Raw genomic sequence first — 71,414 nt, 5'->3', positions numbered from 1 at the left:
AACAACAGACTTGTTGGAAATAATACATACTGATGTATGCGGTCCGATTAGTGTTGATGCTCGCGGCGGATATCGTTATTTTCTTACCTTCACAGATGATTTGAGCAGATATGGGTATATCTACTTCATGAAACATAAGTCTGAAACATTTCAAAAGTTCAAAGAATTTTAGAGTGAAGTGGAAAATCATCGTAACAAGAAAATTAAGTTTCTACGATCTGATCGTGGAGGTGAATATTTGAGTTATGAGTTTGGTCTTCATTTGAAACAATGCAGAAAAGTTTCGCAACTCACGCCACCTGGAACACCACAACATAATAATGTGTCCGAACATCGTAACCGCACTTTATTAGATATGGTGCGATCTATGATGTCTCTCACTGATTTACCACTATCATTTTGGGGTTATGCTTTAGAGACGGCTGCATTCACGTTAAATATGGCACCATCAAAATCCGTTGAGATGACACCTTATGAACTGTGGTTTGGCAAGAAACCGAAGTTGTCGTTTCTTAAAGTTTGGGGCTGCAATGCTTATGTGAAAAAACTTCAACCTGATAAGCTCGAACCCAAATCGGAGAAATGTGTCTTCATGGGATATCCAAAGGAAACTGTTGGGTACACCTTCTATCACAGATCCGAAGGCAAGATATTCGTTGCTAAGAATGGATCCTTTCTAGAGAAGGAGTTTCTCTCGAAAGAGATGAGTGGGAAGAAAGTAGAACTTGATGAGGTAATTGTACCTACTCCCTTATTGGAAAGTAGTTCATCACAGAAATCTGTTCTAGTGATTCCTACACCAGTAAGTGAGGAAGCTAATGATGATGATCATGAAACTTCTAATCAAGTTACTTCCGAACCTAGTAGGTCAACCAGAGTAAGATCCACACCAGAGTGGTATGGTAATCCTGTTCTGGAGGTCATGTTACTTGATCATGACGAACCTACGAAATATGAGGAAGCAATGATGAGCCCAGATTCCACAAAATGGCTTGAGGCCATGAAATCTGAGATGGGATCCATGTATGAGAACAAAGTGTGGACTTTGGTTGACTTACCCGATGATCGGCAGGCCATAGAGAATAAATGGATCTTCAAGAAGAAGACTGACGCTGGCGGTAATGTTACTGTCTACAAAGCTCGACTTGTTGCAAAAGGTTTTCGACAAGTTCAAGGAGTTGACTATGATGAGACCTTCTCACCCGTAGCGATGCTTAAGTCCGTCTGAATCATGTTAGCAATTGCCGCATTTTATGATTATGAAATTTGGCAAATGGATGTCAAAACTGCATTCCTTAATGGATATCTTAAAGAAGAGTTGTATATGATGCAACCAGAAGGTTTTGTCGATCCAAAATGTGCTAACAAAGTGTGCAAGCTCCAGCGATCCATTTATGGACTGGTGCAGGCCTCTCGGAGTTGGAATATACGCTTTGATAGTGTGATCAAAGCGTATGGTTTTATACAGACTTTTGGAGAAGCCTGTATTTACAAGAAAGTGAGTAGGAGCTCTGTAGCATTTCTGATATTATATGTGGATGACATATTGCTGATTGGAAATGATACTGAATTTCTGGATAGCATAAAAGGATACTTGAATAAGAATTTTTCAATGAAAGACCTCGGTGAAGCTGCTTATATATTGGCCATCAAGATCTATTGAGATGGATCAAGATGCTTAATTGGACTTTCACAAAGCACATACCTTGATAAAGTTTTGAAGAAGTTCAGAATGGATTAGTCAAAGAAAGGGTTCTTGCCCGTGTTATAAGGTGTGAAGTTGAGTCAAACTCAATGCCCGACCACTGCAGAAGATAGAGAGAAAATGAAAGTCATTCCCTATGCTTCAGCCATAGGTTCTATCATGTATGCAATGCTGTGTACCAGACCTGATGTGTGCCTTGCTATTAGTTTGGCAGGGAGGTACCAAAGTAATCCAGGAGTGGATCACTGGACAACGGTCAAGAACATCATGAAATACCTTAAAAGGACTAAGGATGTGTTTCTCGTTTATGGAGGTGACAAAGAGCTCATCATAAACGGTTACGTCGATGCAAGCTTTGACACTGATCCGGATGACTCTAAGTCACAAACCGTGTAAGGGCATATTTATCCCTAAGTGTTTTGGTGATTGATGACAACGCATTTGCGGACTAATCGTGTGCCTTGAGTATTCCAGACACTTCATTGCTAGGCACAAGACGATTGGGTGCCCCTCAAAGACTGATGAAGACGGCGTCTTTTCTATGTTTCTTTTTGGTGGATTTGAGTCGTAGGAAAGCCGTACTATTAAGAGGGGGTCCGTGTTGGAAAGGTTTGGGTGGAATCATCACGTACACGTCTCCTTCTTGTCCCCTCCTTTTTCCTTGGAGCTTCCTCTGTTTTCTTGCCTCCCTTGTCTGGCTGCTGTGGTTGGTTGCGGTAGTACTGCTCCCAGGAAAACGGTAGTACCGTAGGCATCTGCGATAGTACCGGGCGGTGGCGCGGTAGTACCGCAGGTGCCCACGGTAGTACCACTTCCGCCGAGCGGTAGTACCACGCTATGCAGTCAAGCAGTAGTACCGCCCCTCGGCAGTACTACTGTGTCGGGTTTTTGCTACTTCCGTTTCTTTGCGGAAGTAGGCACGGAAGTTCCCTTCCCCCTGGCTGGGGTGTTTGCCTTGCAGTAGTACCGCATGGGGGGCGCGGTAGTACCGTGCGTGCGGAAGTACCGCCCCTAGCTCTTGCGCGTCTGTTTATCTTTTTTGTTGCTGGGGTTGCGGCAGTACCGTGGGTCGGTACGGTAGTACCGCACAGCCATGCAGTGGTACCGCTTGGTTGCAAGCAGTAGTACCGCGCGGCCTTGCGGTAGTATCGCTGGCCAGGCGCGATAGTACCGCTGGCCGCGGGCTGGTTGGTGGGTAACGGTTGGATCCTTTTCCCACACTACATAAGGGGTCCCCTTCTTCCCCGTTGACTTACCTCCTTCAACCCTAAGCTCCATTATTGCTCCAAGCTCCATTTTCGCCCGATCTCACTCCCTAGCCGACTAAACTTGTTGATTTGCTCGGGAGTGGTTGAGAAGGCCCCGATCTACACTTCCACCAAGAGATATTTGATTCCCCCCACTAATCCCTTGTGGATCTTGTTACTCTTGGGTGTTTGAGCATCCTAGATGGTTGAGGTCACCGCGAAGCCATAGTCCATTGTGGTGAAGCTTCATGGTGTCGTTGGGAGCCTCCAATTGAGTTGTGGAGATTGCCCCAGCCTAGTTTGTAAAGGTTCGGTCGCCGCCTCCAAGGGCACCAATAGTGGAATCACAGCATCTCGCATTGTGTGAGGGCATGAGGAGAATATGGTGGCCCTAGTGGCTTCTTGGGGAGCATTGTGCCTCCACACCGCTCCAACGGAGACGTACTTCCTCTCAAAGGGAAGGAACTTCGGCAACACTTCCTCGTCTCCACCGTCTCCACTCTTGGTTATCTCGTGCCTTTACTTGTGCAAGCTTATTTGTTTCATATATCTTGCTTGCTTGTGTTCCTATCCTTGTTGCATCATATAGGTTGCTCACCTAGTTGCATATCTAGACAACCTACTTTGATGCAAAGTTTAAATTGTTAAAGAAAAGCTAAAAATTGTTAGTTGCCTATTCACCCCCCCCCCTCTAGTCAACCATATCGATCCTTTCAATTGGCATCAGAGCCTCATCTCTTTATTAAGGACTTTACCATCCAAAGAGTATGGTTGATACCGTAGACGGTGGGGAGGAACACTCCGGTGTGAATCCGATCTCGTCTACGGGCGATGGGGGAACCTCGGTCTCTCGTGAGGAGTTCAATGTGGCCTTGGAGACATTGAAAACCTCCATGACGACCGAAGTTGAAAGCATGTTTACTAAATTTCTTGAGGGGCTTAAACTATCCATCGCACCATTGAAAGTGGGTCACCCCGCCAACAAGGTGACGGATGCTATCCCCGACAAGGGGGAAGCTAGTAGTGAAAAGGCTCCTTCTTCTAGTGGTAAGAATGGCACCGGCATCTTTGCCCATGTGGAACCACCACTTGTTTATGGTGGACCGGTTCCTTCCACTCATTTGAATCATGCCGGTCCTCCCCCTAAGATTGTGAAAAATGAGGACTTTGATTCTTGGGTTTACCGCTTTAAACGTCATTTAAATCATGTGAACACTAACCTTTGGAGAATCATTGAAGAAGGTTTCTATCCACATGATCCAATCAACTTCACTCCTCGAGAAGCCGCAGACAATCAATTCAATGAGAATGCTCTCTTCATCATTCAAGATGGAATTCCACCTGAAGACCTACCTCATCTTCGTCCCTTCGCCTTGGCCAAAGATGCATGGCATTGTGTTGTCTCTCTCTACCGGGGAAGCGCAAGCATTCAACGCTCCAACTATGAAGTGGTGCAAGATGAGGCCGATGAGTTTGCAATGAAAGAAGATGAAGAACCTCGTGAGCTTTATCGAAGAGTAACCAAACTCGCGGTCTCACTACGAGATCATGGGAGCAAGGATACGGATGACAATTGGATCAAGCGCAAATTCCTCAAGGCAATGATGCCCTATCACAAGGCCATGTCCTCCGTCATTCGTCAAAGACCGGACTTCCACAGTTTGACCTCAAGCGAAGTGTTGGATTAGTTTGTGGCTATGAACATTTTGGACAAGACTGCCGACAATGCGGTGCTTCATTCTCAAAGGGCAAAGAAGCCTAACCTTGCATTGAAGGCCAAGCTCACCGTTGAAGAAGAAGAAGAGGAAGAAGAGGAGAGCAACCCCGAAGATACGAAGTGTGCGTATCATGAACACATGGCACTTGCGTCAAGGCAATTTTGGAGCAAGAAAAACTCGAGGCCAAACTTTAGCAAAAGCAACTCAAGTGGCACGAAGAGCAAGCAACGTGTTAGGACTTGCTACAATTGTGGCAACATGAGTCATTTTGTTGCGGAATGCCCGTATGAGAAGAGGGAAGATAATGGTGGCAAGCTCATCCGAAAGGACAAGGCCAAGTCGTTCCCCAACAAGAGCAACTTCACCAAGAAGACTCCTCCCAAGGCATTGGTGGTACAAGAAGAGTACAATGAGGATGATGACGATGATGAAAGTGAAGAGTCGGTTGCCATGGCCTCCGTTGCCATTGCGACGACTCCACGGGTGTCTCTCTTCGACTCACCCAATGAGAGCATCACCGCCAAGTGCCTCATGGATAAAGCCACCAACAAGGTAACCCCCAACATCAAAACTACCATCATTAATCATCCTTCTCCGATGGATAGCATTAATGAACTTGAGGAAGATAATGTGGAGGCTAATGAGTTTGAGGCCTTTATGGGCAAACTCAAGGGAAAATCCAAGAAGCACTTTGTTGCTCTCTTGGAACAACTTGGTGAAGCCAATGACATGATCGAGGCTCACGAAAACACCATCACTAAGATGGAAGGGCATAGTCGTGACTATGCCGATGAGATTTCGGATCTTTCCAATGCTCTTGAGGAAGAGCGTGGTCTTCGTTTGGCTCTTGAGGAGTCACACAACGTTGATCATGCTAAGTTAAAGAAAGATTATGATCATGTCCTCATTGCTTCTCATGTGCTAAACTCCAAGAAGGCCGAACTCGAAGTTGATTTTGCTAGACTCAAAGAGGAGTTTGATCTACTTGACAAGGCTCACAAGGTCTTGAAGGGTGCTCATCCTAGCCTCAAAGAGTCGCATGATCAACTTCAAGTAAAGCTAACCAAGGAAAAGGCCACTTTCCCTCGTATGATGTTAATTGATAATGCAAATGCTACTAACCCGTGTTGTGAGCATGTGCATCTCGTTGAGGAGAACGCTAAGCTAAAGGGGCAACTTGAGAGAGGTCTTGCGACTTGCATACAAGGCAAGAAGAACCTCAACGATCTCTTGATCAACCAAAAGGGAGTTGTGGCCAAGGAAGGGGTTGGGTACGTGCCCGACTCCAAGAACAAGAAGAAGAATGACACGACCAAACGACCTCCTCCTCTCATGCAAACCTTTGTGAAGGAGGGAGAGAGTGCCTCCGAGGAGAAGAAGAAGAACATTGCAAAGGGCGACAATGTCAAGAAGGGCAATGCCACCCCTCCCAACAAAGCCGGCGATTTTAATCCTTCTTATGTGTTATGCCATGCTAGTGATGGGCATGTTTATGCCAAATTTGTTGGTTCTCTTCATGAATACATTGAATGGTCTATTTGGGTTCCAAAGACCCTTGTTACTAACATCAAAGGACCCATTACAAAATGGGTACCTAAAACCAAGCATTGATCTCTTGTAGGTGTTTGCTTCCGGTGGGGGATCATGGTTGCTCGATAGCGGAGCTACAAATCATATGACCGGAAGCAAGGACTTGGTGGTGGACGTGCACAAGGTCCCATCTATGCCCACCAATGTCGAGTGGGGTGACGCCTCATCTTCTAAGGTATTGGGACTTGGCAAGGTGGTCATCTCTCATGATCTCACGATCGAGAAGGTCATGCTTGTTGAGTCCCTTGCATACAATTTACTTTCCATTCGTCAACTTGCAATCATGGGCTTTGCCACTTTCTTTGATATCGATACCGTGGCCCTCGTGTGGAGCAAGACTCTTAAAGTAGCCTTTGTTGGGCATGTCGAGAATGGTCTATATGTGATTAACTTTTCGGAGCGACCCACTAAGACCGCGACGTGCCTAATGGCTAAAGTTGATGTGGGATGGCTTTGGCATCGCCGTTTAGCCCACGTCAATATGAGATCTTTGCAAAGTCTCCTCAAGGGGAACTATGTCCGTGGACTAACGAATGTTAGTTTTGCTAAAGATCGTGCTTGCAGTGCTTGTATCGAAGGAAAGCTACATGAGAAGGCTCACCCTCCCACGACTATCATTTATTCAAAGAGGCCTTTGGAGCTCCTTCACATGGATCTCTTTGGGCCTCCATCCTTCGATAGTCTTGGAGGTAGGAAGTATTGCTTGGTGATTGTGGATGACTACTCAAGGTACACGTGGGTGTATTTCTTCAAGAGGAAGAGCGAGACCCAACAAATCGGCATTGACTTTGCAAATAAGCACAACGTCAATACAATGCAAAGATCTTGACAATAAGAAGTGGCAGTGGCACCGAGTTCAAGAACTACACCTTGGATGAGTTTCTTAGTGATGAGGGTATCAAGCATCAATATTCCGCACCTTACACCCCTCAACAAAACGGTGTTGGGGAGAGGAAGAACCGGACGTTGATGGATGCGGCAAGGACCATGATGGCGGAGTTCAAGTCTCCGTACAACTTTTGGGCCGAAGCCATCAACACCGTGTGTCATGCATCCAATCGGCTCTACCTCCGCAAGGGCTTGAACAAGACTCCATATGAGATACTCACCGGTAACAAGCCCAACCTCAAGTACTTCCGGGTGTTCGGGTGTAAGTGTTTCATTCTCAAGAAAGGTGTTCGGTTGTCTAAATTTGAGCCTAGAGCTTATGAGGGCATATTTGTTGGTTATGCTACAAACTATCATGCTTACCGTGTCCTCAATAAATCAACGGGACTTATTGAGGAGACGTGTAACGTGGAGTTTGATGAGAATAACGGCTCCCAAGTGGAGCAAGTGGCACTTGTGATGTAGGTGATGAAATTCCTCCCCAAGCCATAAGAAGAATGGGTGTTGGCTTTATCCTACCCATTGAGGAACCCCTTGTGGCTGAAGGAGAAGGACAAAGCTCCACTCAAGCGGAGCCATCACCAACCCAAGGCCCACACGCTTCCGAAGAACAACATGAAGGCCCTCATCCTCAAGAACATGACCAAGGGCAAGATCACGCTCAACACGGTGTTGACACATCTAGTGATGCCCAAGGTCAAGTTCTCTCCTGCGAGCAAGTTCAAGAACAAGAACAAGCTCAAGACGACGCTCAAGATGATCAAGTAACCACTCCTCGTCTCACCCCCGAGGAGGAATTAGAGCGTCGTGCCGCCAAGGTTGCTTCCAAGCTCTCCACCAAGGATCATCTCATGACAAATGTGCTTGGAAGCTTACGAAAGGGGGTAAGCACTCGTAGACAATTAGCAAATTATTGTGAGCATCACGTGTTTGTCTCTTGTGTGGAACCCCACAAGGTCTATGTGGCGCTAGAAGATCCGGATTGGCTCAATGCCATGCATGAAGAACTCAACAACTTCGAGCGCAACAAAGTGTGGAGATTGGTGCCAAGACCGACGGGGAACCACAATGTCATCGGAACCAAGTGGATATTTAAAAACAAGCAAGATGCCCATGGGATTATCATTCGCAACAAGGCTCGTTTGGTAGCACAAGGCTACTCCCAAGTCGAGGGTATTGACTACGGTGAAACCTTTGCTCCCGTTGCTCGTCTTGAATCTATTCGCATGTTGATTGCCTATGCTTCTCATCATAACTTTAAGTTACAACAAATGGATGTGAAGAGTGCTTTTCTTAATGGTCCCATTAATGAATTGGTGTATTTCAAGCAACCCCCCGGGTTCGAGGATCCCTACTTTCCCGATCATGTGTATCAACTCGATAAGGCACTCTATGGCCTTAAACAAGCCCCACGTGTGTGGTATGACCACCTTACCGAGCTGTTACAAGACTGTGGTTTCGAAGTTGGGCTAATCAACCCCACTCTTTTTACTAAGAAGGTCAAAGGGGAGTTGTTTGTGTGCCAATTATATGTTGATGATATTATCTTTGGTTCCCCTAACAAAGCTTTCAATGAGGAATTTGCCGCTCTCATGACCTCAAAGTTCAAGATGTCTTCCATGGGAGAGTTGAAGTTCTTTCTATGGTTTGAAGTGAAGCAAAGAAGAGAAGGAACCTTCATCAATCAAGCCAAATATAATCAAGACATGCTCAAAAGATTCAAGCTAAGTGATGTCAAGCCGGCTTCCACTCCCATGCCCACCAAGTGCCAACTTGACATAGATCCCAATGGTAAAGCGGTGGATCAAAAGGTATATCGCTCCATGATAGGTTCCTTGCTTTACCTTTGTGTATCTAGACCAGATATCATGTTGAGTGTGGGAATTTGTGCACGTTTTCAAGCCGCACCTAAGGAAAGTCACTATGTGGCGGTCAAATGAATCTTTCAATATTTGGCCCATACCCCAAACTTTGGCCTATGGTACCCAAGAGGAGCAAACTTCAAGCTTGTAGGGTTTTCGGATCCCGATTGGGCGGGAGACAAAGTGGATAGGAAGTCCACCTCCGGAGGGTGCCAATTTCTTGGTTGCTCTTTGGTAAGTTGGTCTTCCAAAGAGCAAAGTTGTGTGTCTCTCTCATCCACCGAAGCGGAGTATGTGGCGGCCGGTAGTTGTTGTGCACAACTCTTATGGATGAGGCAAACTTTAAAGGATTACGGTGTCATTTGTGACAAAGTGCCTCTTTGGTGTGACAATGAAAGTGCCATCAGGATCTCTCTCAACCCAGTGCAACACTTCAGGACGAAGCATATTGAGATTCGGTATCACTTCATCCGGGATCACATTAGGCGAGGAGAGATCGAGATCAACTATGTCAACACTCATGATAACCTTGCAGATATCTTCACGAAGCCCTTGGATGAAGCAAGATTTCGCGAGTTAAGGCATGAGCTAAATATCATTGATTCGAGCAATGTTGCTTCAACCCTTGCACACCCCACCATACTCAACGTGTTGTCCTATTTAGATGTAGGCATGGACATAGGGGGGTGATGTTCTCTCAATAAACTCTCCCTCCCCCCATTATGCATAAATCGATCAAGTCTTTCACATTAGCCATGTTTGATGGTACCTGTGCTTCAAAGACGAGTTTTGGTCATGGACCCAAGGATAATTCTTTGCGGTGCCATACGAATTGACTCAAACATAGGTGGCTACGGCCACCACCCTCTCTTTGGAGAGGTGGTGTCTCGTGGTTGTTTCGTTTGTTGTGTGCCTTTCTGGCTTTATGTGTTGCGTGGTCTTGTGGTGTCATGTTGGCTCGGAGTGTTTGTGCAAAGATCCAGTTTTTCGTGTGCTCGAAACGTGCATCTTCTTGAGCTCACGGTACTACCGCGTCTGGCCACGGTACTACCGCTTTGGGAGGCACGGTACTACCGCGCCACAGCACGGTACTACCGCTCAGGTGCGGTACTTCGGAAGTACCACGCCGGGCGGTACTACCGCGTCGGGGCACGGTACTACCGCGCCGTCGAGGGAGCGTGGGGGTTATGACTCGGGCAGGGGAGTTCCAACTCCCCATACCCATTCATTTGTCTCTCTCCCCACGTCTCTCTCTCTCGCTCAAGAACGGCGACGGAGGCCCTCGCCGGATCTCCGTCTCCGACCACTCTCCTCGGATTCCGGCCGGTGGGATCGTTCCCCACCACTTCCTCTTGCCATGGACCAAGGTTTTTCCCCAAATCCCTCTTTTTCTTGGCTGTTCTCTTGCTTCTAGGTTTTGGGGAGAAACTTGTTGTTCTTGAGATTTTAGGCCAAATCTATGCAAGAGTAGGATGTAGGAGAGTCGTGATGCGTAGGAATCATACTTGATATGCTGTCTTGTGGTAGCTTTGTCCAACCGTAGTACCGTCGTGGTTTCGCGGGCTTTTCTCAGATTTGAACCTGTTCAGATCTGACGCGGTGTGGTACTACTGTGTCTGATGTGCGGTACTACCGCTCTTGCGGTACTACCGCCCGTCAGGTGCGGTACTACCGTGCTAGCTCGTGCGGTACTACCGCTCAACAGACGCGGTACTACCGCCCTAGCCGAGGCGCTAAGGTCGTACTACCGCTCCTAGACCCGGTACTACCGTGACCTTGCACGGTACTACCGCGTCTAAGAACAGTACTACTATCTTAGCTTCGCAGCACTTGGCAGTACTACCGTAGGGATCAAATCTCTCTCTCTAGGCATTTATCATGTGTGCTTTCTGCTTGTTTCACTTGCTTTGTTGTGGTCTTTGCATTAATCCCTCTTGGTTGTTGTGGGTGTTTTGCATTTTGTGTCTCAGGTGGTGGCTCTCGCCGTTCCAATCCCAGTCGTGACACTGGCTCCAAGCGTCTGCGCAACCCCCAAGATGAAGCCCCAGAGGGCTCCAATGCCCCCAAGCACAATGTCAAGACCACTGCCAGCAAGCAAAAGGAACCTGCTAAGGGCATGGATGAGATTTCTGTCTCTGAGTATGTCGAACGCCGGAGGGTCAATCCCTATGTGACTCCTCGGATTGTGCTCAGAGGCACTGAGATGTTCTAGAACAAGCAACAGGTTCTCATCTATCTGGATGTGATCAAGAGCAAGCAGAATACCTTCGTGGAGGTCAAGTGGATAGACATGCATCACATGCGGAAGGACAAGTTTCGTGACTATTTTGGAGAGGCTCTGGACTTGGTGGAGCAGTTTGCTATTGAGCCGGTGATCTCTTTTCACCATGACTATGACCCTGAGCTCATCTGTCAGTTCTTTGCCTCAGTGTACTTTCATCCCGAGGAGGAGCGGAGGATGACCTGGATGACCAATGGTCATCAGCTGTCTGCTACTTGGAAAGAGTTCATGGATCTGCTGCACATTCCTGATGACGGGCTTCACACCCCCGTTGGTGTTCGCCCCCATGCCAACTCTGAGTCTGCCAACAAGAACCTGCTTCAGCCTTTCCTTGTTGAGAAGGTGCTCCCCAATGGCAAGTCAACTTGGGTGTTAAACTCCTTTCTGGATATCATGCATCGCATCTTCCGCAACACTCTGTTCCCACGCATTGGCGACAAGGACAAGGTCCATGCATATCTAGTGGACATGTTGCTCATGTGTGCAGAGGCACGTTCTTCTCAGACTCAGCCACTTGATGTCTCACACATCATGTGGTGTGAGCTTCGGTTTGCGGTGTTCACTCGCAAGGTACCTATCTATGGATCGTACCTGTTTCTGCTGCTCTCCACCACTTGGGAGAAGATGTACCCGAGTGATGAGTTCCTTGCTCCAGACTGGATTCGCCATGAGTCCATCAGCCTCCGCGTCAAGCCCAACTAGGCCAACACCACTACCCGTGCTAAGGCCTCTTCTGCTAGGAGGGCTGCTGGTGAGGAGGCGGCTGCTGCTGGTGAGAATGTTGCTGAGGACCGTGCTGCTAGGTCCACCACTCCTTCCTCTGAGCCGTCATGGGCCAAGAAGCTAAAGGACAAGATGAAGACTCTCTTCTGCATGCAGGCGAAGGGACAATACAGGGCTCATGTGGCAGACAAGGAGAGTCGCCGCCGTGACAAGAAGGTTATGAGGCTCTTTGGAGAGGATGTGTCTGGCAGGTCTGAGGACGTCATCACACCTGAGGCTGCCTGGATGTCAAAGCAGGGATACAAGTGGACCAGTTCAGAGGATGACTTCGAGGAGACTATCCCCGCCGCTGAGTCTGACGAGGAGCATGAGGAGCAGTGGGGCGACTTCTCTGCCTGAGCCACCCTGTGTGTGTAGGTGTCCTCTCTGCCTTTTTGGCGTCTCGATGCCAAAGGGGGAGAGAGTGTAGGGATTTGCGTTGTATCATGCTTGGCGCGTTTATTTGCTTTGTCTTTTGGACCTCGTTTGTGCTTGTTTGCTTTGTTTGCTCTGGTTTGGTTTGTGCTTTTGAGACCTTTCCTCATATGGTGTAAGACATATGCACTTTATCTATCGTAGTTAACTTATGTATGTGCTATCTTGTCTAGTGATAGATATGCCTTGTTTCTATAATATAGGGGGAGCTTTGATCCTAGTATTCATGTGCCGTGCAGTCCAAAGCACTCTTCTAGGTGGCACACATCTAGGGGGAGCCCGTCTATATTCTAGAGAGGAGGGGTTTGCATTTACTTAATTTTATTTTCCTTGTGCAAATCTCGTATTGTCATCAATCCACCAAAAAGGGGGAGATTGTAAGGGCATATTTATCCCTAAGTGTTTTGGTGATTGATGACAACGCATTTGCAGACTAATCGTGTGCCTTGAGTATTCCAGACATTTCATTGCTAGGCACAAGACGATTGGGTGCCCCTCGAAGACTAATGAAGACGGTGCCTTTTCTACGTTTCTTTTTGGTGGATTTGAGTCGTAGGAAAGCCGTACTATTAAGAGGGGGTCCGCGTTGGAAAGGTTTGGGTGGAATCATCACATACACGTCTCCTTCTTGTCCCCTCCTTTTTCCTTGGAGCTTCCTCCGTTTTCTTGCCTCCCTTGTCTGGCTGTTGTGGTTGGTTGCGGTAGTACTGCTCCCAGGAAAACGGTAGTACCGTAGGCATCCGCGGTAGTACCGCGTGGTGGCGCGATAGTACCGCTTCCGCCGAGCGGTAGTACCGCGCTATGCAGTCAGGCAGTAGTACCGCCCCTCGGCAGTACTACTGTGTCGGGTTTTTGCTACTTCCGTTTCTTTGCGGAAGTAGGCACGGAAGTTCCCTTCCCCCTGGTTGGGGTGTTTGCCTTGCGGTAGTACCGCATGGGGGCGTGGTAGTACCGCGCGTGCGGAAGTACCGCCCCCAGCTCCTGCGCGTCTGTTTATATTTTCTGTTGCTGGGGTTGCGGCAGTACCGTGGGTCGGTACGGTAGTACCGCACAGCCATGCGGTAGTACCGCTTGGTTGCAAGCAGTAGTACCGCGAGGCCTTGCGGTAGTACCGCTGGCCGCGGGCTGGTTAGTGGGTAACGGTTGGATCCTTTTCCCACACTACATAAGAGGTCCCCTTCTTCCCCGTTGACTTACCTCTTTCAACCCTAAGCTCCATTATTGCTCCAAGCTCCATTTTCGCCCGATCTCTCTCCCTAGCCAACCAAACTTGTTGATTTGCTCGGGAGTGGTTGAGAAGGCCCCGATCTACACTTCCACCAAGAGATATTTGATTCCCCCCACTAATCCCTTGCGGATCTTGTTACTCTTGGGTGTTTGAGCATCCTAGACGGTTGAGGACACCGCGAAGCCATAGTCCATTGTGGTGAAGCTTCGCGGTGTCGTTGGGAGCCTCCAATTGAGTTGTGGAGATTGCCCCAACCTAGTTTGTAAAGGTTCGGTCGCCGCCTCCAAGGGCACCAATAGTGGAATCACGGCATCTCGCATTGTGTGAGGGCATGAGGAGAATACGGTGGCCCTAGTGGCTTCTTGGGGAGCATTGTGCCTCCACACCGCTCCAACGGAGACGTACTTCCTCACAAAGGGAAGGAACTTCGGCAACACATCCTCGTCTCCACCGTCTCCACTCTTGGTTATCTCGTGCCTTTACTTGTGCAAGCTTATTTGTTTCATATATCTTGCTTGCTTATGTTCCTCTCCTTGTTGCATCATATAGGTTGCTCACCTAGTTGCATATCTAGACAACCTACTTTGATGCAAAGTTTAAATTGTTAAAGAAAAGCTAAAAATTGTTAGTTGCCTATTCACCTCCCCCCCCCTCTAGTCAACCATATCGATCCTTTCAAACCGGATATGTATTTTTATGAAATGGTGGAGCTATCAGTTGGTGCAGTTCCAAGCAGAGCATCGTGGCGGGATCTACATGTGAAGTGGAGTACGTAGCTGCTTTGGAAGCAGCAAATGAAGGAGTCTGGATGAAGGAGTTCATATCCGATCTAGGTGTCATACCTAGTGCATCGGGTCCAATGAAAATCTTTTGTGACAATACTGGTGCAATTGCCTTGGCAAAGGAATCCAGATTTCACAACAGAACCAAGCACATCAAGAGACGCTTCAATTCCATCCGTGATCAAGTCAAGGAGGGAGACATAGAGATTTGCAAGATACATACAGATCTGAATGTTGCAGACCCGCTGACTAAGCCTCTCTCACGAGCAAAACATGATCAGCACCAAGACTCCATGGGTGTTAGAATCATCACAATGTAATCTAGATTATTGACTCTAGTGCAAGTGGGAGACTGAAGGAAATATGCCCTAGAGGCAATAATAAAGTTGTTATTTATATTTCCTTATATCATGATAAATGGTTATTATTCATGCTAGAGTTGTACTAACTAGAAACTTAGTACATGTGTGAATACATAGACAAACAGAGTGTCACTAGTATGCCTCTACTTGACTATCGCATTAATCAAAGATGGTTAAGTTTCCTAGCCATGGACAAAGAGTTGTCATTTGATAAATGGGATCACATCATTAGAGAATGATGTGATTGACTTGACCCATCCGTTAGCTTAGCATGATGATCGTTTAGTTTACTGCTATTGCTTTCTCCATAACTTATACATGTTCCTATGACTATGAGATTATGCAACTCCCGAATACCGGAGGAACACTTAGTGTGCTATCAAACGTCACAACGTAAATGGGTGACTATAAAGATGCTCTACAGGTGTCTCCGATGGTGTTTGTTGAGTTGGCATAGATCGAGATTAGGATTAGTCACTCCGTATATCGGAGAGGTATCTCTGGGCCCTCTCAGTAATGCACATCACTATAAGCCTTGCAAGCAATGTGGATAATGGGTTAGTTACGGGATGTTGCATTACGGAACGAGTAAAGAGACTTGTCGATAACGATATTGAACTAGGTATTGAGATACCGACAATCGAATCTCGGGCAAGTAACATACCGATGACAAAGGGAACAACGTATGTTGTTATGCAGTTCGACCGATAAAGATTTTCATAGAATATGTAGGAGCCAATATGGGCATCCAGGTTCTGCTATTGGTTATTCATGAGAGAGGTGTCTCGGTCATGTCTACATAGTTCTCGAACCCATAGGGTCCGCACATTTAACGTTCATTGACGATATAGTACTATATGAGTTATGTATGTTGGTGACTGAATGTTGTTCGGAGGCCCAGATGAGATCACAGACATGACGAGGAACTCCGGAATGGTCCGGAGATAAAGATTGATATATGGTATAATAGTGTTTGGTCTCTGGAAGGGTTCCGGAATTCATCGGAAGGGGTTCCGGATGTTTCCCGAAATGTTTGGGTACGAGAACACTTTATTTGGGCCAAAGGGGAAAGCCCACAAGTTTTTTGGAAAGAGCAAAAGGAAGTTTTGCGGAGTCCAAGGGCCAGACGCCAAGGTCCCTGGCGTCTGGGTCCAGACGTCGGGAACCCTGGCGTCTGGTCCTGGAGTCCGAGAAGGTCTCTTGCCTTTCAGGTGAAACGGACTTTGTGTAGGCTTTTACTCCAAGTTTCGACCCCAAGGCTCAACATATAAATAGAGGGGTAGGGATAGCACCCAAGACACATCAAGAAATACCAAGCCATGTGCTGGCAACCCCATCCCCTCTAGTTTATCCTCCGTCTTAGTTTTCATAGTGCTTAGGTGAAGCCCTGTGGAGATTGTTCTTCACCAACACCGTCATCACGCCATCATGCTGCCGGAACTCATCTACTACTTCGCTCCTCTTGCTGGATCAAGAAGGCGAGGACGTCATCGAGCTGAACGTGTGCTGAACGCGGAGGTGCCGTATTTCGGTACTTGATCGTGACGGATCATGAAGGTGTACGACTACATCAACCGCGTTGATAAACGCTTCCGCTTTCGATCTACGAGGGTACGTAGACACACTCTCCCCTCTCGTTGCTATGCATCACCATGATAGATCTTGCGTGTGCGTAGGATTTTTTTTTTTGAAATTACTGCGTTCCCCAACATAAACTCCTCATTGGCCTGAGCTATCTCATCTTGCAGTTTCGCGACATCCACCTTATGATGTGCTTGATTCTCCGTTGTTACCTCTGCAGTCAATAAGGTTGCCAAAGCCTCCAAGAGTTCGGATAAAACTTGAGCCGGCGGGCACGCAAAGCCGCTCGCCCCGGCCGACGCCGCCGCTGTTGAGTTGGAAGTCGTAGCTGCAGCAGTTGAGGAATTGAGCACCGGTTGTGTACCGGCCATGAAGATTGCGACCCTGTTCGGCGGCTCATAGGGGTCCGGAATACTGTTACCATCGGAGCAGCCCCCAAACCCGCCGTCTTGCAATTGATACATCGAATTGGTCTCACCAGTGGAAGACTCGTGATCAGAGTAGATGGCCGTCTCTCCACCAGATACAGATCCGTCCTCGAGATCCGCCCCATGGATAAAACCAACAAAGGCGTCCTTCACGACGGCTTGAACCTTGGCGGGTCATGCACGCTGAGCCGTCTCGATGATGTCGGTGCAGACTCCCGGCTCAGGCTCCGACTCGCCGATCTTGCCGATGAAGACGTGGATTCCGCCGAAGGGGACCCGGTACCCATACTCGATTGAGCTGGCCACGGGGCCCCAGTCAGCGTCGTCGATGTAGAGCTTGTCACGACGGCTCTTGGTCATCCGCCCTACGATGTATCCCTTGATCCCTGCGAAGCTGCCCTTCAAGAACTCGAAACCACCGTGCGCTGGCCCCATGGTGGGCGCCAATTGTCGAGGTCTTAACACGGCAGATGCCCTAGCAAAAGGACCTAGGTGTGGAGCCATCGCAACTAGGTTAACTTAAAGGGGTTAAACGGGACAAAGGACACAGAGGGTTTACCCAAGTTTGGCCCCTCTCAACGAGGTAAAAGCCTACTTCTACTTTAGGTTGTATTGCTTGGGTTTCTATTACCAGGGAGCGAATACGCTTGACCTAGTTCTCGATTGATTCTTACTTGAGTTAACCCGCCGCCAGGTCACCCCTTTATATACAGGTGGATGTCCGGCGGCTTACAGAATCCCGGCCGGCTCACACAAACGTGACCGGCTCGGTTTCTAACTAAGCTTGCTTTACAAAACAAGTTAAACATATGGCGGCTCATCCCTTTGGGCCTCAGGTCGCCTCTGGGTCTTGGGCCTCCAATAAGCCTACTTCATGAACCGCCATCTTCATATCTCCTTGGACCTTATCGGGCTTCTTCATCTTTAAGCCGCCAGCGGCGTGACCCGGCCCCTCCTGAGCGGGTCATACCCAATAGTTATATCCCCAATACCCACCGTATGCTTTCTTCAAGAGAGAAGCCTCTAGTGAAACCTATGCCTCCCGGGTCTATTTTCCATCATATTATTATCAGATCTACAAAACTAAAAATCCAAAAATATCTTGCTGCAATTTATTTATATTTACTTTATTTTGTTATTTACTTATCTTTTATATCTATCTCTATTAGATCTCACTCTTGCAAGTGACCGTGAAAGGATTGACAACCCCTTTTTCGTGTTTTGTGCAAGTGTTTTTTAGTTTGTGTAGGTGCATATATTGGGGACTTGTTTTGTGCCTCCTACTAGATTGATACCTTGGTTCTTAACTGAGGGAAATACTTATCTCTACTTTGCGGCATCACCCTTTTTTTTCCAGGGAAAAATCAACACAAGCTCAAGAAGTAGCAACGTTTGATACACACAAGGCATTCCTCCGGAGTCCTGGAGTTGCATGATCTCATGGTCAAAGGAACATGTATTTGACATTAAGAAAGCAGTAGCAATAAACTGAAAGATCATATGCTATGCTAACGGATGAGTCTGGTCCATCACATCATTCTCCTAATGACGTGATCCCTTTATCAAATGGCAACTCATGTCTATGGTCAGAAAACCTTAACCATCTTTTGATCAACGAGCTAGTCTAGTAAAGGTTTACTAGGGACTTGATATATTTGTTTATATATTTACAGATGTATTTAAGTTTCCGTTCAATACAATTATATATTGAATAACACTCCTTTATCATTATTAAAGAAATATAATAATAACCACTTTATTATTGCCCCTAGGGCATATTTCCAATAGGCAGGGACGCCAGAACTGGGCGACGGCGGCGACGCGGTGGAGCGGGCGAGGGCTTGCTGACGATAGGGATGGAAGAGAATAGCCAATGTGCCATCGACTGGCGGGCCGACAAGAGGAGTAGGCGTGCGTCGCCCACGTCTGCTTTGTGTCCGTGCGACGCAAATAAGGCCTAAATTTGGGCCAGAAATAGGTCGGCAGGCAGACGATAAGCAGACGCTTGTCCGTCTGGGTCGACGCGTTGGGCCGACTTTTCTGCCCGCGACGATCCAAACACATACGCGCGGATGAAATGTGTGAGAGTGTTGGAGTTGCTCTTAGATGTCTAATTCATCAGCTAGGAGCCCGTTTAACCAAGCATCCCCTTAATCAGTTGCAGATGTAGACAGGGGTCACATCGTTTTCCCCAAAAAGAAGAGCTGGACAGCAAGTTCACTCCAACTTGCATCAACAACATGGCAACCGCAAAAAAAAGTAAAAAAAAATAACTCTACAGATACTTGACCCAGAAAATGAAATGGAACACATAAAAGGCGAGACCAAAAGAAACATGATAATGTGCACACAATCACAACGTTACCACTTAAAAAAAGAAAAGAAAACTATGTCCATGGCACATCGATTTGCAAAACCAGCTCCTCGGTGACGTTCAGCGTCGGGCGTTGTGATGCCCTTTCACTTGGCCCGGCTCCAGTCCTAGTGACGCAGCAGAGTTATCTACGGCTCTTTGTAATAACGTCGCGTTTTGGAAATACTCGCTCCGTTTCTAAATAAAGTCCTTACGGACAAAATGAGTGAATCATACTTTAAACCACGTCTATATGCATTCGCATGTGGCTTATATTAAAAAAATTTAAGAAAAGTTTATATTTAGAAACGGATGGATGGGGTACATGTCTAGAGAAAGTACCGGATTTTGGACGGAACTACATACGAATAAAACAAGTGAATCATACTCTAAACTACCTCTACATACATCCATGTGTAGCTCATATTAATAAAATCTCTAAAAAAACTTATATTTATGGACGGACGAGAAGGAGTATACGTTTAGAGGAAGTAATGGGTTTTGGGCGGTAATCGGCGCGCCGAGGTAGACGACAGGCGAGTGGGGGAGATAAGGATGAGGGCAGCCGCACGTGCCCTGCGGCTCGACAGATGGACCCAACTAAAATTTAATGGAAGCATCCATGCCAACAAACAGCAGAGTGTGATAAAGCCACTCGTAGAGCGGAGGCGCCACAGAGCAGAGCAGAGCGGAGGAGCAGAAGCAAAGGCAAGAAGAGAGAGGAGGGAGGGAGGCGCCGGAGGGGAAGCACGACCGCAGAGAATTCAGATCAGAGCGAAGGTTTATATCCCTCTCCCCTCCCTGACGCGGACGTCGTCGGCCCCTTCCTCTCGTCTGATATTTCAGTGATCTAGACGCTCTTGTATTTCTTTACGGATACGGAGGGAGTAGTAGTAATTTTATATGCGCCGAGAGAGAAAGAGAGGAAAAAAGAGGCCATCTTCTCCGTCTGTTCCATGCGTATGCGCGTACAGTAGGTTCGCCCCGCCCTCTCCTTTTATACCCCTCCTCTGTTTCGCTGCGGCTTTGGGTGGGAGGACGAGAAGAGAGCAGCAGCAGCAGCAGGAAGAGAGGAGCGGGGCCAAGCAAATGCGCAGCGCTGGTGAGTCCTTCGGATCCGGGCGCTACTAGGGTTCCTCCTCCTCCTCCTCCTTCTCCTCGGTGTTGGGCTGGTTCTTGATTTCCGGCGGAGATGGCTCGGAGCAGTGCCAGGCAGCGGCCATGGACCGTAATCCTCCCTGCTCTTCTCGAACGGATCGTGGCTCGAAATTCTCGAGCAGCCCTTAGAACGTCGCCGCTCGTAAAAACAAGGGCCGATTGGTCCGCTCCGCCGCAGCGGGGTTTTAGACGGGGTGCAGTGCAGTTGTGGAGCCGGAAGCTCGATTTGGAGACGAACTGTTGAATTACGGGTGGGTGGGGGATCAGTTCTTGATCTGGCCGCTTCCTTCCATCTGACGGGCAATGGCGTGGCGTCATCCGAGTTCCTTCTGGGTTTCTTTTTCCCAGCGGGATAAGGGCGGAACGGGCCAAAGGAAGCGGCGCCTTTTGTCAGTCTGGCATCCAGAGCGGGTTTCACTGCAGCGTTCCTGCCTTTTTCTTCTCTTTTCTTTCACTGGTGTGCTTTTGTTGCCACTCCACAGCAAGAATGCTTTGGAATCTTTGAGCTGGTCTCGGCTCGGATGGTGTCCGCTAAACCTTGCAGCTGCAGCTTCCCTTGCCAGTTCTTCTTCCCCAATGCTGTTTACAGAGTTGGGTTAAGCTTAGCGCTAGTAGAAGCCAGCGTGTTTTCTTTTAATGACCTGCTTCCTCGTTTGGAACTATTAGGTGTTCTAACTTTTTTTTTCTGGATCGGGTGTATATAGACGCGTTTTACCTGTGTTTGTTCACTCATTTTAGTCCGTAGGTAGTCCATATTGAAATATCCAAAACATCTTATAACTCGGAACGGAGGTACTCCAGTATTTATGTTCTCTAGACGAATGTTACTGACTGCGTGATACTCTTGTGTGTAATGCTGAGATTACTCATGCTGCTATGCCTTTTCTTATTTCAGATTAATATCGTTGGAAGTTCAGTTTTGGTAGTTAGTTTGGGAACCTTGGGCCACGTGTATTATTAGTTCACAAGAGATCATTTGCATCTCAATTTTGGATTTGGCGTTTTGGCCTGATGTTCATGTGCAGCAGTACGTTTTACTCAACCGTGGGTTGAGAGCGAGTTCCAGCTATTAACGCGCAATGGTGGAAATCCCTTCTTGCAAAATTTACCGGGAATGCCAAAGTAGAATGATTTAAAGCAATGGTAGATCTATCATGTCATGCGTATTAGCAAATTCAACTGGATTTTCTGTCACATCATATTATACAGCAAATCTATGCTTCCTCAGGTTGACGTGAAAGGCGTTTATGTTCCTTTTTTTTAGGTGTTTTGATGTTGTGTGCAAACTCTTTTCTTTAAAACTATTTCCTTCTGGTCAAGCTCTACAAACACAGTAGTAGTTCTCTAACCATTTCCCCTGCAAGTTGGCAATTTGTCCTGTTATGCTATCTGAAAGTCCAAACATAGCTTGTAGAAGGATGCCATATTAAAAAATGAACATGTTATCTACTTGCTTTTCCAGTTTCCTCGATTGTCACTCTTCTGTGTTCTAGAAGGTAGCCCCATGTTGTAATATTCTACTGCAGGGTTATTTTAGACATTTGAGGTTATGCATGATATTTCTAATTCTATAGTCAGTTAACATAAAAGTGACAAAATAGCCTTGCTAATGCATGTTTTAATATTGGTTGATGGAGGTTATCTTTCACTGCCAATTGTCAATTGTGACATCCCAGTTAATAAGGAAAGCGCTGCTATGATGGTGATATGCACTATATAGGATAACAGGGTGTATGGGATTAGGTGATGATATTGTATAGGATTGATCACGTGCCTCTGTTCACCATTTTGGCACCTTTCTGGCTGAAGCTGTTAGAGATTGTCTCTGTTTTTCAACATGAAACTATTAGGAACTTAAGAACTGTTTCCATGATTGAACTTTGAAGTTTTCTTAAGTTCTGATGTTCTGTACATGATATTTTGCAGGATAGATTTTATTTTGCTTTTCAAGATTTTGGTGCCTTGCTGAAAGCTAGATTATGTCACTATGTTGCAGTTTTCTTAAATTCTGATGTTCTGTGCACGAGTTGGATCACTTCTGCTGGACCTCCTTGTTGATAATATATTGATGCTTTTTGTGCAGGATTATTTGGTGTAGTAATAACTCGTTAGAGTTCTAGGCTGAAGCAAACAATGGAGAGGGAAATTGCTGCCTCATATGAGCCAAAACTGAACAGTGAAATAAGGATTTTTGAGAGTTCAGATGAGATATTAACAGATCTAGCTGAGTATATCTCCCAAGTTTCAGAAATCTCTGTTAAAGAAAGGGGATACTTCGCTATTGCCCTATCTGGAGGGCCCCTTGTCAGTTTTTTGAGGTAATGAATTTTCCTATTCTTTGTTAGCTAATATGCTATATTTGTTTCTGCGCAAGAAATTTCATTCAGTTCGGATTATTGCATCTGAAGTTTTTTTTTAATTTATGAAAAGCAAACTTTGTGAAGCGCCATACATCAAGACCCTGGATTGGTCTAAATGGTACATATTCTGGTCTGACGAACGTGCTGTAGCAAAGAACCATGCAGACAGTAACTATAAGTTAACAAAAGAAGGATTTCTATCAAAGGTATGTGGACTTTAGGAGAAATTTTGCTGTATAACCTAGAGCATATATTAGTTTCTGGATGTTTGTTGCCTGAGTTTCATTTTACATTGTGCTTATGAGATGATATTTATACCTTGCATGAGGTCCATCATACATAGTACTTTTCTTCAGTATATCAAGTCAAATAGCCAATAGCAGTTCCCAGTTGGGTCATTCAGGGTTTTCCTTTTCATTTTCATTTTCTGTACTGCATATGGTGTTAGGTTACAATTTGTGTATCAGCTATGAGGGAAAAGAGCTGAAGTGGGTATATTTGAAATTGTTACACTGTAGATATATCATTATTGGTGTCCACTGTTAGTAGGTTATCCTGCCTGTCAATCCAATTGATTGTACGATGGACCTGTGACTTCGTACTATTATTGTTCGCCGAATGTTCTGAGTATCTGGTGCTTGATAAATGTCCAACTTGTTGGACTTTTGAGAGTTAATTTGAGTAGTCAAAAGTGTAAGTGTTCACAAGAAGAATTCAGTAGTAAGGACCAACCGATGGGCTACAATAATATATTAATAATCCAATATTTCATGTTCTCTGTTACAATTAAAAAAAAGTTGAAAGAAAGACCAGGTTTAGAGTTGGAAAATATAACGCGCCTTGGCTCAGAGTTGTATTGCAGTCTCATGTCTTTTTTCTCATTTGGCATATAGTACATTTTACTTGCCTGAATACTGTTCGTTGTGCTTTCGTACTGGTATTTTAACATGGTGAAAGACACAAATATGCAAATATTATTATTATGTAAGTTAAGAATATCACCTTTCTGTAGATTCTGCATATTAGATACTGGTGGTTGTTCTGGTAGCTTGTGAGTCAGGTAGGCCATTTTGCTTTACCATTTCCTGTTAGTCTGCTATGTTCAGATTGTTCGGTGTCATTTGGCAACCATGGGAACCAGATTAAGACTTCCTAACAGCTACTTCAGTAGTTCCAACTTCCAACTACTCCTGCAACCCCCACCACCAACCACACCCTTCCCTATCTTCTCCAGTCTTTATTGTCGGACTAAGGAGCTTATCCAAATGAGTACTCTTGATTGAAACATGATGATTGCCTCTGGCACACCTGTCTTAAGTTGCACCAACCATATGATTTATGTAGTTGAAGGAGTTTGTTTTAAGGCAAAGTCTGGATACCATTTTCCCCTGCATGCCACTGCCCTTGCCATTTCATGTTACATGAGTAGATTCCATGATTTCACTTTATTTGGTTTATTATTATCCTGCACCAACGAGAAAAAATCGCTTGTTTTCACCAAGTTAACCATCTGTTGTGTCTAAATTTTTTCTAGGTACCTATTATGAGCGGCCATGTCTACTCCATAAACGACAGCGCCACGGTGGAGGACGCGGCGACGGACTACGAATTTGTCATCAGGCAGCTGGTGAAGATCCGCACTATAGGGGTCTCGGAGAGCACCGACTGCCCCAAGTTCGATCTCATCCTCCTCAGCATGGGCTCTGACGGCCACGTGGCGTCATTGTTCCCTAGCCACCAAGCCCTGGAGGTGAAGGACGACTGGGTGACCTACATCACGGACTCCCCGCAGCCTCCGCCCGAGAGAATCACCTTCACTCTCCCTGTGATAAACTCGGCGTCAAACATCGCGATCCTGGCGATGGGCGTCGACAAGGCGAACGCGGTGCATTCGGCCGTCTCTGACGGCGGCGACGGCCCAGACGCCCCTGCATCCCTGCCGGCCAGGATGGTCCAGCCAACGGACGGGAAGCTGGTGTGGTTCCTGGACAAGGAGGCCGCCTCATCGCTCGAGGCGCTGTCCGACGACGCCTACCAGCAGCAGCGTCGTGAGTGCTAGCTTAGTGAGAGCAAAGCGTAGATTCCTTTGCTGTGTAAAATGAAGTTGTGTAAGTACTTAGGTGGGTGGATCGTATGATGGAACAATGTTTGCTTGGTTCAACGCCTTTAGTCCTCTTCGTGTTGGTCCGACGGGTGGTTCGTTCCGGGAAACCGGAAGCGCCGTCGGTCTTGGCAGACGACGGAGATGGTTTTGTTGTGCGGCGTTGATGTTTATGCGGGCGTTGTGGCCTCAGAGTTGAGAACATTAAGACATGAATTGTGGCCAGTTTTTTATGGTGTTGTGAACTCCGTTCTGTCTAGCTAAGATCAGATTATTTTGCCGGCATGTGTTTTCTTGCGCGTAGCTGATCCTTGTCTGTTGTTTGAAGCGCTGCCTGGAACCCAGAGCTATAGATTCGTCCGGTTTTTACCCGATGTGGGTTCAGTGTTTTTCTTCCCTGATATTTCTTGTGATTTCTTGTGTTTGCGAGATGGAATTTGGTTCGACGTAATTTTGCTGAATTGCTGCCCAAAAGGTTCTGAAATTTCATTCTTGAAATAGGTGGCTGTACAAGCATGTGCATCGCCATTATCCGCACCGTTTTTTGGCCACTTTGCACACTTGTCCCATGTCAGCCTGGTTGAGATAATACAGGCAAAAAACCAACATCGGCATGTTGATTGGTTGCCTGCATACTCTTAAACACTTTGATGCAGCTATTTTTGTAGCCCGTCACTTGTCCATCGCATACTTCCCATAAACTGTAAACCCTCGGAACTCTCCCTCGTAACACCATATACCACTTGTCCTAATATGGCAGAAGAGCAAACAATTCAAGCAGCAACCAATGGAGCACACTAGACATGAAATATAAGTAAGCATGCATGATCATACAGCACAACAAGTTCTGCTTGAATTGTTTGCTCTTCTGCCATATTAGGACAAGTGGTATGTGGTGTTCCGAGGGTTTACAGTTTATGGGAAGCATGCGATGAACAAGTGGCGGGCTACAAAAATAGCTGCATCCGAGTGTTTAAGAGTATGCAGACAACCAATCAACATGCAGATGTTACTTTTTTATCTGTATTATCTCAATCAGGCTAACATGGGACAAGTATGCAAAATGGCAAAAAAAAAAAAAACTATGCAGATAGTGGCAATGCACATGCTTGTACAACCACCTATTTCAAGAATTTTCATAACCTTTTGGGCAGCAATTCACCAAAAATACATGGAACCAAATTCCATCTGACAAACACAAGAAATCACGAGAAATGTCACGGCAGAAAAACACAGAACCCACATCAAGTAAAACCAGACGAATCTATAGCCCTGGTTCTAGGTGGTGCTCCAAACAACGCAAAGGGATCGGCCACATACAAAGAAAAACATGCCTGCAGAAGAATCTAATATTTGCCAGATAGAATAGAGTTCACAATACCATAAAAACTGGCCACAATTCAGGTCTCAATGTTCTCGTCTCCGAGGCCATGACTCGCGCATAAACATCAATGCCGAACAAAACCATCTACGTCGTCCGCCAAAACTGACGGCCCTTCCGATTTCATGGAACGAACCATGCGTCGGACTATCACGGAGAGGACTAAAGGCGTCGAACCAAGCAAACCTTCTCCCATCATATGATCCACCCACCTAAGTACCTACACGCCTTCATTTTTCACAGCAAAGGAATCTCCGCTTTGTTCTCAGTTAGCTACTCCCTCCGTTCCAAATTACCCGTCTCAGAAATGAATGTATCCAGAGCTAAAATACATCTAGATACATCCATATCTGCGACAAGTAATTCGGAACGAAGGGAGTAGTACTCACGATGTTGTTGCTCGTAGGCATCGTCAGACAGCGCCTCGAGTGATGAGGCAGCCGCCTTGTGCAGAAATCACACCGGCTTCTCGTGCGTTGGCTGGACCGTCCTGGCAGGCAGGGGCACGGGGGCGTCTGGACCGTCGCTGCTGTCAGACACGGCCAAATGCACGGCGTTTGCCTTGCCGACGCCCGTCGCTTGGATCGCTATGTTTGATGTCGAGTTTGTTACAGGGAGGGTGAAGGTGATTCTCTCGGGTGGAGGCTACGGGGAGTCTGTGATGTAGGTGACCCAGTCGTCCTTCAGCTCCATGGCTTCGTGGTTAGGGAACAATGAGTCCACATGTCCGTCGGAGCCCGTGCTGAGGAGGACGAGATCAAACTTGGGGTAGTCGGTGCTATCTGAGACTCCTACGGTGCGGATCTTGACCAGATGCTTGATGACAAATTCGTAATCCGTCGCTGCGTCCTCCACCGTGGCGCTGTTCCCCGGCCCACACGGAGGCGCCACACAATGCATGCACACGGCGAGGCGATGGCGTGGCCACTGCGTCACGCGGCAGCCCTCGGCCCGATGATGCTCCTAGCGCGACCACGACTATCGGCCTCCGAATAAATTAAGGCGGCGCCACGACAGGCACAAAGGCGGGAACGGGGTTGCAGCTCCTCATCTCCCGGCCCTGGCGCGGCAACCCCGACGCGCGACGCATCCCGGCGGCGGCCAATGGCGGCTGCCTCCACACGCGGGAAAGGAAACAACGTCGACAAAACGGCGGATCAACAAGATGAAGAAGACACGCAACCGCTGCGCCCGCCGAAGTTGTCTCACCATGCTCCTAGTGCTTCGAACCGCTGCGAAACAAGCAACACCCTCAGGAGGGGAAGCGATAGCGACATTGTTGCTGCCCGGGCAAGTCCCGGGGTTTCCCCCGATACGCCGAGGGAGTTGGGTGGGCGTAAAAACCGACGCTCTTCACGAAGGGATGATGGCTCTCACCCCACCCTCAGACGTTTCAAAGCCCTCCCTCCCACACACACCATCAACCAGCATGCGCCACCATGGCCTTACTACCAGAAACTTGACTTTTCCTGTGAGTGGCTTAATTTTCCTGTGAGGCCCGAAGCTCCCCACAGGAATTCGAATATTCCTGGCGGGCAAAATTTGACCCTCACGAGAATAACCTATTTTATGTAGGTACTTCCATGCTTCCTCTCAGGAAAATATGCTTTCCTGTGAGTTGTACAGCCCACGGGAAAATGTTTTAGGCCCAGCCCGCCATTACACAACAGCGAAATGCCCACTTCTCCTCTCCTCGTCTCGTCTCTCTACCTCCATGGCCGCCGCCTCCACCCCAGCCGCACTCCTCCATCTCCCTGGCCAGATGGACCCGCCGCCCTCCTCCACAAATAACTCGTTCTAGCGCCGCCCGCCTCCGACCTCCACTACCGCCCGTATCTCATCTCGTCCACATGCGTCCGCCACGCCCACCCGTCTCCCGTGTCCCGTCCTGACATCCTCTACCGCCGTTCTGCCTTCACTAGCGTCCGCCGCCGCATCCCACCTCCCTCGGCTCACACCCTCCACCGCACTCTAATAGGGTCGTCCGCTACGCGTTGCCGGCGCCTCGTGCTTCCTACTGCAGATCTGGGGAGTCTCTGGTCGCAAATCCAGCAAGCCGCCGCCTCCTCTTCCGATGTGACCTCCTCCTCCTTTTCTCCAAGACCGTGGTAAGTCTCAACTAGGATCTTGAGTTGTTCACCCACGCAAAAAAAAAAAGATTCTGAAGTTGTTCATACAAATTATGTATAAGAATAATGGTCTCGGGACAACAGGATCTCGATTTTCTTTTTTCTTGGTTAAGCGACCGAAAGATTTTGCCATATGAGTGACAAATAAGCGCCATTTGCATTTGTTTGTAGTGTGTTGATTTATTCAGTTTTCATTTTCAATAAAGAGCTTTCTTCTTTCTCCTATCTAGAAAATTTTAGGAGCTACTTTTAGGTGTGCTATTAGCACTTCCATTTGTTGATGTCATTGAAAAACTGGAAAATGTTCTTCTCCATATAATTTGTTCCGTTACTTACTATGTGCTTTCAGGAACTCTCTGAGAATTAAGAAACTCTCTTGGTCGCTCGGAACTCTGCACCTCTTCTCTACCGTACAGCTTCTCCATAGTGAGAGAAACCTTAAGATCCAAGTGAAGAAAAGAAAGGTACATGCTTTCTGAACTGATTTCTCGCATACTAATGTCAGTGCTAGTGTTTATATTGGCTTGATAGTGTATTGTATTTGACCCAGGCTTATGCAACAACATGTAGCTTGGTCACTTGCTTTTTCTGTGTTCTTTCTCCTATTGCATCAATGAATAGCAGGCAATTTTTCTCGGTTCACTGGTGATGAGGTCTGGATATTTTCTCAATGTTGGGTATGTGCATTTGATCATGACTTCATGATTGAATTACAGTTTAATGTCCTGTTCTATGTTAATCCTATTATGTTTACAGTCAGGAGTTATTTGTATATACTATTGGCACATCGGATCTAATATCCAGACATAATCATGCAGGATGACCGCCTCACTTCACTACACTAGATTCCATTGCAAAGCTGATGGTAACTCAATTGGTAATGGTATCATATCCCAAAGTACCAAATGTTCATGGTAATGATAAATATGCTTTACTATAATCTATGCGAAATTCAAATAAATATACTTTGCTGTATAATCCATGATAAAATGCATTCTTGGCAGATGCTTTTTGAGGATCTCACTACAATTTATCTTTAGTGGCTGCAACATGCTTTCACTTATAACTATCTGTTTGCACTTGTAGGAATATACTTTGGACCTGAGAAGCAGTGGCGGAGCTACGTTGTAGCTTACAGGGGCCATGGCACCCCCAGCCTTGACAAAGAATAGGAAGGAAATTTTTTAAGGGATGCTTGGATTAGAAAAAGTATACACTTTGGCCCCCCCAAACATGTAGTATTTCTGTTTGGCCCCCCTGAAGATCCTGCCTAGCTCCGTCAGTGCTGAGAAGGCCACCATAATAAACACATATGCTGTGATGAAATCTGGTATGAAAGACCTCGACGAAAGTGGCAATAATGGTGCAATCAGTAGCCAGAAAGCACAAAAGCGCCTTGTATGTTTCATCTCTTTCCCCTTTTTTGTGTTAGCTTGTACATCCTATGCTTGCTGATTCTCTGATTGCTAGTGAAACTTTACTTCTTGTTGAATGCCTACTTCTAGTGAAACTTATTGCTAGTAAAACCTCTTGCTTGCGAATTGCCTAGGAACCTTGCATCTGTCCACCTATGTTTTTAAGGCGTCGCCTAAGCGTCGCCTAGTCGTCGCCTAGGCGTCAAGGCGCCCCAGGATGGCAAGGCGTCTACCCCGCCTTAGACAGACATGAAGTGTACGGCTGTGGCTGCCCTAGTTCTGGCTGCTCCTGGGGCTTGGAGATGACGGCCCCGCTGTCTCCCGGCACCATGAAGAGGAGGGAGGACTGGGGGCTCCTGGGGCTTGCTGCTGTGAGGGAGAAGGGTGGGGCCATGAAGAGGAGAGGGGACTGGAGGAGGGAGGGAGGAAAGGGTGTGGCTTCGTGGCGGCTGTGGTGGGAAAGAAGGGAAGGAGATAGTGGAATTAGGTCACGGGGGTGTATATGGCCACTAGATGGGCTTTTGGGTCACTGGGAGGTGCATAAGTAGTGGCCCATCTCTCAGCCATTGCTCTTTTTCTAGTATTAATATGTGCAGACCTATTGATGACTCTTTTCCTGCAATGTTTAAGGCGTCGCCTTGCCTCGCCTTACCGCCTCGCCTTGGCACTTAGGCGTCAGAGCGGCCCTCCTCCGCCTTATGACGCTTTACTGCCTTAAAAACATAGCTGTCCACACAATATTCTACTGTAACCTTTTGCTCGTCCCTTTGGTACTTAGGCAAGTTTGATGTGACTATCATTTATAGCATCCTTTCTTGAAGTTCTGATTAGCTAGAGCTTGTCTTGTTGGTTCAAGCTAGAAGTATTTCTAGTTGTTTCTTTTGTATGAACATGTATCAGCGTGCTAAGTAAGTTGCAGATCTGTTTTTCCTTTTTATATCATGGTTAGGAATTTGTAATTCTTTTGCGGTAAGTTATCCTTTTAATTTAGTCGTTTTTCAGCAAGCTCAGCCATGTTTCTTTTCTGCTGATAGTACACCTTGTATATCTTACTATGTTTCTTGGTGTATGTGATTATGAGATCTTACGAATTTTAGATAATGATTTATGAAACCTGGAGCACAACAGAAGGCAGAGATGTAAACAGAACTAAGTGCACCTTGCTACTATTGGAATTAATTGTAATATTGCAAATCTGGTTACTTTGGAAGCAAGACCTGATAGCTTCATAAACCTGTTATAAAATGGTTGGAGATTACTGAAATAGCTTCAAATCATGTGTTCTTATGTGCCTGTTCTCATTAATGTTGTGTATGACTTTGTAGGTAAACACGGATTCATCTCATGTTAGTTCAGAGGATGGCCCTATCGACCATGATGTCAACCATTGCAACAATGACAGCGGCAATGAGGAGGAGAACATTGGTGGTAACGATAACAATTGTGGCTTCAATCCTGATGGTGTCTCCTGAGGAGGATCTCACTAGTCACTTGCATGGCAATTGATGATTAATGGTCTTTATGGTATTTTGGATATGTGTGTAGTAGTACCATATGCTCCGGGCCAAACTTAGCAGCTTATCCTTTTGTTGCATTCACTTTTCTAAAGTGATGTCCTCATTAACCTAGGAGGCTTTCTATCCATGTAGTTTGATATCACTGCAGTGTTTTGTGCACTGTGATGGATATGATAATTAGAGTGGTGGTGGCCAGTATGTATGTAGCACTGTTGTATGCAACTCTTGGTCAAGTCTATATATGGACTCAACTTTATGTGACGTCTATAGATTGTTTTTTTGGATGCTTGGTTGCCATTGATATATGATATGGACAATTTTCTTAGTATCTATTTACCAGAAATTATACTGATTAAATGCATGGTTAATCGCAATAAATGAAATATTGTTTTCCTGGTGTCTTTTTCCTGACAGGAACCATCACAATAAGCTGATTTCTAAACCTGACGGATCTAAGTTTTTCCTGGGCATGGCCGACAGGAAAAACCGCCAGGAAAATAATTCCTGTTGGTTTACCGTCAGCCATTTGTTCATTTCCTTGTCGTTTTATTCCTGACGGACCGACAGCGCCGTTTTCCTGTGGGTTGTTGGTCGTGGGGAAAAGAACGGTTTCTGGTAGTGCGCCGACGCTGTCTCACCGAAGCTTATATGCAATGCTTGAAAAAAGGGACTTATATGCAATGCTTGAAAAAAAGGGACTTATATGCAATGCTTGAAAAAAAGGGACGCACCTTTGCTGGAAACCAGAAGCAGCAGAAGCATACCGGGCCCGCAGGTCCGACCAAGCCTCGGAGGGGCCTGTGAAGCCCCGCCACCGCAATGCAGGAGGACCGAACCGGCCCGCCTATAACCCAGATGGGGCCCAAGGGCCCAGATCTAGGTCGGGGGCGACGCGTCGGACCAACTCACCGGCGGCCACCACGGAACCGGCCCGCCTATAACCCAGATGGGGCCCAAGGGCCCAGATTTGGGTCGGGGGCGACGCGTCGGACCAGCTCACCGGCGGCCACCACCGAACCGGCCCGCCTATAACCCAGATGGGGCCCAAGGGCCTAGATCTGGGCCGGGGGCGACGTGTTGGACCAGCTCACCGGGGGCCACTACCGAATCGGCCCGCCTATAACCCAGATGGGGCCAAGGGCCCAGATCTGGGCCGGGGGCGACGCGCCGGACCAGCTCACCGGCAGCCACTACCGAACCGAACCGGTCCGCCTATAACCCAGATGGGGCCCAAGGGCCCAGATCTGGGTCAGGGGCGACGCGTCGGACCAGCTCACCGGCGGCCACTACCTCGCCGCCAAGGGGCAGCACCACCGCGGACTAGCAACCCGGGGATCGCCGGACCGCCTGCCGTCCAAGTAGCACCGCCATCCAGACTCACCCTCGAGTGGGAGGCCAGGACACGCGGGGAAGGGAGATCCCGACGCCGCCGACACCGCCCGGGCAGCGACAGGGAGGGGCGGGGGGGAGGATGGACGCTAGGGGCATGGCGAGCAGCGTCGCCTCGGTCGCCGCTTGCGGCGCAGGGAGGGGGAGGAAGGGGTCGAGAAGGGGGCGAAGGGGCTGGCCGCGACGGCGGACTCCGGCCGCGGCAGCGGAGGCTACGTGCTGGATGGGGGAGCCGGCGGCGGCGCTAGGAACCCTAGATGTGAGTTGTTTCCTTTTATGTGCGGTTGTGTTGTTGGTGCCCCAGTTGCTATATTAATATAGCGGGGTGCGGGGCGCAAGCCTGTTTCGGCCTCCACACGCGGAAGGGTTCTCCATTAACGTAAGAACATTATTCCATTCGTAACTTTGCTTTATCACTTTGACATATTTCCAGTTTAGCCCTCAAATATTACTTTAACATGAATCGTGCCACTAAAAAAGAATCTGGCTCACACCCGAAGTGTTCTCCCTCCTCCTTATCAGCTACTCCCTCTATAAGCAAATACTCCCTCCTTTCCTAAATATAAGTCTTTTTCTTTTTAGAGATTTCAATATGCACTACATATGGCTCTAAAAAGACTTATATTTAGAAACGACATTTTAGATCACTACCTAATGATCTAAAACCATTATATTTGTTTATAAGAGTATTATTTTGCATGTTCATCCAATACCACTAATACAATGGGCCAATGATCTGCATGTTAAGAATATAATAATAATTCAATGAAAGTATCCACATAACACCAACACTCACGCTTACAATTCCCCAATACTGGCAAAACATAACTGCCACCGCCACCCACTACACTTGCGATTGCCCAATTCCCCAATAGTGGAAAAACATAAGATCATATAATCAACGACATGGCCCAGGAATAACAAATCCATATAATGAATAGATTCCACGTTGAAGAGTAACTGATGGTTCTGGAAAATATCTCATGTAATAAAAATCATTTTTACTAGTAGTACAAAAATATTTCCTTTAGAGAACACTGAATGTCACTTGGAACTCGGTAACCAGCAGCAGGAGAAATTCAGAAATAATTACTGCTATAGAATTGAATACTTAACGAACTAATTACATCAGGATGCAAAGAGATTCGGTGGCGCGACTTCACTGCCATCGTACAGGTTTGAACTTGGTGTTCATCGTACAGGTTTGAACTCAGCACACGGAAGCAACACTCTATCCCTGGGGCTACAAGTTAAGCAACAGTAATTTGTCGACCGTAGAGCGGAACAATTCGCTTGTACAAGCTGCATAAGGAGAGTTGTTTATGAAGAGCGAGATTACAGTTACAGAGAACAATAGATTTCAATATTTCAGTCACTTGCCTCAACTTACCCAGCATATCCTTCAGCCTTCACAAACTTACGGAGCCCATCAGATAAACCTCTTGCAAAGGCAAGTTGTGTCTGAACACGGACCTTCACAACCTCCATGGCTCCATAGAGCAGAGGGCAACATCGGCGATAGCCTCAGCTGAAGCAGAACCAGCCAGATAGATCAAAGTCTTGTGCAATACTGAAGAAATCCTTTGCCCCTTTGCTCTTTCAGGAAAACACCAAATCCGGAAGTGATGCTCTTACAATTGGCTGGGTCAATCTAACAAAATAGGCAAGCGATATTTTCATTACTAGCTGGTTTCACAACAATGATAACACATAGCAGACCAACCGAGTGCGGTTACAAATCATGCAAAAAAAAAATGGATGCCATATTTTGTTGGCACTTGGTTGGCAGAAACGACTACTTATGTAATAAATTTAAAGAATTACATGGACTAACTCTGGATGTTTGCAGAAGCCAGTCTGCAGTATCCTGTCCAACCAAATAGGAATATTCAATAGCAATTAACTAACATAACATCTGTGGAGGATTGGTTGAGCCAGCCCCTCATCCCGTCAATCGATTAGAGTGAAGAATAACTGGGTCACTAATAGAGTTTCTATATATATAATTGATCTTCTATTATTCTCAGGCAACAAGGGACGAGGATACTGCAGCTTCCTCTCCTAACCACTTCTACTGTGCCTCATAGAAATAGCTTTTCTTCACTGATGTGATTTGGATTTTTGCTCTATGCAGCCATTTCCTGTGATTAAGTTCAGAAGATGGCGACAGCGGTTGGTCAAATTAGTTAATTAATTTATTTCATATATATGCTTTGAAAAAAAACTATGTTCATAAATCATGCTGTATGAGCTTAGGATGCACCCAGTCATTATTCATTAGAATCAAGTAGTTTGTTTGTTCAGCAATCTAGCTGGAGGCATCAGATTTTACTTTTTGGACTGTAGGTTACGTTGCTGGTGACACCACTCAGTTGGTCCATTGTTGTTGCTGTATTGTGAATCTAGGTGTTTGGGGTAAATGAATTTCTTTATGTTGCGGAGCTGAAAAGGCACTTTGATAGTTTGGCACTGGCAGTAGCCATGCAATGGGTCAAGGAGAGATTGTATTTAAAACTTTGATAGTTTTGACGAAGTGTGAAATACTGAATCTGCAAGGTGTTTTACTGTGGTTGCAGCTTTTAATGGTTATCTTGCAGGTGATGTAGCAACTATAAACAAGGAAATAACATGTACCTGTGTGGCGGTTGTTTTCTCTGTTCATCAGCCTCTGCTGCGGTTGAGGTACATTCTTTTTTTTTGACTGTACACAGTAGGGAAAATCCCTGAAAGGCCCCAAAGGGGCAGGTCTTACAGGCTTGAGGTAAGCCAACAGAACAAAAATAGAACCTAAAATAAAATAAAATAAAAGCTATCTAAAAAGGCCAAACAGAGAGAAGTAAAAGAAAAGAAAAGAAAAACCAAGAAAATTACAATACAGAGTCCAGCCATGATTGATACAAAGTGGAGTACTTCTTCATTCTTAATTTTAACAAATTGAGCTCCATGAAGTAGGTGTCCTTTCATCTTTGAAATGAAGGGGGGATTTGGGAATATCCTGTTGTTTCTAGTTATCCAGATGGCCCAAGAAGCCAAAATAATAATGTCCATAGCAAAAGGCAAGGCCAGACTCTGCTTCATATCTTCAATGGTCTGTAAGACTGACAGAGCTACATTTTTGTTGGGGCAAACAAAGTTCCAACAAAAAGCAGCAAAAGGGCATCCCCAGAATAGGTGTAAGGTTTCTTCCTGTTGACAATCCATCACAACACAGTTGTATGTGTCCAAATGAAATGTTTTTCTTCTGAGTAGGTTAAGCACCATCCAGAAAAAACTTTGTGCTTGCGTTGACATGATGTGTTCCAAACCCACTGGAAGTGAGGTGGTACAATTTTAACTCCAATCATGCAGGTATATGCTTTTGAAGAAGAGAAATTAGCAGACCCCCATAAATAGCTCCAGGTGTCATTACAATCCCTGTATTCAGATGATCTAACCTCCTCAAAGATGATCTCAAGTTGCTGGAATTCCTCATAAGCTTGTGTAGACAGGGGGAGGTGAAACAGGTCTTCCAAATATTCCAAGTTGGTAGCTTCCTGAACTGATAATAGAGTATTCTTTGTAAAAGAGGATAAGTGAGGCAGGCATTGAAATAGACATGTAGAGTGCCATTGATCAGTCCAGAATAGAGCAGACTTCCCATCACCAATATTGCATATGGCCATGGATTTGAATAAGTCAAGCAGTTTCAAATTTGTCTTCCACCAAAAAGATCCAACCATGTTCTGACCAGGCAACATGCCATTACTGTAATAAATTTCCCAAATCAAATTTACCCATGGAATGTTGTGACTGTTAAAGAATTTGTGCAAGTTTTTCAGCAGAAGAGCATTGTTTTGCACACTTAAGTTGCAAATTCCCAGGCCTCCTTGATTTTTAGGTCTAGACACCACACTCCAAGCAACCATTGCTGGCATGTGATCTTCCATGTCTGATCCTCTCCAGAGAGAGTGTCTAAGATATTTTGCAATTTGTTTTTTGATGGTCTGTGGTATATCCAAGCAACACATGAAAAAGATTGGTAGAGATGCAAGAATAGATTTGACCAGTAACAGTCTCCCAGCTTGTGTCATGAATGTTGCCAGTCCCATTAGTTTTTTTGCAATTCTCTGCACCAGAGGAAGGCATTGCTCTACAGTGGGTTTAACTAGTCCAAGTGGCAATCCAAGATATGTGAATGGAAAATAACCTCTTTTGCATCCCAAGGTGTTAATCATGATGTCAGATCTGTCTTCAGATAAGTTGATAGGAATCAAATTTGATTTGTGATAATTTACCTTGAGACCTGTAGCAGTAGCAAAAGTATTGAGCAAAGCCTTGAGATTGAACAAATGAACTGGGTTTGTCTTCATAATGATCAGGGTATCATCAGCATATTGCACAACAGGGAAATCAGGACAGCTACCCACATTTAAAGGGGGTATAACTAACTTTCTGCTCATTGCTTTGTTTAGGATGGATTGAAGTAGGTCTACAGCAAGGACAAACAGTAGAGAGGAGAGGGGATCACCTTGCCTGACCCCTCTCTTACAATAAAATTCCTTTCCTGGCACTCCATTGAGTATCACAGAAGATGAGGCATAATTAAATAGCACTTTCATCCAGTGAATCCATTTACTACCAAAACCTTTAGCCTTGAGAATTTCCAAAATTGCTTGGTGTTCAATTTTGTCAAAAGCCTTTTCAAAATCCAATTTTAACACAACCACTTGCTCTTTAGAGGCATGGCACTGGTGCAGGTATCCATATGCCCAACCCAAGCAATCTTGGGTTGCTCTGTCCTTGAGAAACCCATATTGATTAATGTGCACAATCTTCAAGATGATTTTTTGTAACCTGTTTGCCAATAGCTTGGTGATGATTTTGAGGCAACTATTTAGCAAGGATATAGGTCATTTGGTGATATGGGGCAATCCACCTTTGGAATGAGAGTGATGTATGAGGAATTAATGCTTTCCAAATTGATGTTCCCTGCATGGAAATCATGAACTAGTTGCCTGATGTCTGAACCAATGATACCCCAACAAGCTTTGTAGAACTCATTATTGAAACCATCAGGACCAGAAGATTTGTCATTGGGTAGTTCCTTAACTACATCATTTATCTCCTGATCAATAAAAGGAGTTTCCAAACTTTCAAAGAGGGCATGGTCAAGTTGTTGATGTAAAATATCCCGGAGATCAAAATGCATAGTAGTTTCTTCAGTCATGCCCAGTCTTTGCTTGAAAGCATTCCACAAAATAGCTGATTTTCCATCATGATCAGTAATCTTCACCTTGTCATCGTTCTGAAGAATAGCAATGTGATTGTTTCTAAGGTTTATGGTTGCTTTTGTGTGAAAAAAAATTGTGTTCTCATCTCCAAATTTAACCCCTTTGATTCTCCCTCTTTGCTTCCAATAAATCATTTGGTTCTTAAGGACCACAAGTAATTCTTCTTTAACAAAATAGATCTGCAATTCCATTCGCAAAGACTTGACTCTCTGAATATCAAATAATCCAATCCAGTCATTCAAGGTGGCAATTTGCTTTTTAAGATCTAACAATTGTTTTGCCCATAACTTAATAGCCGTTCCCAAATTCTTAAATTTAGTAGTAATTTTCCTAGCAAAGTCGGTGTAACCCACAGGTATGTGCAAGCATTGGCCACCATCTCTTTGAAAGTGTTGTGGTGAAGCCAGAAATTTTCAAACCTGAAAATGTTTGATTTAGCAATGGAAGTCCCTGTTTTGATCACACAAGGCAGGTGATCAGAAATTGGTCTAGCAAGGGGCAGCACCACAGAATCAGGATAAGAGGGTAAGCCAAGCTGCAGAGGTGAAGAACCAGTCCAACTTTTCCGAAAGAGGGCCGAATTGCATATTAGACCAGCTAAATTGTCTGCCTTTTAGGGGCAACTCAACAAAACCTAATTTGCTAATGGCCTCATTAAAAAGAAGCATCTCATTGGCATCTCCCCCAGCTCTGTTTCTATCAGATGGGCTTCTAATGAAACTGAAATCTCCTATGATCATCCAGTCTACTTCATTTGGCATATGGATATTAGCAAACCAATCAATGAACTCCAACTTATCTTCATGCACAAGACTGGGCCAGCTGAGGTATTTTTCAGAATGTCAGAGAAGTAGTTGAAGATTTCCCCCTTTCTGTTCATGCTGAGGTGAGAGATGGGCAAGAGTGCCCTTTTGGAGAAGCGTATGTGCGGTTTGCGCGGGTTCGGGGCAGAGATAGGTTAATAAGAGACAATCCGCATGCATTTGGAGATATATTCCTTACTTTTGTCAAACACAATGAGGAGAGAAATTGGAGACGCACCTATTTTAACAGAGATGTTTGGTTGCTGCTGACTGGAGTCCCTTTTGATTTTTGGACCACTGAAGATCTGACGCATGCGATCAGCAAGTTTGGTAGGTTGATGATGTGGGAGAAGGATGAAACTAGGAGAGGAGGGGTTTGAGTTAATGCTAAAGTAACTGATCTTGGCAGCATCCCCAAGAGCTTAATATGGTGTGAGGGAGAGGATTTTGAAGAGGATACCTGGTCATGCTCTATGGAATTGCTTCTTGAGAACATGCTTGGGCGAGGGCCAGCTGATGAGGACCCGTTCCCTCCACCTGGTGTAGACCCCCATCCAGTGGCGGATCCAGGATTTGAAGTTACCCGGGGCAGACTTTTAAAGTAAACAAAATCCGAATCCATGATGGTATCAAACAAGACAATCAACACCATAAATTTAGCAAGTAGTATGCATACAGATAAGACAATCAACACAAACAATTGTTCAAAGTAGTTTCAATCTCAAGAACTAGGTAAAAAAGCATTGAAAACAACCAAAACAATTATAAGGCTTAACTTGTGCTCCCGCTGATTGAATCTTTCGTTCTTCATCCCAAAATGTCCAATCTTCAAGTCCAGGTACCTAAAACATGCACAATGCACAAAAAATAAAATATAAATCTTAGCATAATATGACACTTATTCCAACAAAAGATAAGAAAAGAAGATTGGGGGAGAGCAGAAGAACCTGCTGTTTGTGTCCTCCATGGCTGCTTGCTTGTACTTGTAAGCGCGGCGCATGGCTATTCCAGTGGCGAAGTTGCCAGAAATTGGGAACGGCAAGGCGGCGACCCGGCTCTCAGATCTCCATTAAGCACCATCTATCGGGCTTGGGCAGCACCAGGGTGAGGCGGCGAGCCGGCGGCGGAAGACGTGATGGCCTAATGCCCAGATTTGTTTACTCCGTCGATCGTGATGGGAAGTAAGAGAAATTGGGGAACGTCAAGGCTTGAAGCTGTACATAAAAATGGGCTCCTGCTTAATTGGGCCTTTACTACCAACTTATAAGACGTACTAGCTGGCCCATCTCAAAAATGAATCGTTATTTCGCTCCTCGTCTTCCTCCTCGGCTGATCCCACGATCGAACACACAGGTTACAGGGAACACGTCTCATCTTCCATGGCGGCCACTAGCCAAAGTAGTAGAGGAGCTACCCTAGGTCCCAAAATTTACCCGGGGCGGCCGCCCCTACACGACCCCACGCTGGCGCCGCCCCTGCCCCCATCCTCTGCTTGAAAATGCTGATAACCTTCAAGGATTTGAACCAGATGACAACCAGTTAAACAATGACATTCCAGATGATGATGGATGGGATGAAGGTAGCTATTGGGCCATGCCCCAGCAGGAGGATCAGGAGGTCATTCAACCACAGGTTCAAGAGGAGCTAGTTGTGGACAATGATGAACTCCATGGCAATGGCAACAGCTTATCCTGGGCATACTTAGAGGTACATTCTGCTTGGTGCTACTCCTTTGTTTGTCGCCTAGGTTGCTGTTTACCATGGTTACCATTAGGATATAGGATCTGCAAGGTTGCAACATAGTTCTCGCCATCAAGTTTTTTACAATCGTAGCTAAACCCAAAATTGTTTTCCTATTCAGAAGATAGGAATAAAGTTTAGAGAAACACATGTGTACCGGCTGCCAATTTAGTGCACGGGTACAGCCAGTCAACCCCTCTTGATTTTTAGTTCATTGGTTAATTAAGAATGTAGAAATGAATTCCTCTTTGTTTATGGATTCCCCACTTTTTCCAGGGGAATTATTTTCTAAGTAAATACAGACGGAGAGATACCACAGTAATTAAGGTTTCCTTTGTTTGACGGTCCAACACCAGTAGTAATAAATTCCCTATTGAACACTTACACTGAAAGTGAGCATATTTTGGAAAAGCAGCTAGGAATCTTTGGTTTGAAAGAGTCATACTCCCTCCGATCCAAATTAATTGACACACACTTAGTACAACTTTAATACAAAGTTGTACCAAGTGTGCGTCAACTAATATGAATCGGAGGGAGTACATCTATTAAGTCAAGATATATACTGTCAAGATTCTGATGTTGTTCTATATTGCTGTCACATGAGAATAATAGCAGCCAAAATAAAGGCCAGGTGGTGGTAACTTGCAGTCGAATATATTAATACCTTTTCTGAGCAAAAAAGGAACGTGACTGCACTTAATTTGTCCTTCAGGAAAAACGTTGTGGATGATGAGATTATGAATACAACCCCTGTCAACATTTAAGAGGTGGCGGATAGGCATGTCTACGGGCATGCGATTAGAGAAACACATACACAAGATCAGGACGTATTCCTAGACTGGCAACTATGCTAGGATGATATGTGAGACAGTGGGATGTATCAAAATTATACCATTCCGGTAATTACACTATGTATTTCCACCCTTCTGTTTCCAGCTGATACATAACTTCTGCTACATGAATCAATCCAGCTTCTCTGTACGACGTTACGTCTAAAGATCAGTGTGCACTGCTGCTCATTCAATTATGTTTGTCTAAATACTTGCATCTTCTGTACTGATATAATGTTAACTGAAAACTGGCAATCTTTTCCAGTGATGTTTGGTGGAATTTCCACTAAGGTACTATAGAAAATGTATGACATGCCTGGCAAACATACCTATCAGATATGCTTTTCGATCTGCAGTTCTCCCAGTCTGCAACTCTGTGTTTATACGCGCTGCCAAGTTCGCTGTGAAGCAATATTGCTGTGAAGAACATGTGTTAGCCTGAAAGCATCAATAATTGTGCACATTGTGGTACATTTATAGTGAGATGGGCCATTTGTTTTTTATTTGAGTTATGGACTGCTTGTGTTTCTCTTATGGTTATTTCTGTCGGATGCTTTGTTGAGAGAAATAGTGGCATCGTCGGAGGCAGCTCTTCCATTTAACAGAAAAAGGCTGAACATACCACCAGCTGAAGTAATGTCTACTTCATTTTCCAATACCAAAGATGTCTGGGCAAAGAGCTGCAAATCAAAGACGCTTCCTGGTGAAGAAATATTTTGTTGGCTCTATGTTTCCATGTAATGAAGTTTACTGAATCCTTCTGGAAGAAGTGTACCGTTGATTCTATCTTATCATATGCTATCTTATGCAAGGTATTAACTATCTTAACAGCTATTTCAACCCCATGTTTCCAAATGTGATCGATTCTAAATTGCGCACGCTCAAGTATATATTTTTCAAAGAGAAATCCTCATTAATTTTTCATCCGAGGGTTTCAATTGATGCCCTAAGTGGTTGCTAAAACCTAATGTTACCAAGAAAGACCATCCTTTTCAAAGCACTCTGGGTTTTAAATGGGACCTTGCGCCATTTGGCGCTGCATGTTACCCGAATAACGTAACTAATTATGCATGCTCAAATATATATTTTGAAACATAAGTCTTTCTTAATTTTTCATATATAAGGATTACAATTCGTACCCTAAACCTAAAGTTACTATAACAAATACAAATATTTTGGCGCAACGGGTAATCTAGTATTTCAAAGGCCAAGGATTATAGACACAATAAAATAGCATCATCGAATGTAAAGAGCTTGGAACAACAGATCAGCAAAAGGACAGACTAGCACAACCTGTTTCCAGCAACGGTGGAATCAATGCTTAATCCAACTCCATCTCATTATCCCGCGCGCTGCCTCTGCATGACCAGATCTTTATCGTTCTATCAAGTGAAACAGTCACAATCTGTTGTCCATCTCCACTAATATCCAGACTAGTAACGTTTGACTCATGGCCTGACAAGCTTTTAATTGGTTTGTAATCCCAAGTTGACCATAGCGCTGCTTTAGTGTCATAGGAAGATGTTGCTAAATAATAACCCTCCTGGGGTTCAAATTTCACATGCGAGATGAGACTCTTATGTGCTGGTATAGAATATAACATTTGTCTGGTCCTCAGATCCCATATTCGACAGAAATTGTCTTCACTCGCGGTTGCAACCAGATGACCATTAGGTGAGAAGGTGACTCCTAGGACAGGTTTGACATGTCCAATGAGGGTACAGTACAATCTTCCTGATCTTAGATCCCAAACTCGAGCACTCGCATCAAACCCACAAGATGCAGCTAAAGAACCGTCCGAGTGAAAGCTGACACCATATACACTTCTGCTATGTCCCTCCTGGAGTAGAAGTTCAGTTCCAGTGTTGATGTCCCACAATCTCCAGGTCTTGTCAAAGCTAGCTGTACCAAGGTACTTTCCAGATGGATGAAAAGCAAGGCGAGCAAGACGATCCAGGTGGCCATCAAAAGACATCAGAAGTGACCCATCGCTGTTCCACAATTTGGCAGTTTTATCAGCTGAGGCTGTCGCTAAGCAGTTGTCGACTGGGGAGAAGGCAACATCAGTTGCACGTTCTGTATGGCCTTTCAGGGTTGCAATTCTGGTTATCTGTGGCAAGCTCCATACTTTGACGATCCCACTCCAGGAGCTTGTGGCGAGCATTGAGGCATCCCGGGAGAAGGAGCAGCCGGTGAGCGGGCGGTCGTCTCCAATCTCGCTGCGCTCAAGCGCGAAATCCGCCGCCTGCTTCACGACAAGGGCGGCCTCTGCCTCGGGGTCCTCGTCGGGGTCGGCGAGGCGTCGCTTGGCCCTCTCGACCCTGGCCTTGGCGCGGGGCAGTGAGTACATGGCGATGTCGACGCGCGCCTGGAGCAGTTGGTTGGTCCCCTCGGTGAAGAACGGGTACTTGATCTGCTCCGCGCCCTCGTCGTTGTCGTCGTCGCCCGGGACTACTTGTTCGTCCTCCTGCGCGCGGAGGAGGCGGTCGAACTGGCCCTCGGCCTCGAGGCGGGCCATGAGCGCGCGCAGGCGGTCGCGGCGCTCCATCGCGCCCTCGCCGAAGAGCGTGACGGGCTCGCCGAGGCGGCGGAGGCGCGCGCGCACGGCGGAGTCGTTGGTGGGCACGGCCATGGCGTAGGCGCGCCGGCGCTGCAGGAGCTCCTGCACGGCGCGCTCGTGGCGCTCCCGCGCGGCGCGGTGGTCGTCGGAGACCTCGTAGCCGACCTCGTCATCGTCCCCGCCTCCGGCAGCGGCGGATGTGGAGGCGGGGGCGCGGGGTGGGACGGGGACGGGGACGGGGGCGATGGGTGGGTGGACGGGGAGGGGGGCCATGGGAGGGGTGATGGCAGGGGGTAGGGGCCTGGGGTTCTCCATGGACGCTAGCCGGGGTTTGGGAACGAAGACTAGGGTTTTGAGCTGCGAGGCGGCGGCGGCGGTGGTGGTAGCGGCGATCTGTGACCAAGATTTTATTGCCGAAGAAGAGAATTCGAAGTTGGTCCAGTTTTCCGGCCTTTCCGGTGGCTATCAGAATACCGACCGCCCGAAAGATTCGGCCTGCGTTTGAATTTGGGATCTGGTCAAGCCCGTCCCAGTACACACACAAAAGAAAACATAAATAACCTCACAGCCACTACATAAACCCTAGGCCACAATCCGGCGCCACTCTCTTTCCTCTTCTCTCTCTCGGCCGCTAGCGGCAACGTGATTCGAGCAAGGCGGCAGCGCAAACGCTGCATCCTTCCGGGGGTGTGCAAGCTGCACGTCGTTGGTTGGCATGGGGGCGCAGGAGGGGCGAGGCTCCCCACATCGACTCGCGTCCGAATGAAGCTTGACCGCGTGCACATTGGTGAAGTCTTCGACAACCCGATGCTCTCTCTTCTAGTCATGGCCGGCCGCAGGAGGGGGCGAGGCGCTGCTCCATCGACTTGGGGCCAGAGGGAGCTCGAGCTCGTGGTCATTGGTGTTGTCTCCGGCGACCAGGACGCATCCGAATAATGTGGCATCGTCGACATATGGATCAGAGGAAGGGGGTGGATGCAGTGGAGAGCGATGGTGTTGGGCGATAGGTGGAGGTGGACGGTGGCATTGGCGGCGAAAGCAACTTGGCGGAGGAGGACAATGAGCATGGCCATGGCCGAGGCCATGACAACAGAGGCTCAACATGACCAACAACAATACCACCCTATGGAAGGGGAAGGGGACGCGAAGGCAGGGGAGGAGGTATGTTTCTTGGGAGCGGCTAGATGACAGTTGACTGAAAACAATATTTGAGCCAGTCGACTGACCACAATTTGTTTCAGACGATTTGTGTACTAGCGAGGCTTCCCTTGGGTAGTAGTGGACCGACCAATGTATGCTTGTCCTTTCACCAACTAATAGCAAAGCTGAGTTGCTGAATTTTGTAATCTCATATTGTTTCATAAGCAAGCGGTGCTATGACGAGTTGTCCTATGCGTGTGTAAGATGAGATGAGTTGAGCCTGACTGGATAAGACATGGCTAGAAGAAAAGGAAGATTGTTTTTTTTCGGCGTGGAAGATTGCCAGTATGATTGTTCACAATATGTAAGAATAAGCATATAATAGAGGAGTATTTTGCAAAACAAAAGTTCTCTAAGACGAAATGAATTGGTTCCATTAGTATTACCCATAGAGAAGTTTTTTTAAAAGAATACATTCATGTCTTCAGTATTACACTTTAAGAAGAAAAAATGAAAAAAATAATGACAAGATTTTCACACAATTTACTCAGAAAATGCACTTTTTTAAAAATATGCAGGAATAATTCTATACTAGTAGAATTTTGGCAAAAAGGGGTTTTCTAAGAATGAATTAGTGGCATTGGTACTAACCTTAATAAAGATGAAAAAAAGAGACAACTCAAACAAATAATAACAAAAATTGCACACTATTTACACCAAAAATAGCGCATTTTTATAAATGCAAAAATAAGCATGTAATAGTGGATTTTTTTGCGAAGAAAAGTTTTTTAAAATGAAATGAATACGTGCCATTAGTACTACATTTTCTGGAACAATTTTTTTGGAATGTATCATTGGTACTATCCTTAAAGAAAAAAATGAAATGAAACAATCAAAAAAATAACGATAGATTTACACACGATTTGCACAGAAAATTGCACTCTTTTATAATACAGAAGAATAGGCATATAATAGTGAAATTTCTCAAACAAAAGTTTCCAAACAAGTAAAGAATTACTAGCATTGGTATTACCCATAATGAAGAAATAAAATAAAATAAAAGCTCAAACAAAATCAAAATAATGAAGTTTACTAAGTAACAATGAATTAGTGGCATTGGTATTACCCTCCAAAAGGAAGAAAATGAAAAGGAAACTCAAAAATAATAACCAAATTTGCACATGATTTACATAGAATTTACGTCTTTTTATAATATGCAAGAAAATAGGCTTGTAAAAGTGCAACTTTCGCAAAAAAAAGTTTTGTAAGATGACATGAATTAGTGTCATTAGTATTGCGCTTAAAAGAGAATGAAAAAATTAAAAAATTGCACACAAGTATACACAAATTATGCTTTTATAATATGCAAGAATAAGCATATAATAATGGATTTTTCGCAATAAATAGTTTTCTAGTAGGAAATGAATTAGTGGCATTAGTATTTCCTTAAGGAAGAAACATAATGAAATAAAAACTGAAACAGAATAATAAAAAAATAAAGTTTTCTAGAGAAAAAATGAATATATACATAATATTAGAAAAATGGAAAATTTTGCATTTAATTTATCCAGAAATTGCATTTTTATAACACGCAAGAATAAATATATAATCATGAAATTTTCGCAGAAAGGAAATTTCCTAAGAATGAATAATTTAGTGGAATTGGTCTTATCATTAAAAAGAAAGAAAAATATAAAAAATAAATCAAATGTTGACAGAATTTACACACAATGTACACAGAAGGGTTTCACAAAAATAAAATTGCACACATTTTACATAGAAATTGTGCTTTTTATATGAAAGGATAACCATATAATAGAGGAACGAAATTGGAATTGCCGTTAAAGAAAGAAAATGAAATAAAATGAAAAAAAGAAAGAAAAATGATGATTTTTTCTACGGAAGAACAAAACACTTTAAGAAGAAAGAAAATAAAAAACAAAAACAAAATAATGAAATTTTCTAGGAAAGATTGAAACCCTTTAAGAAGAAAGAAAAAAATAGTGAAGTTTTCTGTGCAATAATGAAACCCTTTAAGAAGAAAGAAAATAAAAAACCTAAAATTAAAACAAAATAATGAAGTTTTCTATGCAATAATGAAACCCTTTAAGAAGAAAGAAAATATAAAAAAATAAAACTAAAACAAAATAATGAAGTTTTCTAGGGAAGAATGAAACCCTTCAAGAAGAAATAAAAGTAAATAAAAAACAAAAATAAAATAAAATAATGAAGTTTTCTGAGGAATAATGAAACCCTTTAAGAAAGAAAAATACAGAAACTAAAACTAAAACAAAATAATGAAGTTTTTTATGTAAGAATGAAACCCTTTAAGAAGGAAGAAAATATAAAAAAAAACAAAAAAACAAAATAATAAAGTTTTCTAGGGGAAAATGAAACCCTTTAAGAAGAAAGATAATTAAAAAATAACTTGCACACAAGTATGCTCTGGAATTGCACTTTTGTAATATGCAGAAGATAAGCATATATGGTGCAATTTTTTCTTTCTACTATAATTTACACACATGGTATATCATACTTGTGTGCATACTTACTTACAAACACAAAAATAAAAATATTTGTTATCTAAGAAGAAATCAAGTATAGTGGCATTGGGACCACCCTTTAAGTAGAAAGGAAGTAAAAAAAAATAATGATACAATTTGCACACAATTTACACATAAATTGCTCCTTTTAAGTTATGTAAGAATAAACATATAATAGTGAATTTTACATAGAAACAAAGTTTTTAAACAAGGAACAAATTAGTGGCATTGGTATCATCCTTAAAAACGGGAAATGAATTTAAAACTAAAAATAATAAAACAAATAACATTTTCTGAGAGAGAGAGAGAGAGAGAGAGAGAGAGAGAGTAAATTAGTGACATTTGTATTACTCTTAAGAAGAAAGAAAATAAAAAAAAACTTGCACACAACTTTGCAGTGAAATTGCACTTTTTATAATATGCAGTAATACACATATAATAATGTAACTTCAGCTGTCGAGTATAATTTACAAAAATGTTGTATAGTACTTTCATGCATTCATACACATAATAATAGAAAAAAATATTTAATTAGCAAAAAAATTAGCACAAAACAATTAGCATTTTTATTACCCTGAAGATAAAAAAATGAAAAATAAATAAAATTTCCACACAATTAGCACAGAAGTTGCACTTTTTAGAATATGTCGAATTAATATATAAGAGTGAAGTTTCCATACTTTAACATAATTTGTACATGTATACATTTACACACACTCAACATCTAGAAAATACACGTAAAGAAAAAGAAACTCAACTGAAAAATAGAAAAATAAAAGCAGAAAAAAACTCACAAATCTTAAAGGACAATCCAACGGCCAGAAAATCTACTGGCCACAAAACTAAAAGTCAGCTGATTGAAATCTGGCTAAAGTGATTTTTCTTTGCACCAAGTATGGCAGAATTTGCGTCGTGTGCATGCCTTTGAATGGTCCTCTTGATGACCCGTGCTTGTTTTGTTACAACTTCCAAGCTTTGTAAAGTTGACGATGACGTGCTTGTGAATGGTTCTTAAAGAATAACTGTTTGCGGGAATGTCGGTGTTGGTACTACACGAACATGATTGTGCTGAAAACTGATTGATGGGCATGCATGGTTGAATTGGTAATGAACATGGTCATTATCGTTTTGAAATAATACACATGGTGTTGTAACTTTGTATGCATCTCCGGTTTGTGCAGTCCACGAACAATGAATCTACTGTTAATGCATATATCCTAACTCAACTGGAGTAGCAGCTTACTGATTTTTGAAACACATGTGGCACATACTGGCAGTATTTTTTTTTCTTGTTTATCTTGGACAATATTTTGACTGCAAGGTGCTGGAAATATTCCTCGAGTTGGGTTGCAATCTCTGGATCCTAGTCAACTGAGTGAGATTTGGTACTTGGATCCTCCTAACGACACGACCACATAGAAGTGGAAGCAGCCTGAGTGCATGGCCGACTAACTTTTGTTTTGGCAAACGGGCTGGCCGAGTGGCTTGGTCAGCTATAGACGATGACAAAGTGTGTGTAGACCGAGCGACCGAGCTCCTTTTGCTACCGAAGAAAATAATCTTGATTGACTAGAGGCGGGATCAGAGCGTACATTTCCCCCTCCTGGACTTGTTCTGCCTCCGCTACCGCTAGCCAGCCACATCCTACGACGCTTTCGACTGGGAGGAGAGGAGCGCGCACGAACGAAACACGGCGGCTCCGGGCCAATGAAAACGAGACGGCCGGCGGGAGAGATCGGTCGCACACGCATGGGTTGCGCCGCGCAGGCGCTCCGGGTCACGCAAGCAGTGCATCTCATCTGCCGCTTCGAACGGACTGAGGACCGGAAGAAGAGCATAGGGCGGCCGAGCGTGCCCCGCCGCCCATCTTTTTTTTAGCATCAGTACAGACACAAGCGCTCATATACACACGCATACACTCATCCCTATGAACGTACACAAGCACATCCTATCCCTATGAGCACCTCCGAGAGACTGAACCGGCATATCATCTTGAGATTTACGAAGTCACCGTAGGCGCCTCGTCGTCGACGGGAACGTCTCTTTCCACTAAAAACGCATCGCCGGAAATTCTGAAATAAATCCAGGAATAATGCGAGCACCAGGATTTGAACCCTGGTGGATTGGGGATATCACTGTCCACCTAACCATCTCAATCACAGGTTGGTTCGCGCCGCATGCGTTCAGCTGGATCTCGGTTGTCCTACGCAGAGCGGCACATTCATGAGGCATGCATGCATGAATGGACACGCGACATCGACATAGCCTTCCGTGGACGGTCTCTGCATGACGTCCGCAGGTGGAAATTCTAGACGAGCCGTGACATTTTTTTGCGTCCATGAAATTGAACCGAGCTCGTCGCAAAAAGAACAACGAAAAAAACGCGTGCGAGTTGCACCTAGATTGCCCTTTCACCGGGACTGCATTTTTTTAGCATCAGTACGGACACAAGCGCTTATATACACGCGCATACACTCACCCTTATGAACGCATACACACACCCTACCCCTATGAGCACCTCTGAGAGACTGAGCCGGCATATCATCTTGAAATTTATGAAGCCACCGTAGACGCCTCGTCGTCGACGGGAACGTCTCCTCCCACTGAAAGCGCATCGCCGAAAATTCTGAAATAAATCCAGAAATAATGCGAGCACCAGGATTTGAACTCTGGTGGGTTGGAAATACCACTGTCCACCTAACCATCTCAACCACAGGTTGGTTCGCAGTGATTGCCGTACTCAAAGAACCGGGGGATGTTGTGAACTCAACCACCACTAATTGCCAGAGTCTATATATAGGCAACTTTCATACGTCGAGGCTTCTCCCGTAAGGAAACGGAGACGTTAACGTTTGCAGCACAACACTCCGGTTGATATGGCGTGCCGATGGCTGTTCGCGCCAGCCAGTGGGAAATTCCTTTAGCCTTTAGGCTGGTCATAGTGGGGAGTAACTTAGACTAGTAACATACATATGTTACTAGTCTATGTTACTACCTTCATAGTGGGTAGTGTCATAGGTGTGGTAACATAGTTACCTTCATTTATTACTTTGTAGACTCATTATGCATTGGAAACCGCTATGTGATGGTAACATATTATGTTACTCTATTTGCCTCTCTCCTCATTAATTACTTGCCACATCACCATTTTTGCTTATGTGGCATCTATGTTACTACCTATGTTACTCCCACTATGACCAGCCTTATTAGGGAAAGATTGCGCACATAAGACACGAAAAGCTGAGCTTTATGATCGGTCCAAGTCCATCTAGTCTAGAAGAAGAAAAGGGACCTTGGGTTCGGATCAGCGAGCGTTAGTCAAGAGGACTGATGATGAAGATAAATCCATCACGCACATTAATCAGGACATCCGACTCTACCAAACATCGGATACTTGTTGCTCCTCGGTCAACCAAGCGACGAGAAATCTTTCATCATCACTGAATGAACCAAGCAAAGGCCAGGAAAAGGCAACGTGACAGCCATCGGTGGAGCGTCGGAGCCACGGAAATAGAGGGAAGGGAACCAGAAACACGGCTAGCAGTAATGACGATCAAGTCTACCGGCCAATATTCTCAAGAACAGTTTGACTAATTCACATCTAAATGTTTTTTAAAGATGTCACATTTAAACTCCCACAAATATATAATGCAGTAACAAGAAAAAAAAACTAGGACAAAAAAATAAACCACAAATAGAATGGATATAAGCTTAAATGTGACATATGTCGCATCTAGATGTGTCCTATACAGACCCTTTCAAGAAACAAACAAGCTGGCTGGCTGCACACTTGCACTCCCACCGTCGTCCCACGGCAGCGAAGGGGAAAGCCTCCCACGAGAATAACTCAAAGCCGTCTGCATGTAGTAGTAGCACACGGCTACGCGCAACAACAAATCCGACTCACACTCACACACTATACACACACGCACACGCACACGCACACACGGCCACAGGCACAAACCTCGCTCTCTGACCCCGGCCCGCTTTTCTGGAGCCCCGTCCGCGCAGAGCACATCGTGCTCGTCGGAGGGAGTGATCAGGGGGGTGCAGCTGGTTCCTGAGACTCACTCGAGCGAGCGACCTCGTACTCGACCGGCCATGGCGGCGGCGGCGGCACCGCGTCCCCTGAGGACCTCCATTGCGCTGCTCCTCCTCGCCCTCGCCCTCTCCGCGCTGGTGCCGTCGTCAGGTAAGGGCTCTTGATTTCTTGGGTTTTCTTTCCTCTCTGTTTATTTTTTCTTGGAGTTGTTCGTCGATTCATGCGCTGCTCGAGCAAGATCGTTCGGGGGCGAGACGCGGGCAGATTCTTGGGGATCCACGGACGGAGATTTGGGTAACCGGTAGAAGCACGAGAGGGAGGGGGAGGATTAGGTCCGCCCTGCTAATTTTGGTAACGGCGATGATTTCTCCGTCCGCCATAAATGTGATCGTCATGATCAACACGCGATTTTCATTCGGGGATGCATTTCTGGGAGGGCTTTGTTTGGGGAGCGAGAAATCACATGCCATCGTTCATCTTTACCAGTACTATTTTTTGCAACCATTGAATGATCTGTTTTCACGTCAATTACAGTCTTCTTTCATCGTTGCCTGAGAGCCTGTCTGAAACCGGAAGGGTCTCCTGTTCCCCATCCCACATTTCACTGCCTCCTAAAAAAAGCTTGAAATTACAACACTTCTAGGCCTCTTGCACCACCATTAGCTCTTCGATCGTGTTAGAGGTTTTTTATTTATTCAAATTGGTCTGTTCAATTTAGTTTTATAGCTTTTGTAGTTCATGTAGCCATGTATTAGGCTTGGTCTGTATTATGACCAAGTGCAGTGGAAACTGAGTGGGTGCACACTATTCTGTTTCATTTCAGCGAAAAACCCGCCTTATGAACGGCATCATGCTAAAATTGTGACCTCCACTTGGTATGTGAACAACACTTAGTGTGAGTAAAATGGGTGTAGTTTAATCACCAATTTGGTAACTTGATAAGTGGCAGCTCCAGTTAGTGTTCATTCAGTTTAATTTATTATGGCCCTTGTTCAAAAAATTCAGTCCACTTTATGGTAACATGTGATTCAGTCCACTTTATGGGAGTAAAATTCAGTCCACTTTATGAACTTGATACATGTCTCCTACCATGACATCCTTACATTTTTGTGGAACCATGCCCCAAGCAAATTTCCTTGGCATTTTGCAGATGCGTACGATTCGCTTGATCCGGTTGGGAACATTACGATCAAGTGGGATGTGAAGAAGTGGACGGAGGATGGCTACGAGGTAAGTAAGCCAGTTCAGCCTGTTCGAAGCTAAGACCAATTCAGCGAATGCCCCTATCGCTACACGAGTCCACACCAGCGTTCTCCATTCTTACATGAGCAAATTCCATGAAGAAGAATCTCCCATGGGAAAATAGAATAGATGGTGCACTGATATTGCAATACTTTGTGGAGCTGCAGGTCAAAGAGATGCTGAAAAGAAAATGACACAGAACATTTGGCTTCCCTGTTAGTAGTATCTTTTTTTTTTCCACCAGGAAAATTGGTCTATTTGGCTGGTCTTAACAATCAAAAGTCATATGACACGATGATTTACCGATATGCTGCAGCATTTAGGGTTTCTTCATATGTATTTGCACAACTTATAAGCTGAGAAGCAACAACCTCCACAGTCCATACAAAATCTTTTATCCAAACTGATGACAAACAAGCTGTAAACTCCTTTTTCCTCCTGCAGGCCACCGTTTCACTGTACAACTACCAGCAGTATCGCCACATCCAAGCGCCGGGATGGAAGCTCGGCTGGGCGTGGGCGGGGAAGGAAATGATCTGGACAATGGCCGGCGCCCAAACCACGGAGCAGGGCGATTGCTCCAACTTCAAAGTGGAGCCGCCGCCGCACTGCTGCCGGACGGACCCGGAGGTGGTGGACTTCCTTCCGGGGGCACCCTACAGCCAGCAGACCCCAAACTGCTGCAAAGGAGGAGTCCTCAGCTCATGGGGACAGGACCCCGCCAACGCCATTGCCACATTTGACGTCAGGGTTGGCCGGGCAGGGACTACGAACAGCTCCGTCCAGGTGCCCGCCAATTTCACCCTCAAGGCCCCTGGGCCAGGGTACACCTGCGGGCCTGCAAAGGAAGTAGACCCTACCAAGTTCATTGTCGGGGACGGGAGGAGGACGACTCAGGCCCTCAGTGAGATTTCCATTTTTCATCATCTACCCTCCCTACCACCATTTGATGCATAGCAGTAGTAGTATATTTCAGAAGGAGCTTTTTTTCTTCGAGAAGGAGGATAAACCCCCGGCGAAGCTTTTGAACTTTTCGACGCCGTGTTCATGATCTTCCTGCCGTGGCAACAACATTTACTAGCATTTTGGTGATAGCTTTGTGTTTCTTCTGTGCAGAGACATGGAATGTGACGTGCACATACTCGCAGTTCGTCGCGGGAAGATCCCCGACGTGCTGCGTTGCGCTCTCGTCGTTTTACAACAGCACCATAGTCGACTGCAACACGTGCTCATGTGGCTGCCAAGACAACAACACAAACCCAGTGAGCTGTGTCAAGTAAGTTAAGTTACATATGATGCAAGAACATGAGTCACAACTTTTGTGTTCGGTTATATATGTGACACGGTTGGGTGTCCTCCTTGGCAGGCCCAACTCACCTTATCTGGCTTCTGTCGTGCCCGGGGATAGCACCAACATCCCGGCACCTCTCGTCAAATGCTCCTCTCATATGTGCCCAATAAGGGTGCAGTGGCACGTCAAGGCTAACTACAAGGACTACTGGAGGGTGAAGATCACGGCGACAAATCTCAACTACCTGATGAACTACTCGCATTGGAACCTCGTCGCGCAGCACCCGAACTTCAACAACCTGACCACTATCTTCAGCTTCAGATACAAAGATCTGAACCCTTATGGAACAATAAGTGAGGGCTTTGTTTCAATCATCTTCCCCTGAAAACTTATACATTATGCAGTGTATATTTGTCTCCATGCAGAGGCCGGGGGCAATCCTCCTTAAAAAGAAAAGAATGTTTATGTTCCAGCTACTGACAAGTTATTGCTCTGTCGATCGCAGACGACACCGGGATGATGTGGGGCATCAAGTACTACAATGACCTGCTCATGACTGCCGAGCATAATGGAAATGTTCAGTCTGAGCTTTTGTTCCGGAAGGACCCGGACACCTTCACCTTCCAGAAAGGATGGGCGTTTCCGAGGCGAGTGTACTTCAACGGCGAGAACTGCGTGATGCCGCCTCCAGATGCGTACCCATGGCTGCCGAACGCTTCTCATCGACTGTCGGCGTCACTTACCATTCCATTCATAACCGTTTGGACAGCATTGGCATTCTTGCTGGTTCATGCGTAGTGAAGGTCGGTCCAAGGAGGAATGAATACATTAGATGGAATTGCACAGAGGTTTTCACATGATTATTGAACAAAGGTTTAGATGACAACTATCTTGGAGTGCAGATTCAGATTCAGATGATTATTGAACAACCTAACCAAGCCTGAAGCTCTGGCTGATGGTTGTACATTACTACTTGATGTGCTTCCTTTTTTTCTTTTTTGCGGGGATACTTGATGTGCATTCTAACTAAGGCAAGACAGATACTTAAGTTGACGCAAAACATTTTAAATTGTTAATAAAGAAAAAAACACAATAAAGATAGATATTGACTGTACTCCTTCTATTCCTCGTGTAGTGTGCATATTTTTTTGGAAGTAAAACATTGTTTAGTTTGACCAAGTTTAGGCTGGTCATAGTGGGGAGTAACTTATACTAGTGTCATGCATATGACACTAGTCTAAGTTACTATCTTTATAGTGCAAAGTAACATAGTACTAGTGTCATAGAGGACTTCATTTATTAGTTTGTAGACTCATCTTGTCTTGGGAAGCGCTATGTTACAGTAACATATTATGTTACCACTTCTCATTAACTATATGCCACGTAAGCAAACTTTTCTTGAAGTGCGCTATGTTACTAGCTAAGTTACTCCCACTATGACTAGCCTTAGCGAGAAACATATCAACAGAAATAATACCAAATAAATACTAGTCCTACTATAAATATATGTTTAATGATGTATCTAATGATATTTATTTATTATTATAGATATTGCTATTTTCCTCTATAAATGTAGTCAAAGTTTGGTAAATTTGACTTTTCAAATATTTTATGTGCACTAAACAGAGAAGTATAGAACATCTATTTCCATTGTGGATATGAAAAGCACATTCAGATAAGCATTGCTTTCTATCTTAACATATAAACACGTAGAGCTCATGCTTCATGCATGCTCTTGGAAAGAAGAAGAAAAGCATATACCCAGGCAAATTGAGGTTATTTGAAATCGGTTTTGCTAAAGCACATCAGATGTACCCTAAGTATTGCACATCTAAGTCCTATGTCATTGATTTACATGAAGATTTGTGCGGAAATTTGCTTGTTCTTTTTCCTTTTCCTTTTTCTTTTTATGTTTGATTTGAGCCACTTAGATGTGCAATAGCTAGGACTCATTTGAAATCTCTAATTTAGGCAGATCGGATTTTTTTGGATGGCCAATAGGGATGACAATTTTTATTTGTTTCATAAAGGGAATTTCATTTCTATCTGATCAATCTTGCGTTGTTGTTCTCCCCCTTTCCCCTCAAATGTCAAGTGAACTACTCATTTTCGTGGCAACTACTCCCTCCGTTCCCAAATATAAGTCTTTTTAGAGAGTCTAACAAGTGACTACATATAGAGCAAAATGAGTGAATCTACACTCTAAAATATGTCTACATACATCCATATGTTGTAGTCCATTTGAAGTGTCTAAAAAGACTTATATTTAAGAATGGAGGGAGTAGTTCATTTTAGATACTCCAAGGTTTTGACATGATGTGCATCAAAAAATTCAGGAGAAAAACAGTGCGCATGGCAAATTCACCCATAGTTGACAACTACGGTTCGAAAAGGTTACAGATCTGTGGGCAACAACACAAATAACTGATGGCATAAATCTTGAGGGGGAGGGGGGGAGGGGGGGTATGACCCGATTTCAAGGGAATAACTGACCTTGATTAAGCATGTCCTCGCTGTAGTCCTCTAGATCTGCCTAGGGTTTGCGCCGAGTCGCCATGGCAACTTGCTAGAAGGGGATCGGGGCAAGGGAGGGAGATGATCGAAACTGGGAGTGGCGGCTTTGATGACTGCCTTCGCACCGCGGATCGGAGAGGGGTTTAGAGGTTTTTCGGGGAGTCTGTCTCGTGGTGGCCCATGTGTTCGCGCTCATGGTTTGGGGAGTTAGTAGTTGTCGTTGGTTCAGCCTGCAGGCTGTCATGCTTACACCCGAACGTGCGTGCAGTTTATATGCTCGCCCGCACGGGATCGTGTGGGCTGGCTCCCAGGTACGACCGGACGAGTCGTGCGGGTGGGTGTCCATTGTACCACACGGGTGGCAGATATCGGCATCCAAGAAAAAACACCAATGAACAGAAGAAAGTGCTATGGGTCAGAAACGGGAGATGCAAACTCCAACCTGATTGTGTTACACAGACATATTCCTCTACCGAAATCATGCTCCTGTCCTGCGTGCTCTACTTGAAATGGGGAAAAAACTTGCGTTTAATTATATCCAGATCAAAACACAACCGATGTCAATCTTGAAGCCCAAAACGTTCTCCTATGATCTACAGGCAAAACATCATGGCCGCCTCCGACGCTCATGCCACGAGGAGAACCAAGAAGGCGACGACGACGACGGAGGCGGAGCTCACGAGCGGCGCCGGCGCGGAGTTGGGCAGGTAAGGGTAGGAGTCCGGCGGAGGCATCCGGCACTCGTCGCCGTTGAAGTAGATCTTCCGCGGGAACGCCCACCCCTGCCTGAACGTGAATGTGCTCTCGTCCTTGCGCATCAGCACCTCCGACTGCACGTTCCCGTACGGCCCCGCCTCCATCAGCTGGTCGTTGAAGAACTTCATCCCGTAGAACAGCGCCGTGTCATCTGCACACCCACCCAACCGTAGATCTAAATTTAGTTCTCATTGCAGAGTTTGTGATGATGAAACGAAGGGAATTGATCGAGATCTTGTTTGCTTACTGATGGAGCCGTAGGAGACGACGGGCTTGTAGTCGAAGCTGAAGACCTGGGTGATGTTGTCGAGGTTGGGGTGCTGGGCGACGAGCGTCCAGCCGGTGTAGTTGGTGCGGTAGTCGAAGTTGGTGACGGTCACCTTGGCGCGCCAGTAGTCGTGGTAGTTGAGCTTGACGTGCCAGTGGACGCGCACGGGGCACATGTGCGTCGTGCACTGCAGCAGCGGCGCCGCGCTCTGCCGGTTCACGTGCCCGCGCAGTGCCGCGGTGACCGCGTGCGCGCTCTTCCCCGACGACGCCGGCATGAGCCGCTTCGAGTCCCGCTCGCTGCGGGCGCAGGTCTTGTGCTCGCAGCCGCACGCGCACCTGGCGCACGGCACGATGGTGTCGTTGTAGAAGGAGGAGAAGGAGACGCAGCAGGACGGGTACTTGGACGCCAGGTGCTGCGAGTAGGTGCACGTCACGTTCCACGTCACTGCATGGAGCGCCATTATATTCATCCATCCATGGTGGCTCGTTACTCGTTAGTTACTTACAAAACTATTTCATGCATGTATGCATGCATGCATGCATGGCGAGGAGAAGAGAGAGAAGGTGAGGACGTACTGAGGGCCTGGGTCTTGCGGCGGCGGTCGGCGGTGAGGAAGACGGTGGAGGGGACGACCTTGGCGGGGCCGCAGGTGTAGCCGGGGCCGGGGCCGAGGAGGGTGAAGTTCTTGGGGACCTTGACGGTGCGGTTGGTGGTGCCGGCCTGGCCGACGCTGACCTGGAAGGAGGAGACGGCGCCGGACGGGTCCTGGCCGTAGGCGGAGACGACGCCGCCGCGGCAGCAGTTGGCGATCTGCTGGTTGTAGGGCACGCCCGGGAGCAGGTCGACGACGGCGGGGGTGCGCTTGCACGAGTGTGGGAGGTTTGCCTTGAACTTGGAGCAGTCGCCCTGCTCCGTGGCCTGCGCGCCCACCATGGACCAGATCACCTCCCGCTTCGCCCACGTCCACCCCACCGTCCACCCCGGCGCCATGATCTGCCGGTACGTCTGGAAGTTGTTGATCGTCACCGTCGCCTGCCATGCACGCACGCATGCAACCGATCGGTTAGCTCCTTCACATTGTCCTTGACACGATCGATCATAATGAACCCCGGAGAGAGATGGATGGAGAGGAGAGGATACTCACGACGTATCCGTCTGGCGTCCACGAGAGAACGTCCCATTTGATGGTGATGTTCCCGTTGGGATCCAGCGGGTCGTAGGCCACTGCAACGCACGAGCGAGATCAACACGCTGCTCAGCACCACCATGGAGCAAACAAACCATGATCGAATTCGCCAAAACACAAGCGTAGGGAGCTAGAGAGGAACCTGCGACGGAGAGCGTGGCCGCCGCGGCGAGGATCAGCGCGAGCGCGGCGCTGGGCAGCTCCATGGTCACCACGCGTGCAAATGCCTGCAAGAGCAACGCACGTACTCTCACCAGAAGGCGCAGATATTGTGGTGCGCGTGCGATGCCGGGGGCTTTAAGGCAAAGAAAGGGAGCACCGGATGACCGGAGCAGGGCTAGCTAGCGCGCGGCGGGTGGCTTTTGCAGGAGGTGCATTGTGCGGGAAGGAAGCCAAGCCATGCCAGCCAGCGGCCGGCGGCGCCCGCGCGATCTCGATGGCAATGCGCCACCAACCTCGATCGGGCTGGTGCTGCGCGTGCCTGCGTGTGTGCGCTGCTGAACTCATGGTCACATCACATGGGCTCTGATCTCTGACGATTGGTGACTCGACAGAGCGGCACCATGCCGCCCCTGTGCGCGCGGCGTTGGGTGTGGTGGCTCGGGTCGGTGCGCGAGCGCGACGTACGTACGTGGCGTGCGCCTTTGGCGGTTTGGCTGGCTGGATCGGGGTTTGCTTGCGGTTTGGTTCCTCACCGGGCAAGCAACGTGGTGGGTGGTCTGGCCGCGCCCGGAGTGGGAGTAGGAACAGTTTGGTTCCTGTCTCGTGGATTCTTTCTTTTGCGGGAAATGGAATTTTGTAGAAACTGGTTGATGCAGTGTAGCGGCGGCCGGCCGTTGCGATTGCGACTGGTCTCCGATCACGACGCCGCAACGTCCGAACACGCCTGAACATTCTCAAAACGTGTGTGTGTGGCCCATGCCGTATGCTTGCGTCCTAAGTAAGCACTACGGAAAACGATTCATGTTTCGGTCTATTTAATGAGAGCCGTTAGATTCTAATTCAACGACTGATGTATCTCTTTTCTGGAACGCGCAAGAGAATTGCGCGTCATATCATTGAACATATAACTCTAGCTCCGCAACCCGCCTTACGAGAGCCATCTCGGTTTCAAATCGACCTCCCCCGCACGATTTGACTCGCTGTCCAGTGCCAGCATCCTTTTCATCGTGCTGGTAAAAATCGGGCCGTCCGTTTTCCTGTACGCTTCGTTCTCGCGCTAGAGCCGCTGAAGCCTGGGCCAGGGTTGCGCGTGGGTCCATCTCGCAGTACCGCCGTGTGTGCGTGTGTGTGTCCAAGAGCCTGCTCGGTCAAAACGGGCGTCGATCGTGGGTTCGCAGCGCTGGCAGGCCCATCCATCGTGGGTTGGTTCGATTTTTTTACCTTTCGTGCTTGCACCCAGCTGCGTCTGTTCCGCTTCAGCTGCGTTGGGCCCATTTGTCCGTCTCTTGGGTGCGCGGGGGTTACGTTCTTGCTTGCTCGCGTGGCTGGCCTGCTTCGGTCCGCTGGGTAAAGAGGCGCTTCGCCTGTTTCTTGTTCGTACGCGGGGTTTCTTCTCTCCGTGCCGCTGCAGGTGGCCCATTCACGCGTTTGGCCCCGCTCGTTAGTCAGGTTGTGTTCGTCCGTCGGTTCCTCTAGGAGTTACAGCGCCTGGTCGAGGGCGTGCTGCCTTCATCTACTCTGGTGCCTCGGCTCCTGGTTCACTCCCCCCGCCTGCACCTCCTCGTTCTCATCTGGTCGCCATCGCCGGTCGCCACCGGTAGGAATCGATCCCCGTCGGCTTCTTCGTCGGTTGCTTGCGCCGCCTTCGCCTTGTTTCATCTTGTCTCCTCGTGCTGCTGCTGTGGCCTTTGGTTAGGAAGGGTGAGCTCCTTGCTTCTTTCGGTTGGTTCGTGCTCGATTCTTGCCTGCTCCTGCCTGACTTGTTCTTCCTTCTACCTTCTGCTTCTTTATGCCTTGTAGGCCTGCTTTGACTGCTTTGCTGTGTTGTGGCTGTGCGGCTAGTTGTTTCTTCTGTGCAAGGTGAGGTTCTGCCTGCTCCTGTGCTTGCTATGCGCTTGATGAAATGCGCGATTGGATTTCTGTCGGCCTAAGAATCTCATATGTTGTGCGAGACACAAATGGGTGTGTGCCATGTTTAGATCTGTTGTGTGGTGCTCCTAGGGGTTGATTTAGTTTAGCTTAGCCTGTACTTGACACTGCTCTCGTACCCGGTCCTGTTTCTGACAGGCCCCATCGATTTTCAGATGCTAGCTCGCTTTGGTTGCTGCGGTTCCTACCCAGTGTGTTCGTTCCAGGGATTATCTTGGTTGGTTTAGGGTTTAGGACTGCATTGTTTGCGTTCTTGCCTTGGTCTAGAGTGATGGTTGCTATACGTACGGTTGCATGCCGATGTGGCCTGTCGCACCTACATTCTCTCCAAGACTTGTTTCTGCCTTATTTGTTCTTTAATGTTCTTTAATGCTCCTCTGCATCTGCTTTAATGCTCCTACTTGTTTGACTTGATTTTGTTCTTGCTCACTTAATTTCTGCCTGCCATGTGTGTGTTCTGCATCTCAACTTTCGTTTCGATGTCTTCCTTCTTCCCGTTTGCTTGATCTGCCCTTTCCCGTGCTTTAATTCAGTTACTTATTGCTTCTTCATTTTTATATTCTGTTTCTGTAGAACAAAGATGTTTAAATATCTAATTTGACTTTCTTATACATGTGTAGGTCTCCTTTGGTGACATTGGACTGCCGGGTCACTTGATCACCTTGCTCACGTTTCAGGAAGGTTCTGCCACGCTTCGGTTCACCTCACAGCTCGTGTGCTGTCTTTCATCTAGCCAAGGTTTCATGCTTTCCTTCCCTGCTATTTCTATTCTTGTACTCCTTTAAAGTTCAGTCCCTAACTTGGTTCTAATCATGTGTCTTATGTGCGTTGGGTTCTTCCATGTCTTTGTGTACTGTTATTGCTGTTGACTATTTCTTCAGTTTGCTTTTCTTGATTGCTCATACACGCTCTTTCCTGCTTATGGTCTTATTATTCGCCTGCTCAGGATGCGTCCTGTGGTGCCATTTGTTGTGCCAATTCTGGAAACTGTGGCAACACACTATGAGCTTCCTCCTCCTGTCTATCTGTGTGAGGTTGATGGGGATGGGCATGTCCTTGCTGGGGTAGAGGTTGAGATCCCTGGGGATGGTCTTGCGGTGATGCCACATATTTTTTTTGGAGCCCTGCGTGCCTCAGTTCTGCAGATGCATACGAACAGGCTGCCCTTCAGGCAATCAAGTTTTTGAAGGGGCTCTATGGCTTTGTAGTTAGAGATTACAATTATGAGTGTGTTGTTGTCTATAGGAATTATGGGAATATTGCGGTCGCTGTTGCTGCATCAGCTGTTCTCTATGCAGCTTATTTAGAAAGAGTTCTTGCCTACCCGCACTCATTAGGCACGGGCTCCTCTGTTAGTGTCTCTCGTGCCTAGGCGCATCCCCCTCCTAACTTAGCGTTGCTGTACTCGAGGCTTCTAGCGTCTGTGTGTTACATTTAATCATCATGGGGTGTTGTTGTTGTATTATTGTACTCATTTAGTAATAATAATAAATAATAATTTTATCAGATGCTTGTAGATCCAGTGTAAACAATTAGTTTCCGATGTAAAGTCTTACTGCTTTTCATGATACGTGCACCCATGGTGCTGTCTTCTATGCTCATAGGCTGTGCTCCTCTTATTTATATTCCACCAGAGCATTTTCAATGTTCTGTTGGTCTTTGTTTCCTCTCTGTTTGCAGCACTATGGTGTATGCTTTTTCCTGCTTTTAGTTCCTCTGCTCACGGTATGCCTCCGTGTCGTCCTGTTCCAACACGGCCAGCTGTCCCTTCGGGACGTGCTTCTGCTTCTGGTCGTGCGGTCCCTGCCCGGCCTCCATGCCGAGCAGCCCGTGCTGCACCTGCTTTGCCTGTTATTCCGGTCGTGCATGCCACTCCCCTTGTTCAAAAGAGGAAGCGTACATTCTGTTCCTCTTGTCATAACTTGGATGCTATTGGATACTTACTCTTAGCCATGTCATGTTGCTTCAGCGTGTTTCTATTTTTCTACTTCCTTAGGAGATGGCTACTTTCCATTCCTTAGTTCTGCTGAGACTGCACGCAATCGTAAAAGGCGCAAGTTCTTGTTGCTAAGGATGCGCGCTCACAACAAGGGTGGTTAGTTCATGTTCCCTTCGTTGTACATGGGTTTCTTCCTTTCCTCGATGTGTTGTATTAGTACCTTCTCCTTATGGCTCTCGCAGAGCATGTCCTTGCTTCACCTCTGCATCCTGATTGGGTTGGTTTTTCTCCTGATGAGGTGGACATACTTAAAGGTATGCCTGTGTACTCTCGTCGACCCTGCTTCTTTCTACCAACACAATGTCGTGTGCCCTTACACGCGAGACATTCTGCAGCCTTTTATCCAAAAAGATCATACTACGAAGGCCTAGACTACTAATGCAACCGCTGCCAGGCTAGCTTTTGGTGGCGCGAGAGGGTGAAGTCAAAGTCTGCTATTACAAAATGACGAGTGGTTTACAACAACTGTTGTAAATCTAGGAAGATCTTCATTAAACCCTTTGACCCCCCCCCCCCCGTTCTTAGCAACCCTGCTTGATTATACAGGACCACCACGCAGCCTAAGATTTATTAAACAAATACGCCAGTACGATTGTCTGTTTGCGTTTACATCCATGGGGGCAAAAATTGACCGATTTGTTAATGATGGTGGAGGCCCAATTTTTTTTAAAATAAATGGTCAGGTTTGTCATCGTATAGGCTCGTTGCTTCCCAATGAAGGTGATACACCCAAGTATGCAGAGTTATATATACATGATAGAGAAAATGAGGTTAATAATAGAATCCAGGTTTTAAATCACCATGATGAAAAAGGTGCCGGGTTGGATAAGGACACTGTGAGGGGTCTTATGCAAATGCTTGATACAAATAATTCTTTAGTCAAAAAGTTTTGTATGACTGCGGAGATATTAGAACAAAATAAACATGAGGTGATTTCAATAAGGCTTATAGCTCCTGGCGAGAATGATAGCCCTCAGTTTAGTTTACCGGCGACGGATGAGCTGGCGGCTTTGGTTTATGGTGAGTTCACGTTAGAGGCACCATGTCGAGATCTGATCATACGGACTAAAGGCGACAGACTGCACCGTATTTCTTCTTTGGATACCACCTACATGTCCTTGCAATACCCTTTGCTATTTCCATATGGTGAGCGTGGTTTTCAGCTCAGTGTGCACTACATGGGTGTTGATGTTGATGACCTGAACAATAGGGTGAAAATGACCATGCAAGATTATTACTGCTTTTGTTCACATTATAAACCAAAGCAGCACAATCCATATCTTTGATGTGGCCTATTGTCATTACAGGCTGCTATTGACTTCCGTGCTTGCATTGATGAGTGCCGCCTCAATTTTATTCTTAAGTGTAACGATGAAATGCAGGCTGAAAATCTTTAGGGGGTTGCTGACGCAGTAGACCAGGGTATGATTGATGGGTCAGAGGTTGGGAAGAAAAATATTCTTCCATCAACCTACACTGGCGGTCGTCGGTATATGTATGAAAATTTCCAAGATGTTGTTGCTGTCTCCCGGGTTCATGGGTCGCTGGACGTTTTTACAACTTTCACATGTAACCCAAAGTGGGAGGAAATCCTTGATTCTGTTGAACCTGGGCAAACAACAACAGATAGGGCTGACATTGCTGTTAGGGTGTACCACATGAAACTTATGCAGTACCTTCATCGGATCAAAAAAGGGAATGCCTTTGGTTCTATTGTTGCTGGTACTGTCCCTTGCAAGCCTCTTTCATTTTGGTCTTCCTCTTTCTACGTTGTTCTTACGTCTTTATGTCGCCTTTCTCTCCTATTTTCAGTCTTGCACACTATTGAATTTCAGAAGAGGGGATTTCCACACGCACACATCCTTGTTTGGCAAAAGAAGGATGATGATAGAATTGTCACGCCGGCTCTGATAGATTCTTATATTTCGGCTGCAATACCTGATCCTATACAGGATCCTTTAGGATATGCGCTTGTCGCTGAGTTCATGATGCATGGCCCCTGTGGCATTGATGGCCCAAAGTGTCCTTGCATGAAAAAGGGCGTTTGCTCAAAAAAATTTCCAAAATCGTTTCAGAATGAAACTTCTATTGATGAGAGTGGGTTTCCCTTATATAAGCGCCCTGACAATGGTCGTTTTGTGATGAAGAATAATGTCAGGCTTGATAATAGACATGTGGTTCCTTATAACATGCTAATATTGAAAAAGTGGCAGGCTCATATTAATGTTGAATGGTGTAACAAAACTTATGTTATCAAATATCTATACAAGTACGTCACCAAAGGACTAGACAAGTCTGAAATCCTATTTGAGAATGTTAGGAATGGTAGCAGCCAGGATGTTGATGAGATCAAAGAGTATAGGGAGTGCCGTTATATTGTTGACTATGATTCTTTTTGGAGGGTCTATGGGTTTGACATACATAGTAAAACACCCTCTGTTGAGAGATTGCCTGTTCATCTCCTAAACATGCATGTCGTGCGATTTCACACTAAAGCCACACTGAACTCAGTTGTTAATAATGCATGGATGCAGAAAACAATGTTGACAGAATGGTTTGTAGCGAACAGGCTATACCCTGCTGCTAGAACCTTAACTTATTGTGATTTCCCTACTAGATAGTCGTGGATAGCTGAGGACAAAAAGTGGAAACGTAGGATACGAAGTGATAGAATTGGTAGAATATACTCTGTCCATCCAGCATGTGGAGAACTTTTTTTATTTTAGAATGTTGCTTATGATTGTCAAAGGTGCAAAATGCTATGAGGATGTTAGGACCTACAATGGCATCATATACTCAACCTTTAGAGAGGCATGTGGGGCAAGGGGTTTGCTTGGTGATGATATAGAATGGTACAATGCTTTTGATGAAGCTGTCAAATGGGGTATGGGGAATCAATTGCGCCAGTTGTTTGTTACTATGATACTTCACTGTGCTGTTAATGATGAGGGTGCTTTCTTTGAGAAGTACGAAACTTACCTAGGCGATGATATTAAACATAGGATTCGGCAGTCTAGAAATGATTTTACGCATGTCGTACCTCCTGTAGCATTAAGGGACATGGTCCTTGATGAATTAGCCGCTGTATTTTCTAAGAACAGTGCATGCATCCTAGATCATCGATTGCCTTTGAAATCTGCATGCCATGATGCTGCAGTGCAAACTGATATGCTTTCGGATGCACTAGATGTTGATGTTGTTAGTCTTCTTAAAAAGGCTAAGTTGCTGTATGACAAGTTAAACAAAGACTAGCTCTATGCTTACTCTGCTATAGTTGACCGCATTAGATCCGGGAAGCCTGGTTTTTTCTTTGTCTCTGGTTATGGTGGTATTGGAAAAACGTTTCTCTGGAATGCACTCGATGCTTATCTTAGAGGTAACGAGAGGGTGGTTCTGTCGGTTGCTTCCTCGAGGGTTGCGGCCTTGCTTTTACCAGCTGACAGAACTGCGCATTCTAGGTTTAAAATACCTGTTGACTTACCTGATCATGGCACCTGTGAAATTAAATGGTCTACCATGCTCTCCGCCCTAATAGAATCAGCTGATCTTTTTATATGGGACGAAGCATTGATGTCCCATCGGAAATGCTTTGAGGCCCTGGACAGATCATTTCGTGATATCCTGTCTGCCAATGATCCTTCTTTAGCTAAAGTTCCATTCGGCGGTAAGGTTGTTGTGTTGGGTGGGGACCTTAGACAAATATTGCCTGTCATTGAGGGCGGGTCTCGAGCGCAGATTCTTGCTGCTGCTATCACTAACTCCCCTTTGTGGAATATTGTAGATGTTTTGCACCTAAACATTAACATGCGCTTGACTGCACACACAAATGATCCAATCCTCTAGTCCGAGGTTGTTGCCTTTGCTGAGTGGGTCCTCAGTTTAGGTGATGGCACAACACCTGCTATGGCTCGTGAGGGGGGTCTGAACCCTCTTGGATAACTATCCCTGATGAGCTCTTAATACACACCGACAGTGACAAAATTGATGCCATTGTTCAGGCCATATATAAAGATATCCCAACAAGGTATTCTGATGTTAGTTATCTAAAAGAAAGGGCAATACTAACACTGACAAATGAGGTCGCCGAGAAAATAAATGAGCATGTCTTGTCTTTAGTGCCTACCGATGAGAGGGAGTACCTTAGCTGTGATACTATAGGGAATTCTGCTGACGCAGTTCACAATCAAGATGCTTTCTATCCTGTCGAGTACTTGAATGGGATTAAGGTCAATAACTTTCCGTACCATAGGTTGGTGCTCAAGGTAGGCGTTCCCATCATACTTTTGAGGAATCTGAACCAATCAACAGGCTTATGCAATGGCATAAGGCTCATAGTCACAAAGCTTGCTGATAAGATTATTGAGGCAGCTGTCATCACTGGTTCAAACATAGGTGATGTTTTTTTCATACCAAGGATAGGCCTGACTTCAAAGGATCCTAAATGGCCTTTCGCTTTGCATCATCGTCAATTTCCTGTTAGGGTGTCATATGCGATGACCATTAACAAAAGTCAAGGGCAGACGCTTTCAAATGTTGGTTTATATCTGGATACACCTGTGTTCACACATGGGAAACTCTATATGGCTGTATCGCGTGTCACTTCAAAAAAATTGCTGAAGATCTTAATCAAAGGAGAGGATGATAAGACTACTTCTCAGACAAGGAACATCGTGTTCCCTGAGATTTTTCGGTCCATTCGTTAGGTGCTATCGATAATAGTCTATAGTATATATCATAATATTTTGTTGATCTATGTTTTATTTCTCCTATAATCTTCCTATGATAGAGTTGCAGTTTTTACATGTTCTTAACTTATTTTGGCTTGCATCCTGGCTTATGCAACTTCGTGCCCCAAATCACTTTTGCGATTGCATGTTATGCTTCTTTATCACCTGATCCCCTCATTTTGCTTTCTCTTGAGTTCGTGCCTCGTCAAGTAAGTATGTATGAATGGCCTCATCAGATTTAAACTTTCTTTCCCTTCATCTGTTCATCACTTTGACTTTTGCTTCCGCACTACAGATGTCAAGCGGAAAGTTTAGCCTTCTCTCACAGGTCCATACCAAGGAACTGTACTGGAATGCGAAGGTTCTGGTGTCTCGCCTGTGGGAGTACCGAGGTGCAACTGACGATGGCCCACTCGTGCACACTGGCATTGTGGTGCTTGACCAAGAGGTTTGTTTTGACTTGTGTCATCTTTGCTTATACTGCTGTTGTTGACCTCTGGCCCTAATTATTGATGTGGATATGTAGGGCACCCACATGTATGATCAGATCCCTCCAGAGCCATCAGAACTTCTGAGAGATGTCTTAAAGGAAGGCGAGGTCTATTTGATAAACAGATTCGTGTGCAAACAATCGAAGCAGACTTACAGGGCTGTTGAAAGTCCATATATGATGCAGTTCACTCGCTTTACTACTGTGATCCCTCAGCCTGGTGATGAAGAAGACTATCCATACTGCACTTACAACCTCCTACCCTTTTCGGATATACCTGTGCCAGGCCCACACACTCCTCGCTTTCTTGGTTCGTAATTCTATGCTTCCTTTATGTATGCTCTGTTTACTGCTGGCCTTTCATAATGTCATACTAATGTTGTTTTGTTGCTTGTAGATGTCATTGGTAGAATTACTGCGGTCACAGACATTGTTGTTGTCCACTCTCAGTACCAGCCCGAACCTTCGGATACTAGGACTATAGTTCTTCAAAATGAATCATGAGTTGCTACCTTACTTCTTCTTTCTTCCTCTTGTCTTCCGCCCTTTCCCTTTCCTGACGTGCTCGCGTTGATTTATAGAGGAAATGAAATCAATCTTGTTTTCTGGGTTGTCGAGCTCGTGCGTTTAAAGCAGAACAGGTTCGTGCTGCAAGTGAAACAGGAGCTGTTGTCGCTATCTTCGTAGGGACACCGCCAAAAATATATCAAGGTAATTCTTTCGCTTACACCTTGCTTGGCGTATTGCTTCCTCTGCTACCCTAATACAGATTTTTACTTACCTATCTCAACAGGCCTGAAGGGACTGAGTGGTAGCTCTGCATGCCACTGGTATATTAATGAGGACTTGCCAGAGATTAATGCCTTTCATGCTAGGTTGTAACGCCCTCGATGCGGCTATATCTCCCACGTGTCGAAGCACGACTTAGAGGCATAACTGCATTGAAAGCAATGTCGCAAGTGAGGTAATCTTCACACAACCCATGTAATACATAAGGGCAAGAGATACATAGTTGGCTTACAATCGCCACTTCACACCATTACATGAATAAAGCATTACATCATCCAGATACAATCAAGGTCCGACTACGGAACCAAAATAAAAGAAGAACCCCAAATGCGACAAAGGTCCCCGATCGACCCCAACTGGGCTCCACTACTGATCAACTAAAACGAAACAACACAAAGGGCAAGATCTTCATCGAGCTCCTCCTTGAGCTTGGTTGCGTCTTCTGCACGGACTCAACGGCACCTGCAAGCTGGTTTTTGGAAGTATCTGTGAGCCACGGGGACTCAGCAATCTCGCACCCGTGAGATCAAGACTATTTAAGCTTATGGGTAAGGTAAAGGTATGAGGTGGAGCTGCAGCAAGCGACTAGCATATATGGTGGCTAACATACGCAAATGAGAGCGAGAAGAGAAGGCAAAGCACGGTCGATAAAAGTATGATCAAGAAGTGATCCTATAGCAACCTACGTCAAGCATAACTCCAACACCGTGTTCACTTCCCGGACTCCGCCGGAAAGAGACCATCACGGTTACGCACACGGTTGATGTATTTTAATTAAGGTCAACTTCGGGTTTTCTACAACCGGACGTTAACAAATTCCCATCTGCCACATAACCGCGGGCACGGCTTTCGAAAGTTCAAATCCCAACTTAGCCCATCACAAGCTCTCACGGTCAATGAAGGAATAGACCTCCACCCGAGACATTCCGATCAGACTCGGTATCCCGGTACAACAAGACATTTCGACAGGGTAAAACTAAACCAGCAACACCGCCCGAATGTGCCGACAAATCCCGATAGGAGCTGCACATATATCTTTCTCAGGGCACACTCAGATGAGCGCTCCGTACAACTAAAACCAAACCTCGAGTTTCCCCGAGGGGGCGCTGCACAGGACTCTAGTTCGGACCAACACTCAGAGGAGCACTGGCCCGGGGGGGGGGGTAAAATAAAGATGACCCTCGGGCTGGCCGACCCAAGGGAAAGAAAAGGCTAGGTGGCGAATGGTAAAACCAATGTTGGGCATTGCTGGAAGAGCTTTACTTAAGGCGAACTGTCAAGGGGTTCCCATTATAGCCCAACCGCGTAAGGGACGCAAAATCCGGGAACATAACACCGATATGACGGAAACTAGGGCGGCAAGAGTGGAACAAAACACCAGGCATAAGGCCGAGCCTTCCACCCTTTACCAAGTATATAGATGCATTAATTAAGTAAGATATAGTGTGATATCCCAACAAGTAAACATGTTCCAACAAGGAACAACATCTCCGTGTTCCAACAAGGAACAAACTTCAATCTTCACCTGCAACTAACAACGCTATAAGAGGGGCTGAGCAAAGCGGTAACATAGCCAATCAACGGTTTGCTAGGACATGGTGGGTTAGAGGTTTGACATGGCAATTTGGGAGGCTGACAAGCAAATGGTAGGCATCGTAGCATTGGCATGGCAAAGAGCGAGCAAACTAGCATAGCAAAGATAGTAGTGATTTCGAGGGTATGATCATCTTGCCTGCACAGTTGTCAGAGTTGACTGGATCCTCGCAAGCAAACTCAACGGGCTCCTCGGTAGCGAACTCATCTCCCGGCTCTACCCACAAGACAAACAAGCAACAAGGATACAATCAACCACGGCAAGACCAAGCAATATGATGAAATGACGATATGCTATGCGGGATGCGATGCGGGATGCAAAATGCAAGATATGACAGGAAATGCATGAACCTGGCATCAACTTGGAAAACCAAGTGTGCCACTGGATAGAGGGGATGAAATCACTTGAAAACGATATAAAGATCATTGGAATCGGAGCTACGGTTTGGAAATGGCAAGCGTTTTAAGATACGACACCGGTCTGCGATTTGCAGCAAGTAGGCATCTAAATGCAACGAAATGAACATGCTACAGCCACCAAACATGAAAACAAAATATATGGAAGTGATGTACACAAGATGGTTGACAAAACACTAGCACTGAGCCATAGGCAAATTCATCCATTAAGAGGTTCAAACAAGCATGGCTAAAACGCAAATGCAAAACAGATTTCAGACTTAGTGAAATTAACACTAGTCTGAAATTTCAGATCACGATGCTCTCTTCGGAGCAGCAAAACAACATGATAGAAAACCTGAACATGACAAGTAAGAACATGGCATGGCGCTACTCAACAAGCTTAATAAAACACCCAAAGTGACCTGGGGCCAAAAGGGTTCACAAAATACTCTACCGAGCTCACGAA

General features: G+C 45.8%; 3 protein-coding genes and 1 pseudogene across 4 annotated transcripts; 2 read left to right on the top strand and 2 right to left on the bottom strand.

The window, feature by feature from the left end:
- Positions 1-19,812: 19,812 nt before the first annotated feature.
- Positions 19,813-25,086, top strand: LOC123188007 (probable 6-phosphogluconolactonase 2). 2 transcript variants are annotated; one of them, XM_044600036.1, is made up of 4 exons: positions 19,813-20,002; positions 22,464-22,698; positions 22,811-22,946; positions 24,275-25,086. In XM_044600036.1, exons 2-4 carry the CDS (start codon positions 22,514-22,516, stop codon positions 24,797-24,799), a joined length of 846 nt encoding a protein of 281 aa, XP_044455971.1. In that variant the 5' UTR covers positions 19,813-20,002; positions 22,464-22,513; the 3' UTR covers positions 24,800-25,086. The 2 variants fall into 2 exon arrangements, with proteins under 2 accessions (XP_044455971.1, XP_044455970.1); XM_044600035.1 differs by lacking the exon at positions 19,813-20,002 and adding an exon at positions 20,088-20,324.
- A 326-nt stretch (positions 25,087-25,412) lies between these two features.
- LOC123191589 (probable 6-phosphogluconolactonase 2) lies at positions 25,413-27,122 on the bottom strand (annotated as a pseudogene).
- A 24,261-nt stretch (positions 27,123-51,383) lies between these two features.
- LOC123188006 (COBRA-like protein 1) lies at positions 51,384-55,127 on the top strand. Its single transcript, XM_044600034.1, has 6 exons — positions 51,384-51,750; positions 52,751-52,830; positions 53,287-53,746; positions 53,959-54,118; positions 54,209-54,486; positions 54,639-55,127. Exons 1-6 carry the CDS (start codon positions 51,660-51,662, stop codon positions 54,929-54,931), a joined length of 1,362 nt encoding a protein of 453 aa, XP_044455969.1. The 5' UTR covers positions 51,384-51,659; the 3' UTR covers positions 54,932-55,127.
- A 1,933-nt stretch (positions 55,128-57,060) lies between these two features.
- LOC123185012 (COBRA-like protein 6) lies at positions 57,061-59,248 on the bottom strand. Its single transcript, XM_044597034.1, has 5 exons — positions 59,003-59,248; positions 58,819-58,898; positions 58,250-58,706; positions 57,651-58,118; positions 57,061-57,554 (listed from the first exon to the last, which is right to left on the bottom strand). The coding sequence occupies exons 1-5, from the start codon at positions 59,064-59,066 to the stop codon at positions 57,274-57,276; spliced, it is 1,350 nt and encodes a 449-aa protein (XP_044452969.1). The 5' UTR covers positions 59,067-59,248; the 3' UTR covers positions 57,061-57,273.
- Between the last annotated feature and the right edge of the window lie 12,166 nt (positions 59,249-71,414).

Source organism: Triticum aestivum, chromosome 2A, assembly GCF_018294505.1.
Source record: "Triticum aestivum cultivar Chinese Spring chromosome 2A, IWGSC CS RefSeq v2.1, whole genome shotgun sequence".
Taxonomy (NCBI): domain Eukaryota; kingdom Viridiplantae; phylum Streptophyta; class Magnoliopsida; order Poales; family Poaceae; genus Triticum; species Triticum aestivum.
The sequence above is the reverse complement of the archived record's forward strand: the minus strand, read 5'-3'. Positions and strand labels throughout refer to the sequence as shown.

Coding starts and splice junctions, on each gene's coding strand:
- LOC123188006 (XM_044600034.1), top strand. CDS start 51,660: ATGGCGGCGGCGGCGGCACCGCGTCCCCTGAGGACCTCCATTGCGCTG. Junction 52,831..53,286: donor GGACGGAGGATGGCTACGAG/GTAAGTAAGCCA, acceptor TTCCTCCTGCAG/GCCACCGTTTCACTGTACAA. Junction 53,747..53,958: donor GAGGACGACTCAGGCCCTCA/GTGAGATTTCCA, acceptor TCTTCTGTGCAG/AGACATGGAATGTGACGTGC.
- LOC123185012 (XM_044597034.1), bottom strand. CDS start 59,066: ATGGAGCTGCCCAGCGCCGCGCTCGCGCTGATCCTCGCCGCGGCGGCC. Junction 58,899..59,002: donor GGCCACGCTCTCCGTCGCAG/GTTCCTCTCTAG, acceptor CGTGCGTTGCAG/TGGCCTACGACCCGCTGGAT. Junction 58,119..58,249: donor CCGCAAGACCCAGGCCCTCA/GTACGTCCTCAC, acceptor CGCTCCATGCAG/TGACGTGGAACGTGACGTGC.
- LOC123188007 (XM_044600036.1), top strand. CDS start 22,514: ATGGAGAGGGAAATTGCTGCCTCATATGAGCCAAAACTGAACAGTGAA. Junction 22,699..22,810: donor CCCCTTGTCAGTTTTTTGAG/GTAATGAATTTT, acceptor ATTTATGAAAAG/CAAACTTTGTGAAGCGCCAT. Junction 22,947..24,274: donor AAGAAGGATTTCTATCAAAG/GTATGTGGACTT, acceptor AATTTTTTCTAG/GTACCTATTATGAGCGGCCA.